Source organism: Acomys minous (assembly GCF_964271855.1).
Source record: "Acomys minous genome assembly, chromosome: 10".
NCBI lineage: Eukaryota > Metazoa > Chordata > Mammalia > Rodentia > Muridae > Acomys > Acomys minous.
The window spans coordinates 87,592,662-87,664,750 of NC_140491.1; the positions used below are offsets into that span (position 1 = coordinate 87,592,662).

Consider the following 72,089-nt stretch of genomic DNA (forward strand, 5'->3'; position numbering starts at 1 on the left):
AAAGTCCTCATGCTGTTTTCCCATGAGAACAGTGGGGGATGTTCCCAGCCTGGGACACAGTGTCACCCCGAGGGCTAGAAGGGACCTCACTTTCAAAGGCTTCATCACCCTCAGCCCTGTAGGTGGATTGCACCTTGTCTCTCAACGTCCTTTCTGATTTTCAGGCCTTCACATTGGCAAGGTTTTTTGGTTTTTTTTTTTTTTGTTGTTGTTGTTGTTGTTTTTAAGCCAATTATATGTCAACTGTGTTTTCTGTGAGCCACTGTTACTTATTCACTAAGGAAAAAATGGTGATCAAATTCCCTCCCGGTTAAATAATGACAGCTGATCAATAAAGCTAAGTTCCATCTGGTGCCAGATATTAGTAAGTCCCTCTGAAGAGCTTATGGAATACAAGGTCCTTCCAGAGAGTTCTCTCCTCACCACCACCCTACCCTGACTCACTATAGTTTAAAACATAACTGTTTCCCTTTTCATGTACTCAGTTGAGGTCATATTAAAGACATCCTAGGTTATTTTCATCTATTTAAAGGATAATTAGTTGTATTCATATTTCCTTTTTGTAATTGTCCACATCCCCCTTCCCTCAATGTTGTGTTGAAATATCATGTGTTCTAAAGCAAGTGTGTATCTCTTAGCTTTGGATGAACAGAGCCATGCTGTGGCCTCCCTTTCTACTTAAGTGGATGGATATTGGAAAGGAGAATGAAAAGAACAGTCTTAATATCGCCATTCATTTACCATATAAAATATATATGTGTATCACATATGTGTTTATAAATATAAAACCCTACACAACACAGGAACCAGGCTGGAAACTTAGTTATAAGAGTAAATAAGACAATTACGTGCACACCCAACACACTAGAATACACTTTATGACACGGGATGCTTCACAGAGCCAAATAACAAGAACGTTTAACCGAATATTTGGACTAGTCAGCTTTATGTTGAATTTTGAAATATCAGCATGAGCTTGCTATGTAACTCTGGCATGGGAAGACCAAATAGCATTAACAGCAGGGCAAACAGCATATGTGGATGTCAGAGGCAAGAGGACGAGAAGACAGGGCCCTGCTTCGTCTCTGTATGAAGTTTCATCCAAGCCAAGGAATGCAGAACATGCATTACAACTTTATTCTATTCGAGAGGAGACAGAAATCTACACTATGGCTGTAATAGCATATAAAGAATTTAATTTTATGGAATTATGGTCTATAACTTTAGGAGACTAATTATGATCCACTTGGAAGCTATTTAGAAGGACCAGGGATCCATGATTCACGAGACTCGTGGGCTTAAGGAGTTTCGAGAGACCTCTGTGGCTAGAGCAGAGACTACAATGAAGAGAAGGAAACTACAAGAGGGAGAAGAATGTAGTAGACTTACAAGGAGTGAGGGTGCCTGGTCCCCACAGGCGCTGCATGCCTTCCACCACAGTGGTAAGGATTACGGGAAGTTACAGCTTCAGGCCAACTTCTGTTGCTGTACTGAGGTAGGTAGTGTTGGGGTACATTCTGTGAGTGCGTGCCTCTGTATATTCAACTGTTGCTTGCGAAATACACAAGAGAGCTGAGCACTAGCCAGATCTTGGAATTGCTGTTCCTATGGGCCCATCGCTGGTCTCTCACTTTGTCCTTCCTCACTTGCCGATTGGTTGTAATCACGAGCTGACTGCCAATAGCTGGGCAGAAGTGGAGGGCGGGACTTCTGAGAGAAGGGATGGGAGTGGAGGGTAGGGGGTGGGGGATGGGGGTGGCGGGGGTGGGTGGGGGCGGGGAGGCGAAGATTCTGGGAGAAGAAAGGAACTGGCAGAGAGGTAGAGCTAACCACATGGCGGGACATGATGCCAGGATTAACCCAGAACAGCTGGATAGTCAGTTGGGAGACTGCCCAAGCAAAAGGCCTAAACTTTAAACTGTGTTAAAAGACTCTGGATCACTGTGAGTTCGAGGCCAGCCTGGTCTACAAAGTGCATCCAGGACAGCCAAGGCTAACACAGAGAAACCTTGTCTCGAAAAACCAAAAAAAAAAAAAAAAAAAAAAAAAAAAAAAAAAGACTCTGTGTCATTATTTTACTGTTGGTGGATCCAAGAGAGTGCCGCTATAAGGTAGTAGAGATCATCCAAACCATTCCTTCTCCAATTATTTCCACCATTCTCCACGAAACGGCAATAAAAATAAATTGGTACAACAGTGTTTATATATATATATATATTTTTTTTATTCCCAGTTTTATAAGAAACAGCCTCGTTGATAACTCTAGTATGTTTTAATTGGACAAAAGCTACACGCAAGTTATTATCCAAAAGGATTTTTCTCAGCATCTGTATTTGGCAGGGCTATTTAGAGGAACAGAAACAATAGGTACAGGCATTATAAAGGGGGGTTTGTTATTGGTCTGCAGGACGGTGGCTTAGTAGGCAGCCGTCTCTGTCGTGGAGGAATGGAGAGTCCAGTAGCTGCTCAGCCCACAAAGCAGGCTTCCTCAGCAGTCCCACCCTGTTGCTGGGGGCCTGCAATTCCTTGGAGAGTAGCTGGTCTTCAGAGTCTGGTGTCAGAGACGGCGCTAGACACACACTTTCAGACAGACATGCAGGCAGCCAGGCAGAAGACTGTACTCCAGAACTGCCAGTTTAAAAGTGCTGCAGACTTTGAGGGCAGGAGATGTGTCCCCCATTAATCCTCTCTGAAAACACCCTAATAGACCCGTGCAGAGGTATGTCTCCTAGATTGACTTCCATCTCATCAAATAGGCAATTAAGACTCTTTATCAGAGCATCTACTTGTGGAAAGCTCTTAGGAGAGTCAGAAAAAAAAAAAAATAGAGTATCAGGAGTCCATTGTCTGGAAACGTAATCATTTACGGTTTTGTCTGTTGTCTTGAGCAAACTGCCATCATCTTTCTGCCTTTTCCTGCAGCCTGCTCTGTCTGGTTAGGAAGCCGCAGCCACCTCAGGAGATGCTAAGAAAGACTGCGGAGAAATGACATGCTTTGCCGTGATATGGGAAGGATGACAGTCACATTTTATTTTTTCTTACATTCCGGAACTCCCTTGCCAGCCACATTTACACCCATGTGCCGGAAGAATGACTTGGCGAGTCTGAATGCCTCCTTAAGAACAGGGGCGACCTATCCTTTTCCTCTGCGTACCCACTTCCTTGTTAAATCAGTATTGAAGGAACTTCCTGCCATCTTTATACAAAGCTTCGGAGAAGATGGCAAGCTCCTGCTGTAAGCTGTTGAACAGATCCTGGGCTGCAGAGTGAGTCTGCCACAGAAAGGCGGCCTTATCTGAGACGGAAAGACGCCATTCCCATGGGCCCTCCTCATTCAATTAAGGGTTTGCTTGGCCATCTGAATTTTGTGCTTTAGCACAGTTCATCTGTCACTGTTATTCTGCGTGGGTTCAACAGATGCTATCATATATACCAGTATTTTGCTTTCTCCAACAGGCTCTTATATTTGTCATTAAAAAAAATGTTCCTCTCTTTTCATTACAGATTATGATCATCACCATATCCAGCTGCCATATATGTTTTTGTTTGTATGGAGTAGGCTCTCACTATGTAGCCCTGACTGGCCCGGAACTTGCTATGTATACTAGGCTAGCCTTGAACTCACTGAGATCCATCTGCCTCTGCTTCCTGAGTTTATCTCATGGAAAATGGCAAGTTTTTGCATTTGAAGGACAAATATATTTCTTTCATCAACAGGATTAGATGACAATTATCTCTGGTTATCTTGAGGCACACTCTGAGACTTAAAATGCCTATAGTCAACCACAATTCGAGAATACTAAATGGTCACTTTTAGAACTGGACACTTTCAAGCTTTCTTATGCTCTTCTGAGTTGTGGCTGTCATCTCATGCTGTCTAGTTTCCCAACTGACAAGTGAATTATTACTCTGTTCAGCTCACCTGAGTGCTGTACGTCACCCACCCAATCCTTTCTGTCTGTTTTGCTTTGCGGATTGACTGCTAAAGTATCTTTGTGCACATTTTCAAGTAATACCTTGAAATACCCAACGTGAAAAAGGGGTGATACTGGCAATTTTATTACAGTAAGTTTTTAATGGCTCTGTTACTAGTTATTATTGATAATCTCTTAATGTGCTTACTTTATATATTTTGGTTTGGCATATATGATAAGTCAAGTCTATACACAGAGATTGGTACAATATTTGGTTTCAAATGTCCACTTGGGGTCTTGTGGGATATATCTCCTACAGATACGTGTCCACACTCCTACAGAAGAGTGGAATCTTTTCTCATCTTATTTGTTCTGTCACATGTTTAAGAATCATCAAATTTAGGGCATGAGCAGAGAACATCAGCAAGACCAGTGTCAGAGAGAATTCTTTGTACATGCTAGCAGCATTATTTATCATCTGACTTGTGGATTTAGCTGTCTTCTGTCATCCCTAAGGACAAAGACGGGCTCTAATTTCTCTGTGTGTTGCCAGCACAGAACGGTGTCTGATACACAAGAAGTACTCAGAAAGTATTTGCTGGCCACTTAAATGTCTGGGTCGACAGCAGCCAAAGACCTCATTCAAACAAGTGTTTTCATTGTTTTTATTTTTCACTCTCAGAAAAAAATTGCACGGCTTTGCCACTGGGGCAACATCTAGCTATCAGGAAGCTCAGCATTTTATTCCCACCAGATGGCCAGTGCATTGTGCCTAGCCCTTCTTTACTGCCAAGGGCCACAGGATGGCTGCTGACGAGATTCTGAAGTCTGTGAGCTTTGTGACCTTGGGCAAGTCCTGGGCATTTGTGAAGATTGTCTTCACTGGGAACAGGAGTTATTTCCCATTAGATGCTCTGTGCTTTTTGGGAGCAGGGCCAGAGGGTTCATTTACTCCATTTGGAGGGCACCAGGGCCGATGCAGTGAAGGGCATGTTTGTTAAGGATGCGACATGAAAAGATCAGAACATCGAAGTGGGTTCCACACTTGTAAAATAGACATGTTGAAGAAATGGATGTCTAAGCCAGAAACTACACCAGTGGATGAATATCCAGGCAAGATAGTGGATTACTTAAGCCTGTGCATGAATGTGTGGACTCATGTTGCTTTTAATAAAAAAGGCTTGAAGATTTTATGAAAAAGGCTTATATGTTTTAATAGAATTTAGGGTTTTTTTTAAAAAAAAAGATTTATTTATTTATTATTTATGCAGTATTCCATCTGCATGTGAGGCAGCAGGCCAGAAGACGGCACCAGATCTCATTATAGGTGGTTACGAACCACCATGTGGTGGCTGGGGATTGAACTCAGGATTTTTGAAAGAACAGCCAGTACTCTTAATCTCTAAGCCATCTCTCCAGTCCAGAATTTAGTTTCCTAATGGGAAATAATTAAAAGTAATAAAGGTTAAAATATCCATGAAGTACTGACTTTTGATATCTCCCTTTCCTATAAAATGTATACTCTTATAACAAAACTGAGCTAGCCCACAATATGTATTTTTTCCCCCTCTGACTGTTCCTTTTCTGCCTCATCACTGACCACTTTATGATGTTTAATGCCTCTGTCTTTCACTTCATGCCCAGGCAAAAAGGGTCACGCTATCCCTAGCCTCTCAACAGCTCAGCTCTTCAAATATCATACAAGAATGATCATAGTTATGCCACAGTAAGGATCAAATGGACATTTTGGAGATTTTCTTCACCCAGAACATGGTCTCTCCCCTCCCCCAGATGCTTTATGCTTCTCGAAGCAAGACAGAAGAATCCGTTACTCCAAAGGAAATTGGAGGGCACAGCAGCTGTGCAGTGAAGAGTGTGCTTGTTTAGAATGCCACGTAAGAGATCAGTGGGCCAGCGCCCAGGGAATTTGTGACAGTGCATGATGGAAAGCCTGTCAGACCTGTGACACCCAGGAATGGCAGGCACACTGTTTTTATGAGTGGCCTGGATCTTTAGAGGCAATTCCATGCTCAAGCCCATCATCTCTTACTCCAAGGAAGGCAGAGTTAAGGGTTAAAATATGAAAAGGGTGTGCTTATTGCAGCTGCATTGGCTCCTGTGGACCACCTGATTGGCTTAAAACAAAAAAATCCATCATTTTATCTTTAAAAAAAAAAGTAGTTCACAGTTCTTCTGCAAGCTCAGGGAAGAATTTCTTTCCATGACATTTCCAGCTTCTAGGAGGCAACTGTGTCTTTTCAAACTCTATCTTTTTGTTGCCTCCCTTTTCCACCTTCAAAGGTACCAGCATGATACTTTCACATCTCTCTCTCCCCTTCAGTCTAAGCCTGTGGTGTCACACTGCCACTGGCTGACTCTGACTCCTCCTGCACAACTTTTATAATGAGTTGTGGCTCTATGAGACTCACCAGGGTACCCAGGATCTCAATGCTGTTAGCAGGACCCAGAGCCAGTGTCCTTTGGCATCAGAAGCAGCATTTGTGTTTAATTTCCATCAGATGGAACATGATTTGGAAGCCCCTATTTAGCCAACTATAATACCTTGTGTTTGCTTACTTTTATCTATTTATTATTAGTTGATTTATTAATATTATTTATTATTTAATTAGTTATTATTTATTATTTGCACAAAGAGTTTTGTCTACAAGTACAGAGAAGGAAAAATCAGAGAGAGAATTTATGTGTCTGGGTCTATGAAACATGGTCAGAAAAGAAGGCAGAATTGTGTGTCTGGAACTTGAGTGTTTACCAAGTCATCAACTGACTCTGGTGGACATAAAAAATAAGAACTCTCCCCCATCAAAGAATTGTCAGACCTATCTTTACACCATGTAGGAGCCTGGAAAAATGGAGAAGGGTTTAAACTAATGATAATAAAATCTCACATTATAGAAATATTATACAGATGTACATATGAATGGGAAAGTTTAGAAGTGTGTTCACATACTACTGAGTCCCTCTGTGATGAATAGATGAATACAATAATAGAACATCTAAGGCCGAGTAATTCATAAAGAACAGAAATTAATTTTTCCTAGTTCTTGGGGCTTAGAAATCTAGAACCACGGTACCAAGAGCTGGTAAGACCTTTCTTACTGCATTTCACAAAGAAGAAGCCAGAAGGACAGCAGACAAATGTTGTGTTCTCCTGGAAGCCATTTTTGTACTATGAATGCCTCCACCTGATTGGTTCAATCAAACACTTCCCAAAGGACCCACATCCCAACAGCACCACACTGCAATCAAATTCCCAGCATAAAATTTCGAGGACACATTCAGACAACCACAGTTGGTAAGTGCTAATGTTCTGCGTGTAAGGGACTGACTTGGAGAGTTGGGGCTGAGGTGGGGCAAGTGAAGCCACAAAGCAGGTAGCTTCATGGACACAAGCCTTTCCTATGCTTTCCCTTTTCCTTAGGGGTTTCCTGGTCTACTGAGCTTCTGAGGAACCACAGAGACCACCTCAGCTCCAGAATGATAAGGAGAATTAGATCAGGAGTTGACAATCCTGAAAACATCCTTCCTTGAATAGTTCAAGTCAGTCATTAACTCATTAACTTGCAGCCTACTGTGGCAGGCTTCAGCATAGTGATGAATCAAGCACAATCTCCTGCTAAGTGCTGGGCGTCTCACATGACCCTCGAGCAAGTGCATCTAGGAAGGAGAGGACTCGTCTGTCTACAAAGTGAGAAAATTGTTGTCAGGTGCTGGCCAACAAAGTCTTAGATAATTTTAAAACATAATAAAAGTCATACTGGCTGATTGCTTGTTTCAAAAGAACTATATTTGAAGAATGATGAATTAATAATGGCTATATGGTAACTCTTGGACAGTACATGAATAGAGATTAGCATTGGGCGAGTTGCGTACTAGAAAGGCAAGCAGAGTGAAAGAAATGTACAGTAGTCAGGAAACACACTACAGTGACTTAAGAGGAGAAAGCCCTTAGCACACAATCCTGATGGTGGCATGTAGCACCTCAATGGCTGTGGCCCTGATCACGGTCAGTTTAGGGGAGCCACCATATTGTTTGAGCTGACTCTAGTTTTCTATTTCCTTCCCTATTTTCCCCATGTAAAGAACTAGCTCACTCTCAGCTATTCTTCAACATTTTAAATAGCAGTTTGTTGGTGACATGCCCTGGAGAAAACAGAAGCAAATGAGGCAACTTCCTCCTCTAGCCAGATTCATCATACAACCAACAAAACGTGGCTAATGTATCTGATCACTCCCTTTGCTGCTCATCTTAACCACAATTAGGAACAGAGCAGAAGACCCCCAGCAGGCAATATCAAATCTTTTCCTTTTCCATGTTTTGATTTCAATGCTGGTACCCACAGCATCCAGTGTAGTTGGATTCTAGAACTATTGCTCTGAGGCCCCTTGGTTCTTGTACAGTTCCAGAAGCTCTGAGCTGTGCAAGTCATGAGTATCAGCCCCCAGTGGCATTCCTTTCATCATCTTATAATATTCCCATCACTCAAAAAGCAGGAAAAAGATAGGGGCAGAGGAAGAGAGGCCATAGACCAAGAGACTGACAGGTGTCAGGAAATAGTGTGAACCAGAGGAAGGTTTAGGGAATGGGAAGAGCTAGGGAGGCCAGGGGAGATGCGGCCACACCCTTTGGCTCACACAACAACTCAAAGACTGTGACGTTATCCTTCCTTTACACCACCAACACCACACCAGACTCATGGATAATTGTCAGGGACAAGATGATGCTGTGGTAGAATATTACTCTACTCTGTTTGTCTGAGTTCTAGTCTTAGATTTCCCAAATGACCCTGTAAGTGACAAGTCACTACACCCAAACAGGGAACTGCATAGTATTTACCACATAGACTTGTGTTGGAGAAACAGTGAATAGCACGAACCATTTCAATCAGTGTCCGACACATCCTTATCTCACCTGTGCTATGATGATGCTGGGTCATATATGGACCCAGTTTCCAGTCTTACTGTGGGCAGTCTGTTTTTCATTTGTGTTTAAATTACAAATGAGCAAAGAAATGAGACATGAGAGAGCCCCTCAAAACAAAATGCAAAGTAAAATCCTAAAGAGACATGGGCTTTGAAAAGCCTGTAAACTTGTGTACATGTGTTTCATTTAGTTTTGTTTCCGTATTCTCAGAATGAGGCATGAGAAGGCCCTAAAACTCACTATTAGCAAGTACTTGCTTAAAATGACCATCTTTTAGACTACCAGAAAACCACAAAATACACATCTCAACAGTAAGTAATAAAGCCTCTACTTTGAAGTAAAATATGTTTATAATTAACTTATATTGTATCAATGTCTTAGAAATAGCTCCAATTTTATAATAGACTCATGGATTTATGGCACTTTTCATTTTGCTCTTGAATGTATTTCAGAACTTTAAGATCATACAGGAGAAAGTTCCCAGGTGTAACAAAGGCAGCACATTTTACCACAGGTTTCTCTTTGGGGTGTGTCCAGGCTTAATTGGGAGGGAAGATTGTCTCCTACTGAGCTTTTAGCAAGCTACTGATATTTTGTTCATTGTACGAATAACGCAGTGATGACCGGCCAAGGGTCATTGCTCTTCCGCCATCATTAAATTGAGTCTAGCCACTAGTACACACTAAGAATTCTTCCTGCAGACTGGATTACAGCACTGTGAATGTGGTGTAACAGGTGCACTGGCTACTCACAGCCATATTAATTTACTGGCAACCCAGCATCCGAGAGTCAGTTCGTACCGGTGCAGAACAGCACTTCTCAATGGGCCATCATCTGCCTCGCTGTCCACGTTGACTACGTTACCTTGACTACATTACATCATGAATCCTCCATGCTTGTCAAGCAGATTGTGCTTTAATCACAGTAAGGTCCTGAGCATATTAGAAGGGACTTGACAAACATCGGGTGAACGCATGGGGAAAGGACCAAAATAAAACTGCATGGTGTAAAGTGTCTTCAAGAAGGACGCTGTTTAAGACGTCCTAATCCCCAGGGCTGTTTTTCAGTTTACACTCAAGACACACTCTCTATAAGACTGGAATCTTCTGAGCTACTCTTTCTGGAAAAAGACTAATAGGAGTGAGAGAGACACAAAGTCTTACTGGGAGTTTTAAGACAACCTTTTAGCATTTAAAGAGTTCTCAGTTGTGGTCACATATCAACTGAAAGGGCTGTTCACACAGTAGTCAGGTGACGTAGTCAAGGCAAAAAGTCAGGGCAGAGGTGGACAATGCGGCCAGTGCTAAAGGCAGACTTCTTCTCTTTTGGCTTCGACAAATTAAAGCTGTTGACAATAGACCAGAGGGAACATGACTGTAAAGCCAGAGAAGCAGCCAAGGTCAGCAGAACCTCAACTAATTTCCCTCCCCTGTCTCTTTTTTTTGTAGCAGAGATAGTTGAGAAAGAAGTTGCTTGCAAGCCTGACCTAGACACAGGCATAGAAGCTGCCCTGTACAAGGGCTGGGCCAGTGTTTTCATTTCCTTTAGTTCTGGACGACAGGAATGAGTTACAACAAACTCAGCAAATGTCTGAGCTTCAAAATCTTTTACCCGACTATCCCATAATTACTCATGCTCTTAAGACTGTTCACTCATTGTAGGAGCCTCTGGTTTTCCCTCTGCTTTTTTTCTTCTGAGAATTCTTTATAAGCAACTAACTATATCACAAAGATTTCCAAAGCCGTTTTGTATTGTTTTGTTTTAAGCCACAGGATGCAGTTTTTATAGGAAATATCTTGGCTGTGTCAAATCAGTCTCGAAGTCTCACAGAATATTTTGAGACATTTATTTAAAACGTGTAGACATCTTAGCTAAAGACCCACTCAGCTGGGCTGATTGAAATCTATGACCTTCTCTCCCCTAGGCCACTCCATGTATGCTTGACAATTTGTGTGTGTGTGTGTTAAAGAATGCTTCTACCATGAATGGCACTGGTTTTGTTTTGCCTCCACTAAGTTGCAATAGTGGGATCCTGAGCTATCCATGCTCTGTCACAAGAACACACTTTGCAAGGCGTTGTCCAGGTCTCCAGAAGACACAGTAGAGACTAAGGTCATATTAGATTTTCATGTACAGGGCTGGAGAGACGACTCAGAGGTTAAGAGCACTAACTGCTCCTCCTGAGGTCCTGAGTTCAATTCCCAACCATCTATAATGTGATCTAAAACCCTCTTCTGGTGTGCAGGGGTACAAGCAGGGAGACAACTGTATACATAATAAATACATCTTTAGATTTCCATGTACAAACTGGGCCTGTATCATCTACTTCTACTATAATAGACATCCAAGGAATTCCGCTACTTTCTACAGATCAATCCAAGACAGTGTTACACGTTGTTTGTGTATGTCCAAATCTCCCGCATGCAGCATTTTCTTCATTTTTTACAATATCATGGAAACATCTTCTATGCATAGAATCATGTTTTTTCCAAGAGACTATTGCCAAGTATCAAAGTCTGAACTCTCCTAACTCAGTAAATCTTAGCCCTGATTCTATAGTTATCTCTATGAAAGAGCAGAGCGGAACAATCAAGTCAAGAAGCAGAAAACATCACGGGGAGACAGACATGGTTACTTTTTTATTTGAAGAAAAGAAAAACGTAAGTTTTAATAAATACTGTGGAAACACTGACCAAACAAACATACAAAGTGTCTTCAACATCAAAAAAAGAAAAAGCAACAAAAGTTCTGCTTCATAACAGTTATAACTTATTTTCTTTTTACAATATTTAAATACAGAAAGCACTCGCCAGCTATTTTGTAATACTGCCCAAAGCATAATGCTGTACCAGTCAGAGCGTATCATGTTGGTAAAATGTCTGAGTTTCATGGGAAATGACTGAAATGGCATTTTCTTGCAGAGACAAAACAAAGTGCTTGTAAGACACAGAACTGGGTGTTATAATTACTCTGATCTCCTCTTCTGCCACAGTTTAATGGAAACACAGCTTCAACACTTCAAAAATGAAGCGTCATCATTGGGGGGGAAAAAAGAAGCTTGTTTTCAACAAGCACCAACTATAAAAGGGTCATATCTGATTTCTTCTCTGAAAGGAACTGCTCAAAAGGAGAAACCTGTAAACTGTTTAAATGCAGATCATCACTCTAACAATCATCAAGTTTTGAACCTGACCCTGGCTGGGTATGGTTAAGTGAGGTTTAGCAATTACTTGAGAAATGCCCTAGGCTCAGATCAGGGCAGACATTATAGGCTTTTTTTTTTTCTTTTCCCCTATCTGGGGTTTCCTAAAGCATGGACAAGTGGAGGTTTTGTCAGGACAACATTCATTTGCAGGAAGTGGCGTGAGCAAACAGCTCACCATCTGCCCGTCTGGGGGCACCATCCCCAGACAACAGTGCTTTCGCTCTGTGCATTTGAAGTACAACTTTCTTCCAGACAGCCTCGCTCACGAACTGTGCTCTGCTGGCACTTCTTTACCCATTGCCTCCCTTGGTGGAAACAGTACCCATCTGCTTCCTCTTGGACATCACTCTATCACATCAAACCAAGACACCTTTTATTCCACTTCTCATTTTTATCAACGATGGCAAAAAAAGAAAAACAAAACCACACAGTCTCTTCTAAACAGCGCACAAAATATTACATTGAGCAATTTACCACTTGTTAATGACGATCACAAGGAATGAACAAAACCATCAGACGGAACAAAAAGCAACACTCTTTTCTATTTGATCTACGCAATCTCTGTAGTGCTGGTCTATGCATCTTGTAAGGCCGCAGAAGCCTTTGCTTTCAAACCATCTCGCTCAGCAGCGACCTTCAGGAAGTCAAGATTTCAAAGCCTCTTGAAGTTTTCCTCTCGAATCCCACGGGATCCCAACACAATTTCCATTTTAATGATGAGCTAGGAGAGGAAATGACATCTCATCCTCTAGAAAACTAAATGCTAAGGTCACAGTGCGAGTTCCCCAGCGAGGACGGTATACTAATATATACTTCTTGAAAAAAGAGATTAAAACATTGAAAAACCAAATCAAAGTAGAGATCCATGAAGAGGCTGTAACGAAAACACACACACAGAAAAAACGAAACTGAAAATACGCAAGCACCACTCAGAGCCTGGATTTTCTTCTCGGAGGTACTGGCGTTCCTCTTTCTTTACCTCTAGCCCATTTGTAGCTCCCTTTGTTTTTATTTTTTATTTTTTATTTTTTGGCATATTTTTCAAGTCACACTTCAAAACTCTTCAATGTGTTCACTTCTCACCACTCGGTCTACATGCCGAACCTAAGGACAGGATTCCAAAAACTGGGCATCCTTTCAAGGACCTCCTAAGCCTGTGTCTATGTGACTTTGGCTGTGCACTTCATTTGACTTCACCGTTTCGTTTTGCTCTCGTTTTTGTTTTGTTTTGTTTTTCTTTTTTAACTTTTTCTTTTCTTTTCTTTTCTTTTCTTTTTCTTTTTTTTTTACACCAGATTCCTGCATCCTCAAAGACAGTGAAGCGTCACATCACAGTGCAGCTCTTCGCTTTGTCTTTTCTTAAGTCCGTAGCAACTGCTGAGAGTTCTGGTCGGCTAGGCATGTGTGAAATCCGCTTTGTGGCCCTCTGTGATTTGTTCCGCTTAACGTTTTTATTTGTCTTATTTACACACGCCAAGGTGGCGACGTGAAAAATGTCTCTGACACTGTTTTCAGACTGTAAGGCTGAGCACTCGATGTAAGTGGCTGCTCCGATCTGCTTCGCCATATTTGCCCCCTGTGAAGTTAAAGAAAGAATTTCCATCACCAGTGAGACTTTGGGGAGACGTTGGAAAGCGTTGAAATCCCACAAAACAGTCTTGCATTGGAAAATACCTAATATGCCAAATGGATTTCCCGAGTGTTGTCAAAAATAAAAAACAGATTTTTGTAAAAATGAGCTACTTTGTTACTTCCCTAATACTGAGGACCCAACCTGAAGGCTCTCAATTCTATTGCACAGAAGAAACTGTCCTAGCTCCCCACAGCTTCCAAAACGCTGATTAGCTCATTCGGGAGAATCTGGACTCTCAATAGGAAGACACAAGGAGACAAGAAAGGGGCAAAGGTGGCCATTTCCAGGTAACCAGGAAATGAGGAGCTTGCCCGGTAGTTCTCTCGGGGGCAGTTGGGAAGCATGGCCTCTCATTGCTGCAGTAAATCTCCTGATACCAACAACACCGCATCTCCCACAGAAAGCTGACAAAGGCCCTCAGAATGATTCCAGCAAAAAGCTCTCACTTCCTCTTAGGGGCTAGAAATGGCCTTCAACCCCATCCAATAGGTTGTACAGTTGAACAAAATGCAGGGCTGACGAGTGTAATTTAACGTCAATTTAAATGAAATCGTCCTCTGATTGTATTGGATTTGTTAATGAGAAATGCAAGATGAAGATGAGTGTATTTCCCTGCCCTGCCCCTCCCTTTTTTGTTGTCCTGTTGGGGATAGAACCAGAGCTTCCCTTCAGCTGGGCTAGTGCTCTATGACTGAGCTACGTCCCCAGCCCTTAAGAGAGAATACTTTAAAGGATACATACCACATATAGCTGTAGACATTTTAACATGTTTTAGGAAAATCAATTTCTGAACAGATTTTCCTGTCTTTGGGGGAACACATGTGTCATGATGAACTTCCAAAAGACAGCATCACAGAGTGGTCTGTTTTATTGACAACAATTTGATTCAGGATTTTATTGGGCAACTTAGGACAATTAGCTTAAAGAGAACTCTGAATTTGGCCACATTCTCTCTTAGCGATGCTGAACTTTAAAACCACTGGTGTGGCAGAGACATTCAAGGACGGCACATACCAACCGCTTATGTACCCTGGTTCCTGATGGTTTTTTACTACAGAATGACAGGACATTTTATATTTCAGTAGACCTCTTGAAAAACTGTTACATTTTATTTATCACAAATAATATTCCATTTCTTTCACTTTTGTTGAACAGTAACCTTTTGGGACTGGAGAGATGGCTCGTCAGTTAAGAGCACTGGCTGCTCTTCCAGAGGACTCAGGTTCAATTCACAGTACCCACTTGGCAGCTCATTCACAGTACCCACTGTCTGTAACTCTAATTTCAGGGGATCCGACACCCTCACACAGATATATGTGCAGGCAAAACACCAATACACATAAAATAAAAATAAACAAATCTTTTAAAAAGGAAGAAAGAAAGGAAAGAAGGGAGGGAGGGAGGGAGGGAGGAATGATGGTAGGTGACTTTTCTATTGACAACACACATACCTGATCATATGACACAGGAGTCTGCCTGTGATTTGAGAGCTCCACCAATGTACTGACATCTGTCCGGAGATCAGACTTGCAGCCGACCAACAGCATCTTGGTATTGGGACAAAATTCTTGGATTTCACCTTTCCACTGAAGGGGAAGGGGAGGAAAAATTAACAAAGTATTGACACATATACAATGAAAACAGTTTCTTCACTGGCAGACATTGAAATGCAACTCCAAGTGAAGAAGCAAGCTTGTATTTAACTAGTAAGTTGATACTAGTAACTAGTAAGTTGAGAGTGGCCATGCGTATTTTTATACTCTGTGTGACTCATTGGTTCCTCCCACAGTCAACTTATTGGACATCAACAGAAGGTAGCTTCAATAGTGACTTAATTATGGAGGTGTTTGAAAGACAAAGGCATCTTAATAATCACAGATCCAAATTATCCAACCTAATATGTGGCAAGTGGAAGGCTGGGCGTAAGGAACAGCCTGTGCCAGCAAAAGTAGGAAAGCCTGGGCCATGGTTCCCTGTGCTGGAGGCTCTGTCTAAGTGTCTGGCCTCTGATTACTAAAGCAGGATGCCCTGTTTCAAGGCTCTTCCACTCAAGTGGCCAAAGGGACACACACCACAGCTTCAGCAGAGACCTGACTCCTGCTTGAGCTTCCAGGGCAGCAGCTGGTTTTGTAGCCCATAGGACTTGGCGCTTAGCTTTTAATGGCTAAGCTAAGCATTACTGTATAGTTTACAACTTACCTGACCATTTCCTCTTCTAACCAGAACTATGAGAACTTTGAGAAGTCCCTGGCATGGATTCCAGCTGATCCTTTTTAAAGCAAGCCAAGCCAGGGCTTTTTTTGATGGCTTTGCTTCTTTTAACTTGAGTTCTCCATCATCAGACAGGAGAGCAGTCCTCTGAGAGGAAGGGCTAGTGGGGGCTGAGACTCTTCCTCCTCGCACATGTCCTGATGTCTCCTGTCCTCTGGGGAGTACTGTAATTTGATGTAGCTATGTCTTCCAGGAGTTTACAGAGCAGAGGGGCAATAAGGTTTTGTAAGTGTAATACTAGCTAAGAGGGACATTGGGAAAGGGTGATTTAAGAGAGCATCCGAGGAGGCCTCTAGGTCTCCAGGTGTAGCTGAGGCAATGGCATCTAGTACAAAGCACTTTAGCACACAGAGCGCAGTGACACACAGAGTGCCTGGTCTGTCATTGAGGTTTCCTTCCCGCCCACAATTATTTAGCACCATCTATCAGCTTCTCCTAAAGAAACTGAAAAAAAAAAAAAAAGAATAAGAAAACTTTTCTACCTTAAGTCACTCTAAACTCTCTGATGTTAATGGGCTTCAAGGTTCAATCAAGACAAAACAGGAAGTTATCGTGAGCCCTTAAGTGACACACGTAAAACACACTCATTAATATCTGCAGGCCCAATGTCACTATTTGTTTGGTCTCAGGAGACAAAAGAAGAAGAGAAGAGGCTTTCTGTCATAAATTATGTATAGCCTGATACTACATCAAGTACAACCACCAGTAAACAAGTGCCCCTTTCATCTCCAGACATAGGCAGCCATGCTGTTATGTGGTTCTCAGCTGTGGTGTCTTGTCGGCCTCCCCGTGCACTTGTTTACAGCCTTGAAGACAGGAAAGGTGTCTACCTGACAGAACCTGACAAAAGCCAACCCTGTGTTTCATATACTACTCAGAATGAAAAGGAGTTAAGAACTAAAAAAAACAAAAAACAAAAAACAAAAAAAACCCCAAAAAACCCTTTGATCTATCAAGTGGGGGCATTGGATAAACTGCTTGCGATGTTTAGTAGAACCGAAGGAGGGCTGTACTTCAAGCCTCAAGTTTTTGATGGCACACCCAAGCAATTCAGGGCCATAGAGGCACGTAAACTAATACAAACGTATAAAATGCAAACACCGCCTAGAGTAGAAACCAAAAGAACACAACCCAAGTGAAACAAGCACGGCCATCTACCCAGGTGCTTCTCCCTCTCCATTCCATCTGTCCTCACTCTGACTGGGCGACAGGGACAGCCACTGAGGGACATTCTGTGCTCTTGCCACATTTGCAGTGCACGGGAAGAAAGGGATGGTGCAGCCAGAGTCTCCCTCTTAAACCCACAACACTCTCACAATGGTGAGTGCTTACTATGCACTTACGACCATGGAACACAGCCTAGGTTGCTGCAGGCCAAGCAGAGTCCTTGCCTCCACGGAATTCCCTGGAACTCATCTACAGCAAGTTCCTAAAACTACCCTGGGGGGTGGGGGGGGCAAGGCTCTGGCGGCAGAAGGCCAAGCATCACCCCCCTACAGAGACTTAGGCCTCAAGACCCATCTGTAATAGGGTTTCTTCTGTCCACAGCTTCTTTTAGCCCCATCTCCACCTACAAGATCTGAGCCACCTTTGCTTCCAGAAACCAGAGCTGTGTGATAACATACATGTTCAGCATAGCTGATGCTTTACTAGCTTTTGGTATATCTGATCATAATTCACATTGTTGCACTGTCTAGGGACAAGCCTCATTGCACATATTCCGATTATACTAATTTCACTTATATATTTATAAACAATAGAAATACAACTTCTTCATCAAAATAGTTCTTACTAAGGTCATTATCTGAATTGAGATCAACAGTAAACACATTTGGAACAGTCTGTCTAGCAAATGAATGAAGGCTCAGGTAGGCCATTACTGGAACTATTTCCTATATTTTCATATAATTTCCTCCCCCCAAAAAAACAAATATGGAAGCTCATGAGAAGTATTTTGTTCAGGGATTTGCGAAGTGAGGTTTCAAGCCAATTTGGCCACCCAAACTCGTGGCATCCATGTATGGGGACTTTGTTTTGTATGGATCCTGTCATTAGAAGACATAAGGTGAAAGTTCAGAATCTTTGTGCCCCTCGCCAACCATCTCTCTCTAGACCTACACCACCAAAAGTGCTGGATGGTGTCCTCATCCCTCAGCACTTACCTTTTTTAAGACACTGTCCAGAGTCTCTGGTCTACTGATGTCAAAGCAAATGAGCACAGCATCAGAATCTGGGTAAGAGAGGGGGCGGACGTTGTCGTAGTAAGGAGAACCTAAGAAGCAAAAAAGACACACGCCTCAGACAAAAATCTCCACTATCTATGAGGGATGACCTCTACCCTTTGTGATAAATCCCTTCCACATTATAATCCAATGCCCCCACTTGCTCATTCCCGACCCCCACCACACACTACTTGTAAAGAGATGCAAACACATACACAAAAAGACAGATTAACGATATATTCACTAGTACGAGAAAAATCAGAGTGCTCTTACGCATGGGACCTCAGTTGCTGGGAAAGCCGGGAACTCAAGGTGCAAATGGTACACTCAGAAGGGCCCTAGATGAAGTGGGGAGTATGTGGGGCCAGGTGACCTTGAGTGCAAACCCATTCTCACCGCTAAAGGGGGAGAAGCCCAAGTCTTAGGAGCGAGTGTTTCCTATTCTTCAATCATAAGGTGAAAATAGTGACAGGCTCTATCCGTGGGATCTGAGTAAACTCAGGGAGCAGCTGGAGTTTAGGAAGAGATGAGTACATATTAACTAGAGGTTTTGTGGCTGTGCTATCGCTGTGGTCAAAGGCCAAGGTGGCAGTAGCCAATGGCAATGTAGCTGCTTCCTGGGGAAAAGATCCAAACTCCAGATTAGTCCCAACAGTTGAACGGGGGTGGGGGGAGATGAGGGGGGAAGTGGGGGGGAGGTGGGAGGCTGGGGGCGTGGGGAAGGTCGGAAGAGGGCAAATTTAACCATGCACAGAAAGCCTCCGCAGAGCACTTGAGTGTCCCTCTATCTCCAGTTACAAGTCTGGATCAGCCATTGACCTTTGAGCTGGCTTGCACTTACCCCCAAGCTCTGTGTAAGTTCACTTCCTGCTATGCCAAGAATGTCATAAATGCCATGTTAGATCATGTTACCTTACTACACAGTTCCACCTGCAAACATGACAGCAGGATATAATCCAAGGTCCCTGACCTGAGTTAAAGCCATGATAGTTTAAGAGTTCAAATCACCAGTCAGTGATTTGAACCACAGAACTTTCTGGTCATTTAGGACTCCCCCCCCCCTCCCCCTTTTTTTTGACACCTTTATGAATTCCAAATGTTGGGAATTCAGACAAGGCACAAAAGAGTTTAACTATAAAATTGAAGATAACTTGGCAACTGCTATTTTTAAGAATCGATTCTCATCATACAGACAACATGGAAATCACTAGGCAAATGCAAACACACTAAAGCTTTCTTGACTTTTAATTTAGTTTTGACATAATTTTTCATCTCTGGCAGTAAAACATACAAATTTCAGTAGTCAACATCAGAGAGAGAGGAGGGGGAGAGGAAGAGCAAGAGAAAGAGAGAGAGAGAGAGAGAGAGAGAGAGAGAGAGAGAGAGAGAGAGAGAGAGCTTTCAAAATTGTTTCAGTCAGGTGTGGTGGAAAAGTAAAGTAGGAAGATTGCCAATTTTGAGGCCTACCTGAGCTTTAGAGTGAATGCAACTTGTAATACGAGCTGGTTTATCTCTACATCCAAATAAACTGGCATCTCCCTATCAGTTCTCCACTGAGCAACTTAGGGAGAGCATGTCTCAAAGAAAAAATACAAAGACAACTGGTGTTTGGGAGTCTGTTCTAGGCCCTGGGCACTCACTCTGCCGTCCCTGGCAGCACTGTCTCTGCCTCCCAAGAGAGCTGCTTTAGTGCTGGGGGCAAGAAGAGAGGGCCGTGCTAGGAATCAGGCCGGAGTGTGTCAACACAGAAGACAGTCTAAGGAGTTCTCAGGCACGACTGAAGCTTCCTACTGGCCTGTGGGAGGCAGGAGTGTGGGAGTCTGGTAACAAAGTCTGGCAGCGGAAGGCATTTCCCCACAGCTGAAGGCCTTAGCTGAGAAAGTCACATCATTTAAAATATTATGATGCATAAAAAGGTAGGTAGCAAACTCCTGAAAATGACAAGCAGTGGCTAGCTTTTCAGCCAGCTGAAGAAATCGGGGAGGATAGAATAGTCGACTTAGATTTCAGCTGAAGTTTCTCTTGAGGGGCACCAGGAAGGTATGGCTTCACCCTCTATGAACATATTGCTATTTTACATTAGTTCCGCACTTCTGACTCGCTCCGCTCTAACCGTCCTTGTTTGTGTGTCCAAAGTCTAACTCTGACACAGCTCCTGCTGTCCGCACTAGGAGATCTCTTTCCTAACAGCCAGCCACAAAACCCCAGACTGTACAGAGAAGAATTCAAATGAGGATAGAGGAGCCTCTCTTCTGTTCTTCAAAGCCGGAGAAAAGGACCTGACCTGACCTACGCAGTCAGAGCCAGCCTACTGTGTAAAGCCAAACAGGTGTCGGAAAGCTCATGGCTTAAGCTTTGCAGTCTTCAGGCGTGGGCAACATGACTAGCATCTGCAGGTGCCAGGCTCCTTCGGGGCAGGATGCCGCTGGCCTGTTGCTGAGTGGCAGAGCAGTGTACTCTACCGGACAATGGGAACCATCTTTTCCAAAGGTGGCTGAAGAAAGTCAAAGGGGCAAAACTAATCTAATTAAACTTGGGACTGCTGGGAAAATCCAGAGGCCCAGTTGCAACATTCCAGTCACCACGTGGCTGCAGAGAACACCCCGCCCTTTGTGAGAGCTGTTTCCCCTCCCCCACTCATCTTTAAGGCCACAAAGGGATCTGGTTTTGTGCTCAGCCCCTCTGTCACAGGCTGGGGATTGCTTGCCTTAAAAAAAAAAAAAAAAAAGAAAGAGGAAAGCAAATCGGCTTTTGTGCTCAGTGGCTGTATGCAAATAAGTAAGAAATTTACTCTCTTGATTGACTTTAAAAAGAAACAGTTCTCTTCCAGTTAAACAAGATTCTCATGGAGGCCTGTTTCTGCTTTTGTTTTCATTTGGTTTAACAGTTTGGATGAAAATACATATGTAGTGTAAGGCTTCGTGAGAACTCAGGCACGGGCTTAGAGGTAAAGAGGTAACTCTTTAACAAGACCTAATTAGGAGCAGCACTTTGATCTCAGCCTGGTCCACCTCCTGCAGTAAACAATGCAGCTTTTTGATCAACAAGTGCCCAAGGGCACTAATAAAACCAATCCTCAAATTCACTAGTCATAACTGTAATGTGACCACCAACGAGAAGAATAACTTGCTATACAAGATAAGCCAACTTAATCTTTAAAAAAAAAAATACCCTAAGGTTAATCTTTTTTCTTGATAGAAACAAACAAACAAACAACAACAACAACAACAACAACAACAAAGCCAACCTAAAACTATTGTCTCCATTTTTTCATAGGAAGAAAAGTGAAGCACAGAATTACAGATTTGCTCTAATAGGGAAGATCTCACAGTTCATTGGGTAAGGAGGACCCTGTCTCTTGTGTTCTCCCCTATAGGGCCCTGGGACTGCACAAAGGAAGTAGAGAAGCAAAGGGCAGATCACCACAGGCCTGTGTGGGATAACTCAGAGGGAAGAATGCTAGGAATGCCCTGTCAACTGAGACAGAAGGAGTGGGGAGTAAGCCCTAGGAGTGAAAACAGTGCCTCAACTCTGCTATCTTGCTGGCATTCCAAAGCTGAGGAAGTCCCAGGACACCCTGGGAAGGCAAGCTTCCAGAAGTATTCATTTCTATAGGTTCTAGTTAAGGTTGTAAGGCGCTAATTGAACAGGCTTTTGCGGTGTGCTTGCAGTCTGCACTTCAGTACCTAAGAGTGTACTATAGTAAAAATCCAATAAATCTAGGAGTGAAGCTCTGCTTGTCAAATCAAACTTCCTGGGCATGTGGAATAAGCTTCACGCATATGGACGTTTTCAGGGCAGTGTTTTCCTTAAAGACACAGCACTGCTCTTAAGGTCCTTTAAAAATGGCATACCAGACTTTCCATAGGTAAAATTCAGGGGGCTGTATTAGTATAAAGATGTAACTGGACTCTGTGCAAAACAAGTGTCTCACCCTGTCCTCCCCCCACCTCCAGGCTTTATCCAGACATAGATTAGCATAAGCATCCTTTGGGGCTCTTCTTTGCTCATGTTTGGCGAAGATCAGCAAAGTCCTAAAAGACTTCTGAAATTGCAGGCCTACCCATCCTTGTCTTCAAGATCGTTAATTTGTGGTGAGAGGAAAATTTCCTGCCCCAGAATAGTCACAAAGTGCCTCACCTAGAAACGAATTCTTCAGACACATACCTGCCTGCTGAAGTCACCCTGTTGCAGAGATACCATATATGTACATAATTAAGCGTATGTGGAAGAAGAGTCATGCCTAGAAGGCAGGCCTTTGGACATTTTGCAAAACCAGTTCAAATGCTGAAGCTTTATCTTTTTAAAGTCTGCAAGCTGAAAACCCTTCTCCCTGGATATTCTAAAAGTCTAATGGGATAGTTACCCTTGAAGTAACTTGAAAGCTACACTTGAAGTAAGTTCAAAGTTTGTTCTACAAGAAATTCAACCAGCCTCAGGAAAAGTTGGGAATAGTGGATATTCTAAGCAGGGGGGAAAAAAATGCAGTAAGTTCTGGTATTTTCAGTGTGCACCAAGAACACATGGGTAGCAAGTAGCATGAGAGGCCGTGGCAAGCTCAGGAATGTGAGTCAAGTCTGGACAAGACCCTGAGACTCTCTTCAGTATGTGCCTCTGCTGAACTCTTCTCTAGCTGTCTGCAAAGCAAACATTAAATCTCCCGGAAGCCACGAGCACTCAGCCCAGCAAGGATGTTTCATTTGTATTTTGTACTGAATCACACTCCAGAGATCTTCTGGAAACCTGTGGTCAGCTATGTGTGTCCATAAAAACCCAATCAGTGTTTTCTATTTCTGGGGGTGGTGCAGATACACGGTTTGCTATCCGTTCAGATGGGTACAATTCAAATTGTTATTTGAGGGCTCTAAATACAATTTTGGTAGTAATTTCCAAGCTTGGGATACTTAAGAATAATAAACTCCTCACATTTTACACAGCGGAACCACAGTGAAATCACAGAGCTTAAAAGGATAAGATTACATAGATCAGTTTTAAAACGATCCACATTACCATTCAGTCCAGACTGAAACTATTATTTTTCCAATGCCACGTGAGAGTCCATTATCTTCATGTGAAGTCCCTCAAGTAGATTCACCTTTCCACATATTATAACTTTAGGCTTGTGTTTCAAAACCAATGTGTTCAACACCTGGCCAAACTTTTGAAGCAGCTCGCAGTCTATGTCAGAAAAGTCTGAATTTTTGCCAAAAGGGACTCTGTGAATGTTGCCAATATGTAGTAAACCAGAAGACATTCTGAGAACATCAAAAATAAAAATACAAAAGAGCAAGGCCTGGCCTGGCTGTTTCATTTGGCACAGCCCACCATGCATCACGAGCCGAGTGGAGACGCTGGTGTCCATGGTGTCCTGTTTCCTTGTAAAAGAGCTCTGTTCATAAGGGAGCACCTCATTTATTTTAGGAGCACTAGGAGGACCAATCTGGATACCTTCCTCAAATATGCAACTTAGCAAAAACCAAACTGGAGAAAAAGCTAGAACTGAGTGGATTTAGAAAAAAAATGAAAGAAGGAAAGAAAGGAAGGAAGGAAGGAAGGAAGGAAGGAAGGACAAAAAGAAAGAAGAGGAAAAAAGAAAAAAGAAAAGTCTAGGGACCATGAAGACTTGCTTCCAGCCAAACTGTTTGTCTAGCCCTAGCCTACAGTGTATGGAATCTAGTTTACAGCTGGGCCCGATTTCGAAACCCCAAGCATCATAATGACTTTGTGCAATAGCTGGTTCTCTGCAGTTTGTTCTGTTGTTCAGCTCAAAACCATTTTCCGATTAGTTTGTAAACTCTGAGCCTAGCTCTAAGAAGCTTAGGTCAGAAATCTCAACTCTGAGAATCTGGGTTTCCCCTGATAACCATTAAATGTAAGCATGTTTTAAAGTACAGGGGATTTTGAGGTATTTGGAACACATGAGTCAACTTCTACAGCAGATCTTGGCATGCTGGGAGCTTTAGTGGAGAGGAAGGCCTGAGCTGGGGACTTGGCCTTGGCCCAGGCATTCACTGTCTCTTTAGTCTTGTTGCTGTAGGCGAATGCACCATTGTCACTGAGGCCCATCTTCCTGTAACCAAGAGGGGGAAATATGTTCATGCCCCTGTTTGACTATAGAGTATTCTTCATAACAGATGCCCTGGGGAGGAGTCCTTGCCTTGTTCCAGTCCACAGACATTTCTTCTTAGCGGCATGCCACACTTATTTTGGGCTCCTAATTTGTTTTTTTGCTACACCATGGAGGAACCATGGGTCTTTTAACTTTTCTCCTCTATTCACAACATGTTTGTTTTGTCTCATCACCCTAACCAGAATGTAAGTAGCTTGAGGACAGCAGCTACTCCTGTCCAGCTCAGTGTCGCCCCTCCCCCTGTCATAGCACTAGCAGTGTTTGCAGATGACAGGCCCTGACACTTTATAGTCACAGCTTCATGTCCTGCCCAGATGTGTTTGTTTATATTTTAAATGACAAAAAGAGGACTGGTAATCATCCTTTAAATGACTTTTGTTGACTAATACATACACGAATCTCCAAAACTGTTCAACCATTTCCATTCTTGCCCAGGAATATTTCATTAGGTGCTTGTCACACAGACTCGCCTTCAAACTTGATGTAAAATCTGAAATATACCACTGTAGTTAGATATATGTTGATCTTGAAGACTTTCCTCAAAGTAAAGTAGCTGAAGTTTTTCTTTCTTATCTGTTACTTTAAATGTAAAATGTAGAGATTATGTTGTTTTTAGCTAATAATACTAGAAACAAATATCCAAAGTGCTAACTTTAGCATTCAGGACCTCTTTCAAGAGGTTCATAGCACATTAAGGTTCAAAGGAGTTTTCACAGGGCAATAATGCAATTATTAAGTTGGCATCACCAGTTGAATCAAATATCTAAAACTAATAATATGCCTTAAATAAAATGTACATTAGCTTGTCTTGGTTAAAAGTTGGCATGAATGACTGTTGCTTCTTAAATCACTTATCAGGAATTCTGAAATTACACTGCAATCAAGTTCCAAGAAAAAGATGTGGTGATCTTTAAATGCCTAACTTTCTATTATTAGTAGGCTTTTGGCTTCAGGTTACAAATTGCTTCTGTGTTTGGCAATTGCAGCAGATTTTGAAGCACAAAGTATTAGAACTACTTTGATTTCATTTATCATGTTAAAACACTCTCTCTCTCTCTCTCTCTCTCTCTCTCTCTCTCTCTCTCTCTCTCAGCTCATTGGAATAATTTGAATATTTTCCAGCACATTTCTGCAACTATTAATAAACTCGTTTTTATAATGAAAAGAAACTATCTCTCAGTAAAATAAGACATGGACTCAAGATTACCTTTAGAAATCTCTCATTTTAGAAGATTTTCATGCCCATGTAATAAAATTGTGTTACCTTTGGAGTATTTTAAGTAGCCATAATATTCAGTTGGAACTGTGCCACCATGCCTGCTGTAATTGGTGAGTGCTTGGTGGAAACACAGAAAGACTGTGCCCCTCCCCCCACCCCCACCCCCAGACTGCAGAGAGCTCTACAAAATACTCAGAAAGCCTCATAGGGAAACACATTAGCAACCAGGTAGGAGAACCCGTTAGAGTTCAAAAGTTAAGTTCATCGTAGGATGATATTCAGCTAACCCTAATCCTAGGCCTGACAGAGGACCTGCTTACAGTAGACACAGAGAAAAGGAAGAGGAATAGAAAGCAAGGAAGTATTTACTGCTTGGGATCCCAGAAGAGAAATGAACAGTTTCCTCTCCTCATACTCTACTTCGACTTAATGTTCTTTCCCGCATTCAAATTGGCAGTTGGGCTTTGCATGATCATATGACTGCTTCAGGCGGAAGCAAACTACTTAGGAGATGTGGTTCACAGTAGAAAGCCCGTAAAAGAGCTGCCTCTGTTTCCTAGATGCTTGTTTCTCTGCTGGACGGTTGAACACAAGACCAATACCACCAAAGGGCACAGTTTATACTCTCTCTCCACCCAAGTTTCCCAATATAAAACTCTCTCACATAGTCTTGGAAGAAAAAAAAAAATGACATTTAGAGCTCTATAAACTTGGCTTGGATCTCCTCTCCAGAGATAAGCTGATAGCAGTTGGGGAAAACCAAATGTAGGAAGAGGAATAAAGTATATGCAATTATTTTCACATCTCACTGAAACAATGTCTTTGTGGGCAGAGACAACACCAAACGATAGTAAAGAACATCTTCAGAAACTTGTCAGGAAAAGCAAGGGAATAGGGAAGATGGTAAAGTTACTGGGAAGTGGGAACTTCCTGCTGGAAGCATGCTAGTCCTGACTGGCAAGCCGCGTTTGCTGGAAACATCCTACTCCTAGAATTTAAGCAATGCTCCGTAATTATGTTTAATTAGCTAACATCTCACTTCACAGGCATAACAGAATTCCAAACGATTCCCTATGTCTTTTTCCATTCGCATAAACATAAATTTTAATCAATGGCTCATAATTGGATACTTTTGCAATGCAATACTGCTGCAAGCAGCTTTTAAACCTTTGTATCTTACAGAAACATGCATAGGGTTTTCTTTTACTAAATAAAAATACAAGTCATTATCTCACTACTGATTTCATTTCAAGTGATTTACTTTAATTTGATGCAAAGCAATACTTAGGAAGTTGCCAATCTTAAGGCACAGGTAATTCAGAGGTAATTAAGTTCAGGATCCCTATCTCCTTGGAATCTACGCATATCCTTATTAATTTGCTCGTTCCTTGTCTTTTATTAGGTGACTACTGTATACAAGCCATTCTGCTATATGTGTAGATTGTGAACTATATAGTTGTACATAAGATTTGGAAATAGCTGAAGTGATATTTGCATCGGCTTCCCTCTATAAACCGTTCAGATACAGTTGCTAGCCTTTGTAGAGCTTGGGCCTTTTCTCTCTTAAAAAGAGGGAGGTGACAAGTTCGGCCTTTGGGCACCTAATCTAAAATCTCTGTTGGTGGTCCCGTGCTTCTGGGAGCTTGAGACAGGGATGTATAGCCCAGCATTCCTAGGAGCCCACCCATCCCCCTCCTTATCCAAATAGTCTCATTCCTAAATCCACCAGGAAGCCTGGCTCAGCCCAGAATCTGGCGTGGCTTTGCAGGCTGTGAGAACCTCAGCACTGGATGCCAGATCTGCTGAGACTAGAAGCTGAAGCCAACCAGCATCCTGGGAAACAAAAAGATCTGCCTGTCCAGGACACTAAAGCCAAGAAGCGATAGCTGGGAAGGATCTTGTACGTTATCCAGCTCCGCGTCTGCCCTCTTTTTTTTTTTTAACAGATGATGAAAATGAGACCCAGGGAGGTAGAGGATTTGCACGCAGAAACCCCTGGTAACCAGGAGCTAAGAGCGAAGAAACACAGCTTTGTATCAAAGACTGCGTCAGACCCGCTGCTCCACTCCACGCCTAAATAATTCTTATCGAGTGTAAGTCCAAACAGGGCAGGGTGAGTGAGAGGGGGTGCTGGTGCTAATTACTGGTACCACACCAGCTGTCCTGCCCAGTAGGCATGACAATTACCGTGATACGTCTGAGAACAGGAGCCTAATAAAATACTGGGCTATGTAATAATTCTGATGATAGAAACTAGTAATAAACCACTCGAATTCCGTCAACACTTTCTCTATAGTATCAAGTCTGTGTTTGCAATCCCAACAACCAAAAAACACAAAACGCCCTTGGCGCAGCTCAAGGAAGAGCCTGACTCTCCAGGGGGAAACTAGATACATCCTTCTAGCTGCAGCAGTCTGAGCATCTGGCACCGACCGTGAGAGGCGCCGGTGCGAGACTTTCCTCTAGCCTTTGTGCCTGGGTGGGGGTGGTGGCCAGCCTCTGGAGAGCTTGTGACTCTGGCCCCTTCTCCCACTGTCTAATCCCCCAGGTCCCTCAAAGGTTCCAGCCCAGGGTGTGGGAAGCTCGCAGAAGCTCCACGAGGCCACTCCCAGCTGAGAGCAGCTCCACCTCGGGCCACCCCGCCTGACAGCAACCCTGCATGTTGGCGCTTGTGCGCTCCTCTTTGCCAGTTTCGCCCGAATCTGTCTGGCAGCCCAGCTCCCCATGCGCACCGGCCTTTGCCCTCCTTGCCTGGTAGCTTCTGTTCCTCTGGAGAAAGTATGGTCCTTACAAACTGCAGACCTTCTCCGCGGGCGTCTCTGGCCTGACTTGCTAGAGCTTAGGTTCCTGGGGGGGGTGCTCAGTGCTCTGTCCTTACTGTCCCAGCCCTGAACTCAGAGGAACCGCCAGTCTCCTCCAACCCCCACGAAGATCTGTCCTCCCCACTACCCGGTGCCACGTAGATGGGTGGGCGCATGGGAAGGCAACAACCGGCTTTGAACCCTAGACCTTAGGACAGAACCCATCACGGCGCCAATAATTCAAGTAGACATAAAGGTCAAAGGCGAACTGTGCTGCCTGAGGCCCTGCAAGTGGGCAAGGCCGAAGCAGTCGGGTAGGGAGTGGCATGTTCGGAGAGCTGGCACGAAGTGATTCCCGGGCCAGCGCAGAAGCCGCTCTGCGCCGGTGGCACAGAGGCTATGGGGGCGGAGGCCCCGGCGGTGGCCGCTGCCTGCACCACCAGCGCATTCCTGACAGTAGGCGTCACGGGCGCCGGCTGCGGCCATTCATCCCTCTCCTCCAGCCCACACGCAACCGGGAGGCTTCGGGATTTTCTCCCAGCTCAGCCTGCGCGCCCCTGCCCCGCTACCAGATGGCTGGTGACACCCACGAGAGGCTTCTTCTGCGAGCCGGAGAGCTCTACTCTGCTGAGCATGCTCTAATACTGGGCCACCCTGGCGGCCCGCTCCGGCACGGCCCCAAGGACCGACAACACAAGGCCACGCGGCCACCAGAGGCTCCTTCAGCAGGGTCACCCCTGGACACACAGCGTCCTCCTGTCCCCACGAACACAATCACCCTCATTGGGGCCCCTGTCCAGAAAGGCTAGCATTTCCCGCTGCTCGGGATCTGAAAGTCCCTCAAGGGGCCACGTTAGCAGTTAGGGCACCAGATCCCGAGCCCCGGGGCGCACCGGCCCAGACCACCACGCGGTGTGCTGATCTTACCTGAAGTGTCCCACAGGCTCAACTCTATTCTTTGTGTGTCGATTTCAAAACTGGCTGTGTAATTCTCAAACACCGTAGGGACGTAGTTCTGCACGAACGAAAGGGGCAGAAAGAGGAAGGAAAGGTGGCAAAGAGATTGTTAAAAAGAGGACACTCATCGAACACTTTATGAAAAACACCCAAGCCTCCAATAAAAACAAAACCAACCGCACACTCCCTACACGCAACACGCAATCCCCTCCTGAGATCCCAGCCAGGTCTCCCCACCCCGCCTCCCACACTGAAATCAGCAAGTTTCGGGGGGCTAAGAGCCCCGGGTGCTAGCGCGTTCCAGCCCAGAGGCTTCCAGGACGCTTTCCCTTCCCAGCGGTGTGGCGGTGAGAAAGACTTTAGAGAGGAAAATCAGTGAAGCAGGAGAAGCAAGCAGTCACTCTCTTCCAGACTGGGGACCCCACCAGCCGCTCCCCTCAAAGCCATGCGGGTCACACTCACTTCGGGGAAGCAGTCCTTTGCGAAGACGTGAAGCAACGCTGTTTTCCCACACTGGCTGTCGCCCACTACAACTATCTTGCATTTCACGTTCTGATTAGGATCCATGATAGATTTACTGGATAATTTCTGGCTGGCTCTTCTCTCCTTCATTGATGTTGCCTTATTTTCTCTTGGAACAGGAATTTTCTCTTTAGAAGAAAAAAATATATATATATTTCTCTATATAAAAAAAGCAGATATAAAAATAAATCGCAAGGCCGGTGGGAACCCCGTAAGCGCGGCGCAGTGGAGGAGGAGAGGCAGGGGCTCTTTACTCCCCTCCAACAAGTTTTCTGCCTCTCCGCGCCTCTTCTCCCAAGTCCAATTCCGACGAGTCTGCTTTGTTTCACGCTCTCTGCGCGCCTTTATACGCCCAGTCTTCCAATCCGCTCTGCTTTCTCAATGAGAGAAGGAAACTGATCCACCTCCTCCCCTTTTATGGAGCCTGGGAGCCAGCTCCACCGCCTCTTTGGCAGAAAGTGTAGGCAGCGCGCCCTCTAGGGTAGCGTGCAGGATGGCTTGCAGACCTAGGTTCTGGCATAACCTGAAGGAGCCAGGCAGGCTTTGCTGATGCACCATGGGTTTGCACTGGGATTCCTCTCAAATTACTTTCGAAGGGGCGCGTCTCCAGAAGCCTCGTGATTATTAGTGAAAAAAAAAAAAAAAACACTCCCCACTCCAGCTATAAAACCGCAGGAAATCTTGGATGGGAAAAGACTAAGTGGTTGTACTGAAACCCACAAAATAATATTTTCAAAGGTTGGGCCAGGTGCATAACGGTGGCTCGTTTGCTAAATCGGGGTGTTTCAAACACAAGGAATGGTTTTCCTTGGTCTTTGTAGACGACTGGCTTTTGAAATCTTGTCCGTTTCATCCATTCTAGAGGAGGCAGACGCCTTTGGGGGAGTGGATAAAGTAAATGGGAGAGGTAGGGATGGGGGGTGGGGAGGAAAACGAGAGATGACGAAACCTATTAGAAGCCTGGCCCGGTCTGCCACTCTCAGTGTGAGGAATCTGGAACCAGGGGGTCTTAAGAGCTCTTCAGTCCCTGTAGCCTTCACCACCCTGGAATCAAGACATTCTGCACTGGACTGAAAAAGCACTTATGCCCATAGTTGAAAAAACCCAGAGACACCCCCCCCCCTCCTCCACATCCATACCCACCTATTGCTTCCTCCCAGCAAGTCTTAGAAGGGACCAAAATAAAGACCGTGTTTGTCCTCTTGTTTTCTGAGAACAGTGTCTTCATTGCTTGTATCTCCAATAGTTAGTTAGGAGGCTTCAACCGAGGCTTACACTTGCAGTGAAGGTGTCTGGGAGGATAGCTCAGTCTGTACCGTGCCTGCTCTACGAGCATGACTTGCATCTTACCCCCAGCACCCAGATAAGGAACTGCGTGCGGAGGCATTCCTAGAATCCCAGATCCGAGCAGACTCAGAGCATCCATGGGGCTACCCAATCTGGCCAAATCGGGGAATTCCAGATTCAGTTAGAGACCATGACTCAAAAGAATATAGAGAGAAATTGAGCAAAATACCTAGTTCAACTTCTGACTTATGTATATATAAACACATACATGTGTACACACACACACACACACACACACACACACACGGATCTTTATGGAACGTGTGGTAGCTAAATAAGTAGTGAATTGCTAGGATCGTGAATCCAGGGGACCCATGATATTATCTTATTTCTCTCAGAGCTGAGACTTTTAGGACAGAGCCCTGATTCTAACTTTGTGGCTAGGTCTGTTTCATACAGGCTGGCTATGGAAAGGGGGAAGGCTGGTCAGGTTTGTATGGCTGCTTTTGCCAAAGTTTGCTTGGAAGAGCTCCCATCCCTGCTCCACAGAGCTCACAAGGGAAGCACTGCCCAGCATCTTCTTCTGAAGACCTACAAGGCACTGTGATGTGCACAGAAGGGAAGTGCCCTATGGAGAGACTTTATATAGTTTACCCTAGCATTTCCCTACCCTAACCAGGTACAGGCAACATTCATCAGGTTATTTGGTTGAGAAGCAATGGTGGGAACATGCTTTCAGAAAGGGGTGTGTGTAGGCCCCCAGCTTTCTGTCTTCTGCCTAAGTGACATTGGAGCACTTATTTCACTTCTGTAAGCCTCAATTCCAACCTCTTTAAAATAGGATTTGTGATGGCCGGTGTAAGGAAATGCAAATAAAAGTTGCCCTTACATGGTATTTCTCTATAACTCTTACTTGCTTGCTCAGAACCAAGACTCATGTCTGGGTGAATCTTGGATTCATTAGTTAACTTACTGACAGGAAGTGAGCATAGTCTTTCTTTTCTCCCATTTATAAACCATGATACTTTCCCTCTCTAGAGATATGCCCTGATCATCCATATCCCTGAATGGATATAGTATATAGTCAACTATAATTAATTATTAGTTATTTTGAATTGACTTATAAAGGAACTGGGCATCAGATAAATTATCATCTCAGCTATATCTGAGAGCAAAATAAGATACCACCAATGAGATGGCAGCCAGGTGTGGTGGCACACGCCTGTAATCCCAGTACTCAGGAGGCAGAGGCAGGCGGAACACTGTGAGTTCAAGGCCAGCCTGGTCTACAAAGTGAGTCCAGGACAGCCAGGCCTTCACAGAGAAACCCTGTCTTGAAACAAACAAACAAACACAAACAAACACCCAATGAGATGGCAAGCCTCCAGCTATAAAGGAGGCTGTTCCATCAAATAGTATAGTGCCTTCCCCAGGGACTAATCTGGAATCATAGTGGATAGTTATTTTTGGAAATCAGGTGACCTGAATCTCCAGAAATCTGCCAGCTGCAGAGTGAAATTTAATGGATGTATGACTGAGTAGAAACCCAACTTCCTGAAGCCACCAGATTTGAATATTTCTAGGAAATGAATTATTTCTTTTTGCCTTTTGAATGTACTTTTAAGCCCAAACATTTAGTTTAGTAATTATTTATTAGATGTCTGCTTTCTGCCAGGCTCTGTTCTCAGAGCTTCGCATAGGGCAGTAAACATGCACATTTCTCTCTGCTCCCACAGAGCATACACTTCAGACAGTGCTCAATAAATCATAACGGAGAAAATACACAAGTCAGAACAGTGCGCTAATCTCTGTAATGAGAGCCAGGGTTCTGTGAGGAAGCACCGTCTAGTGAGGATTTCTCAGCATGTCTGCATGGAGACGGATTCCATGATGATGAGGAGAAATTGCCCATGAACAAGGTCTTACAGAAGGCTACTCCGGGCAGGAACAGACAACAGGATGGTCATAAGAGGGACAGCATTTGTCAGGCTTGAGAGACAGAAGGAGGGCTAGACTGACACTCACAGACAGAAAGCGTCCAGAGCAGGAGCGACCAGGAAACTCAGGGGCTAAGTAACCGGACTTAGAATCTGGCTTTTCTGGGAAGGGCCACATAAAACCAAGTCATGGGAGGGTATATAGTCAGGGTCATAGCATGGTTACATGAACGAAGAAGCAAGGAACCGGAAGTCTCTGACCTGGGTCTACACCTGCCACTAACCAAGCAACCTAGATGAAGCCTCATCTTCACTGAGAATATTAGGTACGAGCCCACCTTAGGCCTTAGACAACATAAAGATCCTAGAACTCAATGAAATCTTTCCCTGGAGAGCCAGAATCATCTGGAACCATCTATGACATATTGGCCTTTGTGCTGCTCTCCTTGTTAGTGTTTCTTTGTTTACTCACGACTCTTTCTTACCTTGGTAAATTGTGATGATCAAGAAGAGGGAAAATAAAAGCAAAAATATATCTGTATGGTTTCATTGCTTGTGCATGTTTGGTTGTTCTAAATGGTTTGAGCAGGGACTCTATTTCTCTTGTGGCTAACCCTCTCATGTTAGGAGGGATCATCCTTCTATAGTGAATGCATTCCTTTTAACAACAACAACAACAACAACAACAACAACAACAACAACAACAACAGAAGATGATTTGATACCAGGAGATAGAGGCCTGAGAGTCCAGATCTAGGGCCAACACAGACGAAGGAAAGTTCTGTGTTCTTTCTACTGGAAGCATCTACTGTAGTTCTGGCTAACCCGCTATGTGTACTGTCTGACCTTGGACAGTCTCAGAGTTCTTTTGCTTACTAACATGAAAGGAGTCGTCATTAGGTGAGCCCTTTACATTGCACAATAGGGTTGCTTGGAAAATTGCAGGCCTGCACTTTAAGACCTTTCTTTTTAGACACACGACAGACCACCCTGGCTCCACACCCCAAGTTTATTGTGCTCACAGATATCGCCCACAGAAATCTACACAGTGTGATGAAACATGGTCCTAGTTGTTTACATAGGGAGCCTGCACATCTTTGGACGTCAGCAGATGTGTTTGAAACCCGAGTTGAGAGAAAGCACAGGTCACCTGCAGCCACAGCCCAGGAGCAGAGAGAAAATAGACATCAAAACAAGAAAAGGAGCAGGATGTCCTCAAAGACATGATGTCAAAAAATACGGACATGACGCATCGGCATGCTCTCTGGAATTTAACCAGGCAGGGAAGAACAAAGACCTCTCAAGTTGTGGGGAATAAGGGAAACAGAATAAGCGTGCACTTTTCTATACTGAGCCGTGATGACTTCACTGCTGTCTCTTGAAGAGGATGCTCACTCGACCAGCCGTACACATTAACAACGTAGGAGCAGTATTCTTTTGTTCTGGAAAAAGAATTGAAGAAAGAAGGTTCATGATATTCAATAGGTTGAACCTGGGGAGCAGGTTCCTCGCATAGAAAGGATTTTTTTCTTCATTTTTTTTTCCTTAAGAGTTTGCCTATGTGCCCTGCCCAGTGTCATTGTCCAGTTTTCTAAGCTGTGTGGTAAGAATACTCCAGTTTGGTTTGAAATAACTGGCCTTGTTTATCCTCAGTAATTCTAATATAATTACTGCTATTATGTGGACTCAGGCCTCTCCGTGGACAACAAAAAACACTGCCTTGTAGACGTGAATAATAAACTGTTGGATGACCAATCATCTTTTTCCCTGTTCATAACAAATTCCAGAGAGAATGTCTTGCCTTCTGTAGAGACCCACGTCATATACATTTGGGTCTATAGATTTTAAGGCATGTATAATACTTTCTTCCAATGGCCTCTCCTTAATTTAGGAGTTTTTGATTGATGATGCCATCTTCTATATTTTAGTATTTCCCAGAAAAGAAAATGAACAACAGATTACTGCAAAATCATCACACAGGTTGATTGCCTAATATGCCAAGTATTCAATTATACTTTGTACCAGTTGGTAAATAGAATATGAAATACATATTTGAGAATGACCTTTAGCAAAAAACTTTTTGGTAAGTTCTTTTTAATTTTTTTTTTTTAAAGTACGGGTAGTAAGTTCCAGAGAAGTACCTTTTCTGAATGTTTTAGGTACAGTCAGAGGAAAACAAAAGTTTTACTGTGAACTAATCAAATCAGCTCTCAGCACTGCTGGCACTTCACTGTCAACCTCAGGAGATGCACTGATGGCTCTGTACGTGGTCAAGTGGCATTTCATATCTTAACTCAAGACTTCAAAGATGCAAGAAGAGATATACTATTAAGTTTCTGGGGAAAATCCCCTTTGGGAACCCTTGCCTCGTAGGCCAAACTACTTAACTAGTTGGTATATAAAAACATAATTGAAACTTGTGCTTGCTTAATGCAAAGGAAATAACTGCTATATTAAAAACTATTAGGTAAATGAAAACATCGTATAGCTACTATTTGACCATTTCTGGCCTCAGAGTGAGAAAACGAAGATAGCTGACTGGAATAATTTGAGAATAGTTACTATCTTATATAGACAAGCAAATACATGAAGAAAGGGGGGGTCTGGGGTGCTTAGCCTCATCTTGCCCATGCATCCCTTTTTTGTTCATAACAAATTTGACAATGAATTTGTTGCAGTAGCTCTCAGGTGTATTTGGACCCATGAACTACTTCTCTCATGAACAAAACAATCAACCAATAAAGAAAAATATGCAGATGTCCCCTAAAGTTATTCTCTGCTCAGAGTTAGAGGAGAGGCGGCAACAACCTTGATAAGAAACCTAGCAAGTGCTCCCCAAGCCTTTTACTCTTTCTATATGGTTTCTATGAAAGTTGTGCTGTATCGGAGCCGGATTCTTTACAACACACAAGCCAAGGATAGATTTGGTCACTGGTGTTTCCTGGGCCTGGGCGTGATGAGTGCTGGAGATGGACAGGCATGAAGAAATGGGGTGTCCTCTGGGCACAGTCAATCTGACTCTGGCAGAGCTTATTCTCACCCGGGGAGGGGAGACTGACCTGTAATCACCAAGTGTGTGGTCATGACAGCAGAAAATGACAGTGCTGGCTCTTTCCAGCACAGACACAGAATCATAATGGTTTCATTTCGCCTTCAGGACAGTATTGGAAATGCATTGTTTTCTGATCCTAACGGGTGTTTCTAGTTAGTTTTTGCATATGTCCAGGTTGTAAGTTGAGACTAGACTCCTACTCTTTCCTCTTCAAAGAAAAAGCCATACATGACATACACCAAAGTACTAAGAATAGACCGTAAGAATGTCTAAGGTAATGTAGGCCCAGATAAATTCTGACAAACATTAATTTTTTTTTTTAAAAAATTACATTTGTTTTGCGCCATCTACCACATGGATCCTGGGAACAAACTGAAGTCATTATCTATCTTTTGGGCCTCAAATGCTGCTTTAAAAAAAAAAAGGTTTGTAAGAAAAAAATTTAGGAAAGACCTAGGTTTAATGGCACAAGTCTGAGGCAGAGGGATTGCAAATTCCACGCCTGCCATGGCCACAGAGTCAGTTCGAGGCAAGCGTGGGCAACTTGGTGAGACCCTGCCTCAAAATAAGCAGAAAGATGGCCTGATATATAACTTATTCATAGAACCTCGCATGTGTGATATCTGGAGTTCCATCCATAGTACAAGGCAGAAGGATGGAGGGGTGGGGGAGGGAGAACTCTTGATGTGCCTGGCTAGCATCCTGCTAGAATCTTACACACGCCTCATGCCTAATGACCTGAGTTGAGGGAGAAAGCTGACTCCTAAAAGTTGTCCTTTGACCCCATCCCACTAAAAAAAATACTTCAATATTTAAAATTAAAAGCAAAGAACCAATAAATAAATAAATAAATAAATAAATAAATAAATAAAATAAAAGCAAAGAACCATGCCTTATATACACATCTCCCAAAACTGATGGTCCCCTGCCTTTTCCCTTCATAGCTTCTGAAACTCTTTCTGGAAGGCACCACATTCCCCAATGCTGGCTGAAACATCATTTATATGCCACTGTGAGATGACTGCTAGCACCTTGGAACCTGCCACCTGAGTAGAGGACAAATGACTCAGCCTAATCCTGGCTCTTATGTAAGATTTTTTTTTTCCTGTAGGTCACATCCCTGACACCAAAGCAGGGCAGACTGACCATAGGTTGAATGAATATGTAAGCGTTATGATGTAATGTCTGGTGACTAACAAGGTGTATAAGTTGCATGGGGGGGGGGATGGTCCTGTCCTTTAGAAGCAAAGAGGAGGTTCCAATATATCCATAATGTCATCCATCTTAATTCTGACTCAGAGCAAGAAATTGCCATCAGCACACAGTATGTGGTCATCGATCTTAATAAATATTTACTGGGCTTTATGCTGGCACAGTTTGTTCTCATGTATAGTTTCATGGCACCTCAAAAATACATCATAATGCATCTGCGCTGTCACAGCACCTCTATGAAATCAATGCAGTGCCTGCTCTCAGGAGGATCCACATGATCAGGATTGGCTGATATCAGACGAGGTTACCAGGGTCTCAACACGCAGGCAGCAGGACACACAAGGTGGTGCATACACAATTAAAACTTTGCATATATCAAAAGGAGTCCCAAACGGGTTGGAGAGACTAAATTTTAGTGTGTGGAGTAAATTTCAACACATTTCTGTGTTGAAATAATGAGTAATGGGCTGAGAGAACCATCCAGATATAGTGACAACACTGTGATAGGAATAAAGATGTCGTCACTTCAGCCTTAAGTTGTCACTCACCAGTTCTGTCTTCCTATGCAACTGCTGAACCTCTCTGGCTCTCCATCTTACATTTGGAGGGATGGTCTGTGTGACTCTGAGATCTTGTATGAATTGATACCATGAGTCCAGGCTCCTAAGCCTGGATTATGAACCTTTTTAAGTCCTGGATTTTTAAAGTACTTAAATGTACAAATTGAACTTTACTGTAGGTTGAGACTATTGGCAGCTGAGGGAATACACTCCCATTGTGTATAACTAGTACTGTGTATAAGTCACTGCAGTTGATAATCTTCTCTGTCAACTTGCCTAGGTTTAAAATCACAATGGAAACATACACCCACAGGTTTATGAAGATGCTTCCAGAAAAGTTTAATTAATGAGTACAGACCCATCCTGAACACGGGTAGAACCATCCTGCCGTGGCCTGGCATCCCAGACTGAATGAGAAGGAAGTGTGAACTGAGCACCAGTTCTCCTCTCTGTGTGCTTCCTGTGTGCTACAGGACAGTGTGGCCAGCTGCTTTAGGATCCTGCGCTTTCTTTCCCTGCTGTCATGGACTGCACTCTCCAACTGCAAGCCAAAAGAAACCCTTTCCTAAGTTACTTCTTGCATGTATGCGTGATTGTGTATGATGGGGAGTTGAACTCAAGACTTTCCACATGCATGCTGGGTAAACGTTCTACCACTTAGCAGCATTACCACTCCCTTGTGTCTCTTTCTGTCAGGTGTTCTGCCACAGCAGCAACAGCAAAAATGCTGTTTGAGGCAGCATGAAGAACCCACTCAAATCCAAGTGATTTGGCAGCGTGGCCAAGCAAATGGCTTTATAACATGCACATGCAAATGTTTCTGCATAAAGATGTCACATCACATGTTCACTTTATTGAGATATAACTATACAAAAAAAAAAAGCACAGAAATTTAAGTAGACAGATGAATACATTTTAACCAGTAATATGTGCCCATGTGCTCCATACTTGAAGGAAGACTAAAGATTGTACTAGAAGCTTTCGTCACAACCTTGCCCAATCAATCTCTCTTCCACTCAGAGCACTCATCATGCTAATTCCATCTCCATGACTAGCTTTACTCATTCTTTGAGTTTACATCTGTATCTTACCTCATTCTTCCATGAGGCGGCAAGTATTTGCACTTTGTTTCCATTTGTTGTGAGCAGTGAGCTACTGGATCACTCTATCACAGTTAACTAACGTGATTCTTTGGAAGGGTATTTGGATGAATTCCAAATTTTAGGGTTATAAACTAAGTTGCTATGGACATTTCCATATGGGGCTGTATGTGATTCTTTGTAGATATGTTTTTATTTTGAGACGTAATTGCCTAAGCGTAGACTGTTCGAGCCAAGCTTTACGTATATGCTCAACTCAAAGAGAAAGGATGAAATGGTTTTCGGGACAGTTATACTAATCTACTGCCCACCAGCAACGTGTGAGCAATTCCATTCTTCTACAATATCACTGGTATTTCACAGGTTTTATTGTAGCCATTCTAATCAACAAATAATGGAATTTCTGTATGGTTTTGATTTCCCTGCTCCAATATATGTACTACACTTTCACATGATTATTATAAATGTTCTCTTATGATCTAAGAGTTTGCCCATTTTTGTCAGATGCCTATCTTCTTATTGATAAAAAAAAAAACAACTTTTTTTTAAAAGTCAAGATCCCAGCTATTTGCCTGAATTGTGACTTGAGTGATTTTTAGTATTATTCTCCATTTACTTCAGTCTTTAAATTTGACAGTATTCTCTCTCATGCATTTTCCAGTTCTCCGTGTGAACTAGGAATTGTGAAATTAGAGCAGATGAGGAAAGGTGCGGACACGTGATACAACTCACTTTAAGGGGAAAATGCGAAGATAAATAAAACATCTATAATACAGGTTGTAAATTACAGAAAGAAATAATTCCATAGTAGCTATTATATAAATGATAGTAGCTCCCCAGATATTTCAATTTAAAAATACATTATTAAAGTAGAGAGATGCTTTTATGGAATAGACATACATACACACACAGTAAGTTGGTTACTGCAGTGACTAGAACTATATACATATACACACTCACACACACACACAGGAATCATCTTGCATAAATTATGTGGTGGTTTGAGTGGGAATGCCGCCCTGCCATAGGCTCATATATTTACATGCTTAGTCCCGAGTTAATGGGCTGCTTTTATTCCACAAGTGATGGGCTCTTTGGAAAGGATTAGAAGAAGTGTGCTTGTTGGAAATGTGTTGCTGCGGTGGACGTTGAGGTTTCAAATGCCCATACCAGGCCCAGGTTCTGTTTCTGCCTCTACCTGCTGCCGCTCTCAGCTACTTCGCCAGCACCATGCGTGCCTGCCACCACGTGCTCTGCCATGACGCTGAGGGGCTCACCGTTGGAAGCAATCCCCTAATTAAATGCTTTCTTCTATTAATTAGTTCCATCATGGTGTCTCTTCCCAGCAATAGAGCAACCAAGACAGATTATTCATATTTTTGTGGCAAAAGCAATTACAATCCACCCATTCAGAAAAAAAAAACTTGAATACAAACACGAGTATTAAGTGCACGTGTTAGGTGTCTAAGATAGTAGTAGCATTTAGAGTTGGCTGCAGTGCTTGTTAAAGTATCTTACAATTTCATGCTGCACTTACTTGGCAACTTTTGCTTGTTTCTCATTCCTCTTGGGAGATCACTCCAGGAACTGGAGCTACAAGGTGAGGCTAACTGAATGTTCTTTCTGTAATACCATCCATTTCCCCAGTAAGCTGACTTACTGCTAAGCCTCAGCTGTGATGCCACTATTTCTATCTTATACCAACTACAAGTTTAAAGTATCAGATGGGACAATTTATTTATGTACACATCCTGATTGGCCAAAATATGTCCACAGGTGCATTGGTGAGCATGCCACCATGACACTCAAGTCACAATTGGAATCCTTAATAAAATAAAATAAAAAAACTAGCAAAATTATAGACTGTTGATTTGTGATTTTTTAAAGCATAATAACTTATTGTCAGCTTATCTGAATACTGCAACATTTGCAAGATTTGCAAAGACTATAATTAAATATGGTTACCTATGGTGAGTTGTTGATGTGTTTTTAAATGAAAAGCATGTCCAAAACATTAAAGTCTGCACCACATTATTTCCAAGGACTATTTTAATAGTCCTAGAAGTCCAGAGCTTGCTTTATGTTGTTATGTATCTCTTCTCTAGAACATTCTATTCTATAAATAAAACAATAGAAACTTTTTGATAGCTGAAAGTAAAATGAAATTCCTTTTTAGCCCCAGTGCTTTCAGTCGAGAAAAATCAATGTATTTCAGTTCATTTCAAGGTTGGTTCTTTTCCATTATGGAAGAGTGTTTACAAATGCTCCTGACAAAGGGCACACCAGCAAATCATTATTCTGCTTTCAAGAATGCACCTTTGTAAGAGATAACAAAATAAGAGCCAACCAAGGAAAATAAATAAGGCTGTTTACTTCTTTTGAAGGGCTGTAGGGACTATCTGACTTGTCCACATCCAACCTAATTTACAAGGAAGAAAAACAATTACCATGTAATAGCTGCCTCTTTAGAATAGCTTCGGTGTTTTGGACAGTAGCTAATACATTAGATGAGCTCCCCGTTGAGCTCATGTACCCCACTTTTGCATACTTCGGAGTCTGTATCATACATTTTATGCTCAGTTGCTCTTTCTATATAAAGATGTCTGTGTGTGCTGGAATGTGTAAGGCCTTGAACAATGGAAATTGACAGGCCCAGTTCTGGATATTTGCTCTCTCTACACTTGCTGTAAAGGAGCTCTGTGGAATAGAGCTGGAGCCATGCACTTTGAGTCGGTGCATGGTGGCACAGTTACACCTGCGGGTGCCATAACTAGAAAGTTCACATTTCCGTCTCATTCCCTAATGTTCTTGCTTATCCTGGTGCTACCTCACTATGGACAAGCAGAACAACTTCTGCACAATGAAGAAAGCTCTGAGTGACGCTTGCCACCATGTAAGCTGTCCCTCCTAGTCCATGCTTTCTTACCTGGAGGGGACACCTGTGCCTTTCTCTATCCTGGACAAAAGGAGTCTTAAGACTTCTCCTGCATGCAAATGTATAGGACTTGGCTCATTTAGTTCAAAACTATGCATGTGCTCTGCATTACCTGAGAAGTCATTCCACATAGCCTTGTGATAATTCTAGATGTGCTGGGGCCAGACCTTCCCCACATAGGATGATTTGTTGTTGTTGTTATATTCCTTGTTGTCTCAACAGGCATGCGTTTCAGATGGCATTGCTATAGAGCTACTCCGAGGAGTGCCATGGATTTCGATGGCACAATGTTTTATTCTTTTCTAGTACTTTTAATGTGCGTATCAATTACCTTGGTCAGCTTAGAGGGCTATAACAAAATGCCACAGATTGTGTGGTTTAAACAAGATAAATTCTTTTTGTGTGTGTGAGTATGTGTGGTTCTCGGGCCTTAGAAGTTGGAGAAGTTGGGCATTTCCATCTCTGGCAAAGTCTCTCCTCCTGGCTTCTAGATTGCCACCCAATAACAGTGTTCGAATGCCACCTTCCTCTGTGCATGTGCAGAAAGGAATCTTGCTGTTCTGAAAAGGCACCTGTACCATCTAGAAGATTCCTTGTATTCCAAACTTCATTTAACCCTCATTGCTTCCTAAAGACCCTTCCTAAAAAAAAGAGAGAGAGAGAGAAGAAAAGAAAAGAAAGGATAAAAAAAGAAATTACAACAGGAGTTAGTTTTAGTATTAAAATCTGAGCAGAACAAAATCCACCCAAAGCACAAAATGAATGTTGAGGTTCAATGGAAGCTATTTAATAATGTAAATCCATTTTTTTCTGAGAAAGGTGACTTAATTTTTGTTATGTTTTTTAAGTTTTCAATTTTATTTTAGATGGCATCTCACTATAGCCATGCTACCTTAGAACACTTGATGTAGCCTAACCTGGACTCAAACCCCCAATCTTCCTATCTCAGGCTTGCATTATCACCATGACCTGTGGCTCTTGGCAGAGATTTTTTTTAAAGCAGGATACTTGCATATGTTCATTTGGTGTTATTGACCATTTTACAAAGTAGTAAACTGTCTTTTTACATCACAGTTTTTGGGGTCATAAGATCACTGCAACCTTCCTAAGAACTATGTGGGATGAGGCCATTCACACTACACTACAGGGTCAGTGGGGCACAGGTCAGGGCCTCTACTAAGAAGATACCAGAACAGAGGTCTAGAAGAGCCTCAGACGAATCAGCAGCCAACAACCCCAGTCCCAGCTGTTGACTCTCACTTCACTGCCCTGGTTCATTACTCTCTTATGCAGATTCCTTTAGAGTCTAGAATCAAGTATAAAATTCTCCTCAAGATGCATTTAAAATGTTACCAGAGTCTGTAACGAAGAAGAGTCCCGTGGATGCAGAATGCTAACAGGACCTCTGGCATTGATGCAATAAATCTGGATTTCAAAGTAAATAGAGCCTTAGGAATTGGATAGGTTGTAAGTAGACCTTAGAAAATCAGATGGTGTCCTAAATATTGTTGGCATATTTAACAACTAGCAGATAGACTTGCATATTGATAAGACCTTGTGTAGGTACTTGACCAAATGTATTTAGAACAGTCAAGTAATCAGCAAATGCCACTTATTAAGTGATTGCTGGGAACACATTATTAAATAAGAGAACAGCGTCGTGATTCTGCTTTCCAAAGCACAGACAACACTCTAGTGGCGCTCAGAGTATTTTATGCTAATGCCAGACACGCTTAGCAATTAAAATTTAAAAATCAAAATCACAGACACTTTGAAGGGGTACATATCAGTGACGGCTGTATTCTATCCGAAGTGGTGGCGCTTCTTTGCAGGGACAGCTCTCAAGTCCGTGTTCAGCAAAGGTCAGACACAGAGGTTGAGAGGAAGGCAAACGGAAAGGACTGCACTCCTAAATAACAGGTTGCCCAGGCCAATGTATTCTTGGAGTCTCTCTTGCTCAACTGAAAGACATCTGACTGCAGCAGTGTGTTAGCTGGCCTAACTTCCCTGGGCCCTTCTACCCGCTCAAGCGCCTTAGCAAGAACTCTGAGAAAAGTAACTCTACCTTGACAGGGAGTTGTAAGATGTTTTGTTTAATAATGGCGTAGCTGTGTGCCTGGTTCAGAAGGGGTTAAACGGAGGGCAGGGAGCATTCCTGCTTTGGGTGGAAGAACTGCAAGTGCTGTTCCTGAGCACCAATGTCACGTTAATTACTGAAAAGCAATAATTAAGCTCATGCCTTTACCTTTGTTAAATGAATTATCTGTTAAGCTCCACCTCCTCTAGAAAAATAAATTAGGCAGCGCGAGTCCGCTGTTGGCAACTGTGGTGATGATGTGGGAAGTTTAGTTCAGGGTTAGTTGGTTTATGAGCAAAGTGCATGTGTATAGGGACTACTCAGGAAACAGACTGTTTCCAGGGCATGTTTACTCTTACATGCTGTGAGCACATATCAGATAAAGGCAAAATCTCCCCTAGAAAGGAATCAATTCATATCTCATAGTTACATGTTTAAATATGGAGAAAATATGTACACTTCGTTGAATTCTTAAGATAATAAAGTTGTGCATTGTAAAATTTTACTAAGTGCAACAAATAAATAAGAGGCATATTTTCATATAGACCAACTGAAAAATATTGAATAAACTACATTGAAAATAACCTCTAGATTTTCAATGATACAATAAATTCAAGATAGTGACAGTGTGAGAAATCACAGAAACAGAGACCTTATTCTACTTAAAAGAGATTGATGAGTTAAAAAACACACAGGTGTTAAATTCATCATCCTCCACTGAGGTTATGGACTTAAAAAATGACTCAGTAATTTTCTTTGATCTGATTAATTAATGTGCATATATGTGCCTGCACACAATCAACTGTGCTGTGCTTGCATGCCTGCTGTGATATGTTGACGGTGCCATACATTGGAACAGCATATCAATGAATGACCTTCTCTGGAAGGTCGCCACTTACTAATTGATCTTTACTAAAGAAACAACGAGTAATTGATTCCTCTTACCTAGAAGAGATCACTTTTCTAAAGAAGAGTCTATTTGTTTTGTTTTCTCTGCTGAACTGCACTAGAAAAATTACCTTGGAGATGTGCAAAATGCCTGTGGACTCTGGTTACCTCATGTTCTAGAGACACACCGCTCAGATACCTAGAGGCATCTCAACTAAGTGGGCATGACTATTCCAATTAGGCAAGAGTCCTCATCATTAAATGTCATTAGATTTAATTTGATGCCCCAAGAAAATTGTTGACGAAGCCCATCCTACTAAGGGCAGGGCTTTGTGTACTTAAGCCCAAGCAAGCTGCTTAGAACACACTTCTACAATAAAATCCATTAAATGTCCAACAATAGCATGTGGCATCATATTCATTGCATCCAAGACTTTTACTTTACAGATGAAGGCGGGATGGCTAATTAGGAGAAATAAGAATAGGTTTAAAACCTCACTCATCTTCCATTCAAGGGCTCTTTACATGATACCATCAAACCTTCTAGACATTGCAGTGATTGGAGCACACCTTTAAGGCGATGAGCTCTGAGTGTACTTGTGTTGTTGGTTGTACACACTAATCATGAAATCACAGTGATATGAGTTCTGACTAGTATTTTACCCTCAAGGCAGTCTATGTTGGGATGGCTCCTTAGAGAGATACACTGCCCACCAAGCCTGATGAATGGAGTTCAACTCTCAGGATCAATTATGGTTGTCTCCTGGCCTCCACATGCTCGCCAAACATGTGTTCTTTAAAAGAGGAGCTCAATCTTATCACATCTGATATTTTTGACATTTGTAATTTAGAGATAATCTTTCATATGACATGAAGTCAAGGTAAAGAGTTAATAAAGTACTGAATGACAGGGTGCTTTATGAGTAGTAAATATGTCTGAAAATGTGTTGATAAACCAGTGATGAGAAATTGTTGTTATGGCCTTACTTGCACCTTTTAATTCCAGATGGTGGATGCTATGTAATCTTTCTTTTCCTACTCTCACTATCCTACTTCACATGAAATGCCAAAAAAATAATAATAAAAGAGAAGGAACAAGACAAAATCCTACCACGAGAAAAAGTGACAGGCTTCGATATCCAAGTGGTTTTAATATGCATTTGGAAGACACATGGATGGATGGTGGACTGACAGACAAAGTTGATCTGTAGAAAACACTGCTGTAAGTTCATTTGTATCCCTGCTCGGAGCTTATTGTTCCAGAAAAATCATGAAAAAGATTAAGAGGAAGAAGTAACTGGCAGTGATCAAGAGAAGGAAAATGTGCGAGATGATGAAGCAAAAAATTTCAGTGCACAGTTCAATTGATCTCCACTAACAAGAAGCCCAGTACCAAGTATCTAGCCAGCACCCAAGCATGACCACCATAACCACGGTAGGCAGAGGAGTCACCCTAAAGAAACTGAAGCAAGTGCATAGTGCAGTTAATGAAAGCTAGCAACAAAGAGCTAAAGTCAGATGGGAAGACATCTTTAAAAAAATAACAAAACAGAAATAACTTAGCAGGGAAGGACACGAGCCTTCAAATGGAGGCCTCAGTAACGCATACCTGAAGGATGCCTGTTGGAAATGTCAGACTGTTTAATAAACAAGAAGCATGGAAAACTCACAGAGAAGACGCGGACACATTAGTCTGGTTACTAGAAGAAATGACAATCTAACAGACATAGTGCACAGATACACAAAACCAGCCAACCAACCACCAACCACCAACTACTACCACCACCAACAATAATGATAATAAGGATGATGATGATGATAAAAACCTTCAAAACCAGGAATGTGGTATACAATCCGGCCAGACCATCAGAGGCATTGTGTTATATTCAGCATTCCAACCACAATAACAGAAATATCCCAGATAAAAAACATATTCATTATGACTCACCACTTTGAAAGTTTTAGTCCATGGTCACCTGTGGCAAGGAATAAGACATGCCATGCCTCCCAGCCCCCGCAACATATAGACAGGAAGGGTCTAGAAGTCCATCATCCCCTCAAAAGGTGCCCTCTTAGGACTAGACTTCCTTCAATTAGCCTACACATTCTAAAGGGTCCACCACCACTTAGAGGCATACAAGGCCGCTACTTGCGTTTCAGCACCCAAGTCGTCCAGAGACATTAAATAACTCCTGGGATTACATGTGGCTTTAGAATAAATTTGTTTTTAAAGATTCAGCATTGCAAGCAAACATTCTAAAACATTTGCAAGGCTGTTTCCTCAGCAAAATGCGAAAGAAACTAAGAAAAGAAGAGACATAAAAGCTCTGGTAAAAAATATATCCAGGCCAGAGATAGAATTTACAGTGGTTGTCGAAAGACAGTTGAGCAACCAGGGTGGTTTTGGCTTTGGTTTTTTGTTTGTTTGTTTGTTTTAAATTTAGCCTTTTCTGATAAATCACTCTTCTTTTCACATGTGCATTACCCATATGTACATTTATTAATAACTTTCAATTATTATTATTTTGCCATCTGATTATTTGTCTTTTTCTGAATTATGTCATTCTTTGTATCTTAGGAATATATATTTTAGTACATCCAATGCAATAATTTTTCCCACATTTAGTTGTTTAAGTTTTTAATTTGTAAATATCCTAGTGTGAGGATATAGAACTTTCTTCTGACTTTTCTTTAACCTTGTTAAGAATAAATTAGAGCAATATTAAACCATTGAGCACACCTTATTACATGCTTACTGTCCAACCATCACAGAGCATTCCACGGGGAAGTCTGTCATTGACTGCAAAGGGACTCAGTACTAGGACCTCTAAAGGAAGAGATTATAACAAAATACATCCTGGGGACATATGGGTTACTGGAAAAGGTCTTATAAAACTGAAGCACACACCGATTTGACATGACTGTTAAGTTAGACATTAATACAGTGTCAACAAAATATCTTTTGTAGGTACTTAGCCATCATAGATGATTCTTACATTCTTCCAATCTTAAAATCTTCCAATCTTAGCAATTATTTGATTACCCCTTCCCCCCAAATCTTGGATTTAATGAAAAGTTGAAGAGTTGACTTGGACACTCACAAAGTCCATTTCCTTTGTTTTTTAATCATTTCATCCAATGTTTTATTCCTCCTTTTATTAGTCTGAAGCTCCTCATTTCACAGAAATGTCAGCCACCCAGCAACTTTCTAGGAACTATCCTATTGGGTTTCTAATTTATGAGGTTACGAAATATAGCATTTCCTATTAATATTTTGCTTAGAGACTCCATCCAAACCCACCCACTTTTAACCAAAAAAGGAAGTAGAGGTAGCTGATCACCTTGCCTAACCCTCCCTTGACTCATCCTGACCATTGGCATTTGAGTTCTGCATTAGTCAGCAGTGAACCAGCACCAAGGCTCACAGTCTCCTGGCAGCCCTTTCATCTGTAGGCCACCAAGTACAATTCTCCAGCTTCGGAGAAACCTTGGAGCTTGAAATGCTTGTCAGTGCCAATACACAGCCAGGTTCTGTTGACATACCTGTACCTAGCCACCTGCTCAGCACAGGCTTTTCTCACTCACCAGAAGATAGACATTTCTCGTTCAAATATTTTGTCTTTCCTTCATTCCAACAAAGATCATGCATAGTCTCAGAATACCTTGAATTTTCTAGTAGGAAAAAAAAAGCCAAGGAAATTGCTCTACCTGCTGTACTAAGCAATCAGAGATTCGTTTCTGAAGAGCTTTGGGGGATTTCACCATATGACTCCCATTAATGAAATTGCTGGGCTAATCTCTCTGTGTGACATTACAAACACCAGTTTCCTGTCCAACTTCAGCTGAAGCCTTTTCTGTGTTTCTTTTGCTGTTAGAACCAGAACTGTGAACCTGGAAAGGATTTCCAAGATCAATCAATCCACTCATCCTGTTTTACAGATGAAAAAAAGAAAGGGGGGGGCTGTTACTGGCTGTAACTGGCCAAGTGATTGAGCAATTTGCTCTACAGACTGCACAGGCTGTCTTGGAATTTAGGAAGCATGTTTTTAGGTATAGTTTGCACTAAGTTATAGAGTAAATAAAGAAATGTGGAAAAGGACACAGGTTCCCCAGTGCCAAGGTTGAAAGACTTTGCTTTTATCTTGCAAGGAGTCTAATTAACAAATGTATCAATATTTGGAAGATTCTTATTTCAACTATTGTATTATAAGGTTAATATAGTAGGAAAAATCTCTTTAGTGTGTGCCCCCTACCCTGGTTACCCAAATTTGAAGTCTATAAATGTCAGTAGCATCAAACAATTATATGCTAAGGAGCTGGGGAGATGTCTCAGCCTTTAAGAGCATTTGCTGCTCTTGCAGAGAACTGGAGTTTGGTTCCTAGTACTCATGTTGGGCAGCTCACAAGTGCTTGTAACTCTAGATCCAAAGATCTGATGCTCTCTTCTGTCGTGATTGGGCACCTCCACACATGTGGCACAAAGACAAACGCGCACACAATTAGCTTTGGTTCAACTGGAACTCTCGGGCTTTAAAAATGAGGTTAATTCTGAATACCTCAGAAGCGAGTTGTGGAAAAACCACAAGAGGTTTGAAAAATCTTATCCATGTCTCTCCCAAATCATTGTCTTTCTTGGGATTGTCACAGGTCTAAGCAACTTGTACATGAAATTTTTCTATCTTCTGCCTTCATAGATTCGACCAGTTTATTAAGAGCAAATGAGATGCCCATCATTAATTTCTGTTTTCTTTTTTTAAGTTATTTTAGTCTTCAGTATGGAAAAACATCCTTTTGCGCCTTTTTTGCTGATACTCTCCCATAATGTAATACTTTCGTACATCACTAGAATCATTCAAACATATAGTGTGCTTTCTAAGCTGTGACTCCACTGTCATGCAGCTCATCGGGTGGATCCACAGCACTTGGTGTTTAGTGTGTAGCTGAGGATCTTTCTAGATCCATATTTGTTGCAGCACCAGCGACCTAGTGATCAAAGTCTTAGAGGCACACACATCGTTTCAGGTCAAACTGGACTTTCATCTTTGTCTCCTTAGCTTCCATTCCAATGAGGTGGAAGGCTGAAGAAACCAGAAGCTTTTCTATACCTTGTTTCCACTCAGGAAGGGGTACGTGTGGGACTAGCTAGAAGAAAGCCCATCTGTATCCACATTCTGTTTTCAAACCTAATGTATGTACTTCTGTTCTGGCACTTCATAGTTCATCAGATAGTTCTGAGAAATGAAGAGCCGCTTATAGTTCACAACTGTCACAGTACACTCGGAATCTCACCTTTCTCTTTTATATCTTGACTCTCTCATTGCCTTGAAAACAGATGACCATTAATTCATGGGTATGGCACTTTAGCATGGTAACTCAAGTACTGCAGTATAACTGTGTAAGTTACTCCTACCCGACCCTTCTTTGGGAAAAGCTTATATTGACATCAAAGCCAGATTCTGCAATTAGAAACAAGTTATTGACTGGGCTTTCCAAAAGAGGAAATAGAATCACGTTAAACTCTTCAAATATAAAGAGGAAAATACAGGGCCCTGCCCTTCTAGTTCCTGGCATTTGCTTACTCCTTTTAGCTTTTACTCCTTTGTTTTAAAAAAAAAAAAAAGGCTGGAGGAATTGCGAACGAAAGACCTTAGTTATAAAGAATTCCTTAGGATTTGAAAAGAAACAACAGCACACACTGATTGAGCTTAGACAAAGTTTTACATAGTTTTGGTTTGCTGTGCACAATTCCTCACCCAGCCTCCTAATTTTGCAATGGCACCTGGACTGTTGCACACATTGTATAGGGATTAGCAAGCTCATGACAACGCACTCCACAAACCAAAACAAACTTAGAAGCTCAAGTTGTGAGGCAGAGCTCATGCTCAAACAATCACTCAAGACATCCTACCTGCTCTGAGAGAGGAAGCAACACTCCAAAGTTGGGGCCCCCTACTTTTACAGCTGGCCTGGCTTTTGGCAATTGCTTTTGAGAAGATGCAAGGGTCATTTGAGTAGATGAAAGGATTCCTGGGATATTGACAGCAGGTGCCTCCTCTCCTCTTCAGAAACACGGATAGAGAGAATAGCTTATAATTTTCAAATGCTACCATTCTTTATTTGGGTAGAAATCATATTTTAAAGCACAGAGTTTCAATGATGCATGCTTGATTTATGGCTTAAGAGTGGAGTTTCCCCGTCTTTATGCTGTGTGAGCATCCTCCTGTGATAAATAGTTCTCCTCATGAACTAATATTGGTATGGTTTATTATAATCCTGAATATGACATTACCAACTATGTGTATGAGGGGGTATCTACATGATTTTTTGAAATAAGTACAGAATTGAGATGACAATGTGGATAGCATAAGGCTAAAGTCACCAGAGATGTGGAAAACTGAAATGTTTCATTTTATGGACTTGAGGTAAAACTCCCTGTCCATCTACACTTGCCAGGCATAGCTATAAGGCTGACCTGCCTGATTTGGAGAACCTTTGCTTTTCTTTGCATCTTCGTCTTGTCAAGATGACATGGGTGTGTGTGAGCCTGCTTAGACTTAATGAGATCTGAGCCTGAACACATATTTCAAATGCAAATCATGTCTCCATTGTTTTAACCATAAAAGGCATGCACATGAATTCCAAAGTGGCTTTCACATGAAATGACGTGGATAATAACATTACTTCCTTTGTGATCCTCTTCCCACAGGTCCTGCCACTTCCTTACCTGTCTTGAGGCTTGTTGCTACATGTTCGTAAACATTTCTGTGAATAAACTTATAATTAAAAGATATGCCCCAGTCCTCAAGCAAGTAATTATATTGACTATTACTCACCTTTTACAAGAAGTCCCTTAAAGATCCAAAGAGTGACAGCCCCCTGAAGCTTTCATGGCCTACCTTGATGCATGACTATATTTGGAAACCCCGTCTTACTTTCAACTTTACATATAGGGACATAAAATGAAACTCAAATAAAGGTACCTTGAAAGGAGATCTTCATTAAATGATTTCCAAATTGGAAAATTACATAGTCAAACATCATGCGCAGGCATTAAAAGATGAGATATACATGTGTCTGCATGTTTATATGAGGATATGCAGTCTCTGGGATATATAAATATGCATAAGTTTCTCATACAACATAATTAGAGAAAATTACGTATCTAGCCAATTAGTCTTGTGAGCATCTTTCTCCCTCCTTGCCCTCAGTGCCCCTGATAAGCCCACTTTCACTTTCTGCGGTTGGGCTCTCCCACTTGCCTCCTCTGGTTCCTCCCCTGATCCTTCAAAGACCGTGCTTTCCCTGCAGGGCAACCTGCTTCCTCCTGCTCCCTGTTTCCATCCATTTCCCCCAGCTGCTTCCAAGTCTCAGATACTGGGCAAGACTCCAGCAGTTTGTGGGTGGACAAAACAATTACATAGAAACGCTAATAGAAACAAAGATGATTTTCTGTGTGATGTCATGGATGGCCCTGGACCACTGCTGGTAGCCTCCATCTCTTTGTCCCTCAGCCAGAATAAGTCATCACTCTAAGCAGAACGGGATCGCTGACATGTCTTTCTTTGCTAGCCCACTGGCTTACAGAAAGCCTGGTGTGAGCATGAAGGGGGCAAGCCTTGCAGGGTTTGGTGAGACACAAGCTCGCTCTGGCTAAGCTCTGCCTTGCTTAGGGTAACAGGTGTGGAACCCAAGCCTGAGCTCCAGGGAAAGGTCTGGGAGGCCCCATCTTCCAGGGTTTAGCACACTACTCCTAGGCAAGTCTGGGCGGTTCGTAGTCTGCTTCTGAGTTGTTACCTTCAGCTTTGGCAGAGGAGATCTTCAGCAGTCAGCTCCACCCAGGCTCGGAGGACGGAGGAGGCTTACCTCAGCGCCCCCTAAACCCCACCCCCTACTCACACCCCTGGGAGAGCCTTTCTTAGCCTTTCTCGTCCTTGCTTCTCCTAAGAGCGTGTGAAGACACTAGCCCCCAATACATCTTTGAGTCAACAAAATTTACCACAGGATGATTGATGCCATGGATACACTTACTACATATCCCTCTATTTATTTACCACCTGCTTATGTAATATTTATGTGTATATGTGTTGTCTTACCTATCACGCTCATTAGATGTTTTCACTCCCCAAGAATTAATCTCAGAGGTAAAGGCATATCCATTAGTATTCCTGCTGTCTGGATTATATATTTCTCTGAGGTAATGCTGACACGAAATTTGGCATTGCCCAAGGTCCTTCTGTAGCCTCGAGGCTGCCAACTTGAACAATCTCGTATATCATCTTCCCCGTCTTTTCAGCCATATTTCATTTCATCTCGTATCCTCAGAACACAGGGTTGCACAGGGAGGATGTAGGGCTGCAGAGGTGATGGGGAGAGTGAAGTGTATAGAGCATTCTTGTGGGGTTAACCGCTCCACGGGGGAGCATTTCCTTTATCTCGGGCTGGTTTTGCCCAGTTCTTTATCTAAACACCAAGATATGGAGAGGAATTGAACAATGCACGCATTGTTTAGGAACCCTTCCCAGTGTAAACAAGGAAGGGTTGATTACTGGAGGGGCTTTCTCTTGAGGCCTGACACAAGAGCCATCTGGGGGTGTTGAAAAGGGTGCGGCATCTGTGAAATGTGGGCAGACTTGGCAAAGAGTCCAGAATGATATTCTCAGCACGGGAGTATTACACGCTATATTTTAGAGACATAGATGTGCTCACTTTGTGCTTATTTCATTCTTTGCAGTTGTTCAACATAAAATTTGAGGTTTCAGCAGGGTCAGGATAGCATTTTTACCAAGATCAGTTATTATATAGATAAGCCCACTTAATGCCTTCAAACTATCTACTGATTGAAATGCGTTCATACTAACCAAGCAGCTCGGATCCTACTACTCATTTCTCTTTTAGTAGTTTCTGACTCGCTGACTACAGTCTTCCTGTGCTAATTCTAAAGCCACGGCCTTAGCATCGTCTCTGCTGATGCCATGTTCTCTACTGACCCAAGCTTTGCATTATTGCCATTCACTCAAATCTTGCCCTTTCTACCCCTCCCCCACCCCCCCCCACCCCCCCCCCCCCGGCCAACTTCTAATAGAAAGCAACTTCTGATATTTCCAAGTAGTGTTTAATTCCTCCTTCTTTAATAACTTTTACTTCATCCTGTTGGACAGCCACAGGAGAGGACACTAGGGTATCATGAAAGGAAGGGTGCAGTGTTTAGCTTCTCCACGACACCGCCAATCTGGGTCAAAATGCAGTACACTTTAAACCTTCTTCGACGGGGCGTCTTGCTGGTGCTGAGGACTGGGTGCGTAGCACTTCGTTGGTTCTGTTTGTGGTTCTGCTGGCGGGCAGCTACTGTGAAGGGCTTGCCTGGAAACACCCTTCTCAACCTTATCTACCTTTCTTCTGTTTGTCTTTATTTCCTTTGCTGGAGGAAGAGATTGCTAGGACCAATGAGTTTTAGAATCCAGAGAGCATATCTGCTTGTATTTTTAATGTTGTTTACATTTGCAAAGCTAAAGCTAAAGATGAGGGCCACTCTGCTGGGAGCTGGTTGGAGGCTTTCAGGAAATTGACAGAGCTGACCCACCAGCTCAAACATTCCTTCACTCCATCTTCCCAGCTTGTGTTTTTTGTTTTCTAATTTTTCTGACAGCCTTTTCCCCTCCCCCCCCCTGTGGGGTTCCCTGCTGGCTAGTCCTAGCAGATTATTTAAACACGGTAGCTCTGAAAGCTTCTCAGTGACAGTGCGCTGATGAAAAGTTATTTTGTGTTTAGAATTGAACAGCAAGGTGGTTTTGTTGTTCTTCTTCTTGTTTTTTTCCCACCCCTTTTTGTAACCATGGGGACAGAAGACAAAAACATATACCAAGCTGGTTGGAAGGGATAACCTTGGAAATTCTCCGACTGAGGAATGACTAAAACATTATTGTGACATAGAATCCATAGGGTGCAACTTTCTGTCAACCAAACCAGAAAATCCAGTAGCCAGTATGCAGTATAAGTGCAGTTACTGGAGCTGCTGCCACTCCTGGGAAATAACGCACGGAGGGGAGATGTTTTTTCCTAAAGTCACTGCAAGATAGTGTATGTAAAATAGGAGGAGCCAAATGATGTTTTCATCGAGACATTGGTGGACTTAGCATCAATACTCCTGTATTGTATACATAACACCGTGAACAACACAATTTTTATTTCTAATTTAGAGGATGAGAAAATAACCAAAAGATTTTTTTACCTGCCCGTATCTAGGCATACATTATGATCAAAACAGTGCTGCCCTGGTTGTGAGTTTTACACTTCAGCCCGCATCTCCTAAAGCAGATACGAAGACACACATGCGCATTTACACGTTTTTGGTTTTTTTTTTTTTTAGTTTAAGAGGTTTCTATGGTCCGTCTGATATTTATTTTGTAGAAATGGTTACTTTGAGTCACTCTTCGAGAAGCACAAGAATAAATGGGAAGGGACGCTATTACATCCAAGGAAGTGGGGAAATCCGTGGATTTTACTCTCTAAGTTGCCAGAGAGGGTCTGAGAAGAATGTAGGTGCAGACGCTCCGCCCATCTAATCTCTGTTTGCTTAGCTGAGCATTTCATCAGATACCGTTTTGATTTTTTTTTTCTTTGCTTGCATCACTGATACGAAGAGCTGCATCGGCATCACCCATCACTTTGTAGTTATTGACATTACTGAACTATGCATTGTGCTCCTGAGAACTCCATTAGACAAAACAAAAACGCTTTAGTTTTTAAAGTATTTTTATATGCAACAGACATCAAATTCCTTTACCAGTTACCCCCTGTTTCCGTTTCACCTTCACTAGCTTTCTTTACCACAGTTCAAAGATAGGTTCGTCGTGAGCCATGTTCATTGTCTAAGCTGGCAGAGTACCTTTCACTCCACTCTCTCGGCCCATCAACAGGTGCCGTGCATGCTGTTCCACAGAGTCACAGGAAATCAAGTTCTCTTAATCTGTCATGTTCACATTCTGTCTCCTCTCTAATAACTACTACATTAAAATTATTGTTGCTGTTACTATTATTTTTATTACTATTATTTTATTGTGTATGTATGTACGTGGTATGTGTGGGGGATGTAAATGTGGAGGTCAGAGGGAAATCTGCGGCATTATTATGTCCTTCTGCCTTTCCTTGCTTCCTGGGGATGGGACTCAGATGCAGCTTACACGGCAAGTGCCTTTACCAGCTGAGCCATCTCAGTGCTCTTCTCTGTGTTTTTGATGCTTGCTTCACTCTTCTGCACTAAGCGGTTTGGTTTTATTACTTGTGCCCGGTCTTGTTTCAGCTCGGATGACTTTCTTTTTAGTTATTCTTTTTTGCCAGTTCTTGCTCTGTACAGTGAGCACGCTTGTAGGTGTAGTCTAGGGCGAGTGAGCTGTGGGAACCATATCCTAGGATCTCACATGCAGCCACGTGAGCTGACTGCACACATTTCTTTCTATTAATTTACTTTGAGTACCTTCCATGTCACCTGTCACTACCATTTACTGAAACTGGCTGGACTATCCGAATCCACTCTGCCTCTGAAACAGGGTTTACGTCCCATACGGGTTTAAATTCACCTTACTTGTCAGCACCGGATACGCCGAACTGTAGCACATTCTTTATACCTTTACTGCTCAACAGTCTCTGTTTCTTTACATACTTGCTCTCCCTTAACACTCTGCTGCCTGGAGGAGGATGACCTGTGGGCTGTCCCAGGCCTCCCTTCATGCACAGCATGGGACCAGGGCTGACAAGGAGCAAAGGGAAAGAGTTTCTTCTATTTTGCCTGGCAAAATCTGCCTTTAGTATGACTTTGAAGCCACTGCAGGCTCATGATTGGAAGTCTGTAGTCTATCAGGTTCCATTCCAGAAATCACTTCCGGGTGTGGATGAACCAGGAACTCATCACCTCAGAGATGCTGTGCTGTGATCTCGCGAGTGTAGTAGAGGGACTAGGTTGATTTGTCTAATAGGAGTAAGGGGCAGGGCATGGCGTAGGAGGGAGGAAACAAGACAATTTCTCTGGTACTTGCTGTGGATTTGTCAAAATTCCAAAATAAGGTTCACTTAGGACACTTTTTTTTATGTTTCATTTTTATTTGCAATTGTCCTCCAAATCATACTGTGCACTTCTTACCAGCTTCTACTCCCCACCGCCTTGGTCACTTTGCTGTCTTTTACCTCCATCAGGTGGTGAGATTTCTGCAGGGGTGGGTGATGACAATTCTGCGGGGGTGGGTGACGATGACAATGGTTACCTGAAGAAGCCAGCCGGCAGCGGCCCTGATTGTACTGCTGCCTGCGTGGAGTTGAATGACTAATAGCATTTGAAATTCTCGTGCTATTTGGAATGTGAAGTCTCTCCCCGTGGCATATTGGATTAGTTATTGCCGTTCACAGGTTTTCCCCCACCACAGCTACACCTCACACTCGGAGGAGAAAGAGTTCTTCACGTGTTTACATGATAAAGCGACAGTCGTGGATGAAGGTGAACGGTGGCTCTGAGGAGGGAGGGAAGCTGTGGGCCTGACATCCTGATGGATGAGTCTGGTTTGAGGTTAGGAATGTATAGCATGTGGGAAAATGTTGCTGCTTCAATCCTATTTTTTTTTTTTGCCTCTATTTCAGTCTTTTCAGTTTAAATAAATAATCCCATGAAAATCTTGGGCGGAGAATGTCACCCTCGAATTAGATTTCTTCATCCGTTCACAATTCTAGAAACCTGATTATGCCAATTAGGCAAGTTCATGTTTCCTGGTTTCCTCCAGGGAGCGTCATGCTTTACTCTTTGGTAATTACCTGCAGCTATGAGTGAGAACAAGACTCTGGCACAGCAGGACATTGCCAGCTTTCTTAGGATCCATAAGAAAGAATATTCTTGGGGTCAAAGACATGAAAAGAGGAATATATGAACTAAAATGATATTGCCTTTGCTGTTCTCCTTTATAGCTAATGTAGGTGTATGCAAAATCCAATAACACATATATTTTATATCCTATATATACAAATTTATCTATGGAATCACACATGAGCAAACAAATATATATACTTTATTTCTACATGATGGACAAAATATGTGCATGTGTGCATAGACCTACAAAATGCTGTGCCTAACCTAAGGTATGGTTGTTTCTAAAACACAATGATTATATTAACATCATGTTTGAATGTAAGTTAATTTGAAGGCCTGCCCTGATAATGTTCTCCAGGCCTCCAGCCGCAGCAGCTCACTGAGCGCATTCCCAGCCCCCGCAGCCCTCAGCCATGTGCCCTTAATCCATGTGGCCTTGAATTAAAGCATGGGCTCTATCTGTGTGTGTGTGTGTGTGTGTGTGTGTGTGTGTGTGTGTGTGTCTTATTGACACATGCTTCCTTGCTCAACTGGCAGCCATCTATGGTTTCAAGCAGAGGGTTCTTTGCTGTAACTGTGCTCATCACTTCTATTATGGAACATTTTCGTCCACAGTCAACATCTGTATGATGAGTCTACCTGTGCAGCTACTATAATAAAGAAGCTATTCCTTTATCTTTAAAGAGTTCATGTTCCAAAAAGGGCCACCATCTTGTAGTGTGCAAGCAAGTTATAACTATGTGCTTATATGAATTTACTGGCTTAGATGTTCACAGGAAAGGCTGTGGTGTTCATATGCAGAAATATTAAAATGTATGATCATTATCTTGCACAACTGTATTTTATAATTCTCACTGACTATCTAGGCAGTAGATTGTGCTTCAAGAAGGTAACATAATGAGAAGATAAAGTGCATCTAAGAAATGAAAAATAGAGTTTTTGGCCTGTGAAGGAAAACATAATAGTAAAATGCATTTTTCTGACAATGATGGGTGAGTTTCCAAATATATGCAGCCTAAAGTTATTAAAGTTAAATAGTAAACCAATATATCTTCATAAGCCCTTGTGTACTTAGGCTTTATAACCAACTGTGTTATTGATCAAATATAGTTTCCTTTTCTGAAAAAAATAAAAGCCTTTAAAAAGTTTCATAGCTCATTGGTGACCATGTGCCTTGTGGAAAGCCACATTCTGATGGAGAAGGAGAATGAATCAGAAACACATGGCTTATATTACCTCTGAGCAGACAGACCTTTAGAAAAGCCACAGGGGAAATTCCTGGCAAAATGCATCCTTGAGTTAGAGTATGAAAAATATATAAAAGGTGGGTATTAGAAAAATCTAATATAGAGACTCTACACGACTTTGAATAGATTTCCCCATTCAAAAAATGTGTAGGACTGTTCTAGAAATACATAGACATCACTGGGACGACTGGTCTGTGAAAAACTAGGTCTGTGTAGCAAGTCTGGGGAACAGCACAAAGAACCAACTGCACCATTTTACACGTATTACCGAATAATGAATGATTTCTAATATGTAACCTGGGAAAACAGTGGAGGTTTACATAGAGTGTTGAACATCTATGTGAGCATGGGGGCATGTGCATGAAAAATACCAAGCAGCATACTTTTGGAAATGAATTTATATTGCAACAATGCATTCCCCTATCACTTTTTTGTGATATGGTTGCATTAATTTTACTTACATGTGCAATGGTATCCAATATAGTATTTTTACCTGGTTAATATAGGTAACAGTCTTCCTGAAAAGTTAAGGTGAAGACAAGAATACATTCTCCCTACCATGTGGGGCCCATGGCTTCGGTCAGTTCTCACACCTCTGCCTTACGTTCATAGGATGTGTCAGGTGATTCCCGGCTTTCTAAGAGAGGCGCAGGTCTGCTCTTTCCACACAAAAGTTTCTCAGGGAGGAATGTCATTTCTGGGCTTTGAATTTCCATGTACTATCACGGCATCAACAGCCAGGATAAGCTTCTCTGTGGAGATTCATCATTGACTGGATATTTTCTTCTGTGAATTTTTAAAATAAAATATTTTGGCTTTTTCTGTTCAGATCAGAACTTATAACTAGGCCTGTTTACTTGTTTGTTTGTGTTAAATTCAGTTTTAGAAAAGACCAGTTACTATAATCTTGTTGGGACAGGAACCAGGAAGATATAACGTGGTTGCCCACTTGAATATGTTGCTCCTTTTAATCCAAGGTGTAACTCCAGCACAGAAAACAAGTCCTTAACACATGTACAAATTCCACCAGGGAACCCAGTTGGAAAATGCCTGCTCTTCACTGTAGCCACATCAACTGTCAATCACCACAGGCACCTGGAGCTGTTCTAGAGCATGTGGGTGTGTGTACGGAAATTCCCGGGCACCGAGGATGTCACCACCCTGCACTGCATCCTAATTCAATACACTGACAACACTCTAGTTAACTGTGAAAAACACTGCATGTGAGAGTTCCTGCTGCACAATCAGGCATCTCTGAGCATCTGGTGAGGCTGCCCTTCAATGGGGATGACTCAAAGATGGTGATATTTACTGCTTTTGTTCTGTTCTGTTGTAATTAATCTACATGGCACCGTTATGCTGAGGAGTAAATTATGGTGATTTTAAAAGCTATTTCATCACTGGGGCCAGAATAGCACCCCTGGGAACAAAAGCCAGTTGTGAGATGATGGAGAAAACCTGCTTCCTCGCTGATGCGCCTCGATGTCCCATGGGCTCCCAGACTTCTGTGCTTCTGTACTAGAGTGGCTTCTAGTGGGTGCATTGTCTTTCTCATCCCAGATGCATGGCATGTATTCACACCATGAAGACTATTCCACTTTGTAATACACACACACACACACACACACACACACACACACACACACACACACACACCCCACAGTAAACCAGCTGTCTTCACTGTCCCCTCTCTCAATGCCCTGAACCAGTCCTCTCAACTGACCCAGAATTAATAGGGCAAAATCTACTTTGGGCCTGGTGCTAAATGTTAACTTATGAACTGATTCATATTTGATGGACCTTCTTCCTCCCAATCAATGGCAGCCAAACTCAGCACATCTGGAGATAGTCACGAGACATCGATAAAACTGAGCACTGCCAACTTTAGCATAGTCAACATACAACACTATTTTAAAAATAATTTTCTCCTGCTCCTGAGATTTTATATATGTATATATGTTTATATATTATATCATAGTATATAAAACATATTATATTATACAAATGGAAATATATTATAAATTTTATTTATATTATATTTTGTTATGTTTATATTATGTTATAATATGATATTTGTATAATTTTATATAAGCAAGTACATGTAGAAAAACTCAGAAGCAGAAATTAATTTATTTTATTAATATCTATTAATATAATATATTTATATATGGTGGAAGTGAAAGAAGAAAGGAAAAAAGGGGCAAGGAGAGGAGAAGAGGAAAAGTAATTATTAATTAGGAAAGATATTATGTGTCTCGTTATGTGATTTTTTTTAAGAGGAGGAGAAATCTAATTATAAAGGCTAGTTAATACCCAAACATCTTTAGGATGTGATCTGTAGCAAGCCAAGTGGTTAACATGACAGTGAAGTGGGCCGCAGGACAGACAGCCCTGCAGGACTGCAGTAAAATGCCTTCCAGAACTGAACAATACAGGTCAGCTTTAGGCAAACGAAGAAAGCAAGAGTGCAGTCTTTTACAATTTGTTTTGAGTTTAATGACCTTAACACAATTACATACTGATAACTGTTAGTATTAATTTTCAGTTCAGTAGAATCTAAATAACTTAGAAGACGGGCCTTTAGCATGCTTACAGGAGATTGCTGAGTATCGTGATTGTTTCAATTGAGGCCAAAAGGCTTGTCCACAGTGGGTGGTACCATTCCATGGGCAGAAGACTCTGAACTACAATAAATAGAGAATAAGAACCAAGCACCAATTTGTCTCTCTCTTCTTCTCTACAGTGGATGCAATGTGACCGTCTGGGTCAAGCTCCTGTCGGGTTGACTTTCCCACTATGACAGACTAAACCTTGAACTGTGAGCTGAAGTAAGCCCCTCTCCCTGAAGTTGCTGTTGTCACAATACGTTATACAGCAATGGAGAAAGAAAGTAAGATGATATCCAGGAAGAATTTAGAAGTTTGCTCATGCCCAACTTCCGGGAGCCAGCAGGCACTCCTGTAGCACTCTGTTGACAGTACTTTCTGGAATTCCTGTATAGTGGTGCACTTGCGTTTATTCGGCTCTTGTTCTTTTCTCATCCCTAAAGGCCACACAAGTGAAAACCCAAACAAAACAAAACAAAACAACAACAACAACAAAATCAAAGGCGGATTGGGGATGTAGCTCAGTTAGCCAAATGCTTGACTAACATGCACAAAATCCTAGGTTTGGTCTGCAGTGCTTCATTAGCCAGGCATGTAGTGCATCCCTGGAGTCTCAACATGCTGGAGGTAGAGGCAGAAGGGTTAGAAATTCAAGGTTGTTGTTGGCTACTTAAGCAAGTTGAGTGCCAACCTGGGCTACTTTGAGACTGTCTCAAAAAGAAAAAAATCTACAAACTAGAAAGATCTCAACATATCTTTCATTCTACTTTCTTTAAATTTCTATGGCACTGTACTTTAAATTCAAATTAAAGTTTTACCAGATTCATAAAAATAAGAATTGTATACACTAATGATTTATCATATAATATTTTAATGTATGCATAGGTTGTATAACATTTAAATCCTTAGGTTTATTTATTTATGACAAAACCCACAAAAGTTATCTTTCCTAGATTTTTGAAATATGCTGTTCTTTGCTGTTATGTGTAGTGACCCCTCTGGTCAGGAGCACACCATAGCTACTGACTCCTCTCAGTCACTGAGTACCAGCTGACCACCCTGGCCTCAGCCTCCCATCACCCCTGTTGGTGGTACCATTTTAAATGTAACAGACCACAAAATATATTCCCATTTGCATTTTATATGGATTTGATTTGATTTCAAAAAAGCATTTGTACACTTGTCACCTGGGAAATCAAAGTTTCCCGGTAGGTCACACGGCCACGTGCCAACCATCTTGTCCCCTTTTCTTAGCCCATGGAAAACTCCGTCTTCTCCATTAGAGCTTGATTATAATGAAACTTCTTCTGTGTGTTTGTGATGGTTCTAAGTCACCAAGACTATCATAAATTGTCAAGTACAGAAGAGCAGTATCCAGAAGGCTGACCATGTCTGTCGATCTATGCTTAAGTAAAATGAGTAGCAAGTAATCTCTCAGCCCTTGGTAGGGAAGCCATCCAGACCAGCTCAGAAACGCTAGTCAAATCATGCAGACTTGACCTGATTGGCTAGCCGTACCAACATTCCTTCACTGTTGAGACTCATCCCGCAGGAGGAATTGGAACCTTTTCTTGCTCTTAAGGTCAAACCCTCCCTCCTAAGAAATCAGAAAGCTGACAGCCATCAGAACTCACACGGGCTCTCCATACCTCAGAGCAGTTTTTAACTTCATGGAAGAACTTCGTCTTTCTTACCTGAGTGATCTGTTGCTGTTGTCATTCCTAAGTTAACTAGAGCCATGTGTGCATTTTGTCACCTCACTCATGAAGTCTCTCAGGGAAAAAAACTTTACATTTAAAAACTGCTTGATGTAGTATGACATCATACAAAATAAACCAAAACGTGTTTTCTAGCATACTACATATGACAATAAACCCTAAGATGTGGCTGGCGTCCAACCTGCATTCTGTTTCAAACATTTAGTTGGAGAAGAAAGACATCTTATAATGGGAAAAAAATGTTCATGTGAAATGCTAAAACTAAAACTGCATTGTTTTACCTTTATCCTTGCTGGGTTTTCAGTACCCTTTTAAAAGTTGTTTATTATTATTATTATTATTATTATTATTATTATTATTATTATTATTAATTATTGCTGCTGCTCATACTGTGTGTATTTTAAATACACAATATAAGATGGCCAAATGCAACTTTCTTCATTCACATTACTCAAGCAAGGTCTTGTGATGAGCTGGGAGAAACCCCCGGTATAAATATAAGTCCACAACCTTAAAACCACAGATTTTATCAATCCAACATGACTAAAACTTCGTAAGAGAAAAAAGTGTGCTGGTATCCTAGCAACCAATGGTGTTTGAAAGGAGCAGCATTCTTTACATTTGAGCCATATGTGGAATGTAAACCTTTCTGTTCAGTTCACCCCAGGCAAAAGTGTGAGCCCCAAAATGTCCTAGTGTGATGCAGAAGTGCTGAGCCTTTCCTGGTCCTTCTTGAAGAGTGGCCTCGGCCATTTGGGCACACAAAGGGTGGTACTCTGAACTTAGAAAGTCAATCTTTCTTTCAGAACTTCCATCAAAGTTGTTTGGATACATGACAAACTGTTTCCCAGAAAAACGATTCAGCTTAATTTGTTTGCTACATCGTTGGCTAAGGGCAGTAACTACTAAGCCTTAGTTCTGTTTCTTGGAGACAGTTGGTTCTATGTTGTCACCCAGGAATATCCCCACCCTTTTTAAGGTAGCAGCCCCCCTTGGCAGCCCTCACCATCTCTCAGGTTTCTCTTAAGATTCCTTAGGAATGGAACTGGTGGTATCTATTTCTCAGTACAATCAGAAAAGGATAATTTTTTTCTATTCTGATATCGATACTCTGCCATCTACTCCTCGGAGTGGACAGTGGCTAATGTGAAAGGGAATATTACAACTTCTGTACTTTAACTTACTGTTTCCCACACCTGCAAGATGTGCTTCATAACTTGGGAGTTCATCCTGGAATATTATAGCCTGAATAAGCTGCTCACTGTTTCAAACCACATCCTCCTCCTAAGTAAACATCTCCCGTTCAAGGCTTATCTTTAAAGGGAATGAGTCGCTTGCATGTCTCTTTTAAACCATGTCATCATTTCAGTAGATGCGCTTATGCATGTCAAAGGAGGAAGAATGAAAGGAAAGAAACTCCCCATTGTGAGTTGAGACTGAAATGGTCCAGACAGGCTGATGATGCCTTTGAGCTCTCGGTCCCTGGCTGGTTTACGGAACCTTCAGCACACGTCAGCATCTCGCTGGCAGAGGTGAGTCACTAGCAGCAAGCTTGCGCATCTGCCAGTGTACCCAGAGCCTCTCTACCGCACACATGGACTCTGCCATGCCTTCCTTGCCGTGCCAGCTTTTCTTCCCTCAAGTTGTATCTGTCAAGTGTTTTGTCATATCAGTGACAGAGGAACTAAACTAGTAGGGTGACTGGCACAGAGAGTCTGGCTGGCACCTGATTGTGCCATTTGCAGGCCTTTAGAACTACATTTCAGGAGGAATAGGGATGAGTTTGGACCCATAGGCTGGAAATGTCTTCGAATTCTGGAAATGCTTACCATGTCATTATGGTAGGAGTAAAGAAAATCATAACACGGACAGAGATGTGGACAGTGAAGGGCAGGCTCGTGGGTTTCAGAGGCATACAAGGATTTTACCAGGGAACTGGGGAGGAGGTCATTCACACTGTATTCCAGAAAGAGTCTGGCTACCTTCTACCTGCATCCTGAAAATGCAAGTGAGACCAACTCTAAAAGGAAGGTCTTTTTATTTGTTTGTTCTTGTAGAGGAAATAAAGGCAGCATAGTTAGCAGGCTTGGCATGGTCATAACTTGCTGCTTTTATACTCACCTATAGTGAGAATGGGAAGTAAAAAGTGGAGCAGAAAGATGTGAAAGACACGGGAGGATGAAGTTGCAGTTGTACACACGGAAAGCACAGGCAGAATGACTGTATTTGTTAAAGAACTCAGCAGCATTAAAGAAAAATCATGCACTTTGTGCAGAGACAGTAGGGGAAAGGCTTGAGGGCAAGACCCCACCCATCACAGACATTTGGAGGACTTCCGTTTGAAAAGAGGGTGCTGAGGAAGAAGTGGCCACAATCAGAGTGTCTGCTCTTTCCTCTGGTTCAGCCAAACAAGCTCCCCGAGAGTCAGCAGCCTGGTGGGGGTGAGAATGAGCATGGGGGCTTGGAGGAGAGGGGCTAGATCTCAAGTTGACAGTAGCAGTCTATTCTGATCAGCAGTGAATACAGGCATCTGTCACAGGAAGGAGAAAAGTAACTAACATATTCTGATAATTTAAAGAAAGTCTGATGGGGCCACTGAAGAAGGAAAAAACAAAATCTGTCACTGCTTGAGGCTTGAGGCAGATAATCCTGTTTTCCAATTTACTCCAAACAAGTGAGTAATTTTCTTACTTGTGTGCTTCACTTGCACAAACTGGGTAGCTAAGAAATTGAGCCTCGCATTTAAGTCCAGCGAGGGAGTTTCTAGCCCTATTGTAATCTACCCGAGCCCCACTGAAGAGCTAGTAAAACTGCATTGTCAGGGTTGAGCTGCAGGCAACTTTTACCTGTGAAAAAACCAGGGTTAGTTAAATATTGGTACCCTTGCTAGCCACCATCAAACTATTGGTAGGCTAGAGACAGTCATAGATTGAACATTTAACCACTGATTTTGGCAAATTCTATACATACATGAGAGTTTTTCTTTCCATTCTTTTCTCTCCCTTGGAACCATTTACCAGCACATCAAGGAATAAGCCCATGAGGAAGCAACTCCGAGAGATGAGGAAAACAGATGGGACCCATCAACACGCATTAGAAGCAAAGAACTGGCTAGTCACGCTGTAATTGACTTAGCTGAATGAAGCAAACGGGAGAAGCATCCAGAGGATAGGTCTTCCCACAACCAAGTACCGGGGAAAAGGTTGTTTGGTGTAGAAAGCCTAAAAACATTTAACAAGTTCACCTCCATTACCTGGGAAAGCAGAATGACTGGAAATAGGAAATAAAATTGAAAACCTATTTGTCCCTGTTCGTTTACTGGTATGACCTAAAGTTTATTATTAGGCTTATAACTAGTACGTCTGTATTATCTAACCAGCTTTTACAATCAATAGAGTCACAGACACCTGTTGTATTTTAGACCAGCCTGTTTCCACCTGGGGCAAGGCAGATATTACCTTCTAAGCTGCCTTCATTTATCTCTCAGCCTCTGTCCCATGCCATCTGCTTCTAATAATTTCTATTTGGCCTACCTCCCATCCGTAATCCCAAAATACTTGCTAAGGTTGTTCATCTGGGCCATTTATTTCCATGTGGAACTCCAGGGTTCCTCCTCTGTGCCCACATGGCTCTTTCCTATGACATGATGATTTTCCTCCTTCTTTCTCCTCTGGTACCATCTGCTTCTTCCTCCCAAGATCCTTCTCTCAAGGCCACAAACCTTTGCCACGCCTACCTTCCTCTGGCCCTGCCCAGGTATCAGCTTTCTTTATTAGTCAAACAGGGAGGCAAGGTTAAACAGCAATACTTGGGGTATGTGACAGTCCAAAGTAAGAATCTCGGGTGTGGGGGCAAGAAATTAAGAAATACAAACCACCACACCATACTCCAACATCTATTGAAAGAGAAATTGGATCCTTATACCATCTTAACTACGATCCCAGCTGGTGACCATTTCTCCTCAAGTCTGAAGGAGACAGAAAGGTTGGAACAGTCTACCAAGTGTGCACACCAGTGATACTGAGATGCCGTGATAGTCTGTACTTAAGAACAGGGATGTAGGTGAAAATTATATTAAATGGAGATACTCAAGATGTCACCTCTCACAGAACTCTCACTAAATGGAGAATCTCAAGGTGTCACCTCTCACAGAACTCTCACAAACCATAGTCATGACACTAGAGAGCTAAAGTCTGCGGACATAAGTCTACAGGGATGAGAATGGCTAGAGATGCTAACTACTTGACATGTCTTTACCATGGACACAGAGCCCAGCAGATTACAATAGTAAAAATCCCTTCACCCATTAACCTCCAACCATTGGAAAACCAAAGATCCTAACTAATCACTTGCTCTGAAGAACTTTATAGTTAACATTCAAATTTCAAATAGCAATCATTAGATAGGATGGAGAAAACATAAAAGAAATGATCAATAAGAGCAAAGAACCTAGAAAAAGAAAGCCAATGTAGAGATAAGGATATATTTACAAATTAATAATATGATGGTGCAGGCTTCCTTTAATATCAGAACTTCGAGTTCAAGGGCAGCTTGGTCTATATCATGAGTTTTAGGCCAGCTAAAGTTACACGATGAGACCCTGTCTCAAACAAACAGAAGGAAAATTCTCAGACACACAAGAACATCAGACTACAAGAAAGACCACACCAAGGAAAACAACAATCTTCATGATGAAAAATATGTTAACATAACTTAAAAAGTTAACAGGATACTTGATAAAGTTGAGGAGAAATCTTAAAAAAAAAAAAAAAACCCAGAGCAAAATAAAGAAGGAAAATTGGAATAAAAAATAAGAAAGATAACTGTAATTTCAGAATAATGTCAGGTCTTTCCCAAGGGGAGAATGAAAGAAAATAGAAGAGGAAAACTGTCAACAAATAGTACAAGAACATTTTCCAGAATAGAAATGAACAAATCATAATCTTTTTTGCATCATCTAGAAGAAACAGTGAGGATAAATTAAGTGCGTCTATTTTTATGTTGGAGGGACAGGGATAGGACACTAGCAAGGCAAACTGGTATCCTTAAACCAAGAACTAGCATCACCTTGATTTAAAAATTAATTGTCCCAAAGAAGTGTGGACTCAACTACAGAGACACCTGCACATCCATGCTCCTTGCTTCCCTATTAGAAACTGATAGGAAATGGAACCAGGCTAGACGTCTGTCCGTGGTTTAATGGACAATGAAACTGTGGTACAGAAACTCAACGGAAAATTACTCAGCTACAAAGAAAAATGAAAGCATGAAAACTTTAGCTAAGTGAATGGAACTGTAACTGTTACACTGAGCGAGGCCACCAAGGCCCCAAAGACTTCTGCATCTTTCTCTCTCACATGCAGGTCCTAGCTTCAAATGTTTCATTTTGTGTGTTTAGCCTGGAGTTCATGTGGAAGCCAGGAAACTAAAAAAACTGGACAGTGGCCAGGGATGGGTCACAGACTCTATGTTTTTCCTTTCTGGGAGGCACAATATAGCCAGAATTACTTCCTACATCAGCACTGAAAAAGTCAATTTTCTTAGAGCTTAGAGCAATAATTTTGAAAGATTGTGGCTGCTTTACAAATGTGACTGGAAAAACCGCAGGTGCAAATTCAGTGTGAGGCTTAGAGACTGACAGTCATAGGAGAGGACCCTGAACCCACAGTGAGAGTGGGAGCAAGAGAGAGAATGAGGAAAAGAGGTGTCAAGAGATTGACATTTTTATAATACTAAAACCAAAGCATATACACACACTCAACATGTAAGAAAGCAGACCTATTTCAAGTGTATTCCCTTTTTTAGAGGGCAAATACTTGTTTATTTCCATATGTATCTTAAACTTCTAAAACCTCAGATGATGAAATATTCTAATATAGGATGCACAACTGACAGCTTGACCTTCGTTAAAAGGGAAGGTTCAGTTTCGAAACCCTGGAAATTGAAATTTTATTCCATTTCCTGGGGGAAAGGGATGGGTATAAATAAGTTCAATTATACTTAATCTGTTCTTGGATGTTTCATGAAAAAAGGTAAGTGAAAGTTGAATGAACAATAGCGCTTTGAATCTCAAAAAATATTGTCCAACAGTCATTGCCATTCAATTCAAATCATTTGCTCTTTTTGTAAAACTGAAAGAGGGGAGAACAGGGGAGAACATTGGCAGTCTATGGCAAGGCTGAGAAATATCAACAGTGACCATAATTGTTCCGTAAACGATAGGATTTTTAGCTCTGAGCTCATACAGTTACTTTTACTGCCCATATTGTTTTAAATTTGAAAATACCATGCCTTCCACGTGCACTTGAGCTCCTGATTTCTATATTTTTCCTTCTTTTTATAGGGCAGTTCCGTTCAGTGTTGTTGTTCTGGTTGTTTTCCTCCTTCCTTACTGCTTTTCAGCATTTGCCTGTTGCTGAGGTTTCACATTTGATCAAGGGCATAGGCGATACACTAGAAGTGTCTTAGCACCAAATAATAGCATCTCCCAAAACATCATTTTGAGATACTTTTCCATTATTAAGAAAGATACCAGAAACCATTTGTGTGCTTAGCCAGATTTCATTTTTTCAAAAAAATTTACTTTGGTACAACACAAACAAGAAGCTAGGCATAATGGGGCGTGCCTATCATCCCAGCCCTCGGGGGACTGACGTGGGCCAATCCCAGTAAGATGCCCAGTAAGATGCCCATAAGATGCCCATAAGATGCCCAGCCTGTACTACACGGCTCAAGGCTGCTCTGAGCTATGTGGTGAGACCTTGTCTCTAAATATATGATTTATAAGTAATGGTAAAAATAAATCACACCAGCGTCCACATGTGAAGGGTATTGTTAGTATAAAAGGATGACAGAGGACAAATTACCACGCAGACATGGATCTCTGGCCTGGAAGTATTAATGGATGCAAAAGGCAATTTCGATTATGTAGACAAGGTTTTCCTTATAATACATATTCTCTATAACACTGCATTTGTACGTATTCCAATACTGCCTTTATAAACACAAAGTCAGCAAAGAGTAGAAGAATGAATAGCTTTAGTTGTACCACACTCCAATAGGTCAGAGAAAGGAGTTTGGGCACAAAGAGGCTCTGTCTCTCCTGTGTGAATACTTGAGACGGCACCATCGGAAGGAAAAAATAATTTTGTCACATCCCAAGAGCCCCACCCTTCTGCTTGAGGTAAGAAAGGGACTTTTTTTTCTCTCTGGCAGGAATTATTTCTATAAACACATAAGGCACATTACCTGCTTTTATGTTATAGTTTGCCCTTAATTTCTTTTATTACCTTCAGTAATATATTACTTACTCTTTCATACCCAATACCAAATGGTGGTATCAGAGTCATCATAGAATCCCAGGGTTACAGAAAGAAAATTACACCTTCATTTTGTTTGGAAAATACTAAGGCTTAACTCTTTTTTTTTTATAAGGGCTGTTACAAATATATTCTTAATGCTTCTGCCATTATTTCTAATTTATCTGTAAAGAAAACATTTGTGAGTGTAGCAAATTTGTTGTATACTGCAGAACAGCACTACCTAAGAAAACAAGAACTACTTATCATTTGTAAAGTGAATAGCTGTGCTCTAACCCATCCTGTCTTCAAAATGAGTGTTTGTAGGTAGTTATTTTAAAATTACTTTAAGCTATATCGATAGTTATGTCTCCATTTTTTGTTGGCAAATTGCCCAAACTGTGTCAGGCAGCCCTTGCTAATGCTGTGAGCAATTGCGCGGTCGATTGTGTTAACACAAAAGTTTAACCAGTTTTATTGATGCCAGCCATCAACTTTTACTGTAAATTAGCCATTCAAAAAATCCATATTTTGTACATAAACTGAGCGATTGACAATTTTCCATTTCATTCTACTAGATGGGTACAGACTCAAACAGCCAGGAAAGCCACCCTCCTGTTTAGAAGGCTGGATTCTGAGGGGTGTCAAGTGAAATGATCACAGCATCACTATGTAGTGTCTCCTAGGCCATCTGACCATCCCAGATGATTGCCATGTAGATAATTATTATTATTACCGAGTCATGAGATAACATGTGTGTGATGTCAAACTTTTGAAAGTGTTTATGATTTCTCAGAGAAATTCATTGATTTCCTAGTTAGAGTTTAGAAAATACTTAAATGCTCACATTTTACGAAGCTCCAGATGAGGGTATGCCAATGAACCTTATGTGGACAACTGTATTTTTAAAGCTATAGGACTCAACTTAAAGAACTTCATTTTTTTTTCTCTGCTTGGTATTTTTCTTAGAAAACTCATTTCCTTCTCATTCTTAAAGGTACTTCATGCATGAGATTGCCAGGTCACAGAGCATTTATCAAACACAGACAAGATTATTTTAGTTAAGGTGTTACAAGAGGCAAGTCAAAAGAGCTTATAATCCTATGTGTAAGAGAAAGGAATTTTCAAAATGTAGCACTGGAGAAGTGTTCCACTGAACAGTGCTAAGTGTCTCCAGCAATAAGTTTTGCCCTGGATAGGCATCCTTAAGCAACCTGGCTAAAAAGTCAGCAGCATCCCCCGTTAATTATATGACATAAACATTTTGCCAATTTAAAAAAAACAACAACAACAAATTACTCATCCTTAGTATTTTAAAAAGTTTTGTTCTTCCTAAGCACTTTTTTGCTGACTCTATCTTATTAATTTAATGTCTGCCTACACAGTATTAGCATAAATATCTTTATGAGAAAAAACTGAGCAAAATTTCATTCTTCAAAACTCCATCTATTTATGATGACTTTAAAAGAAGTTAGGCAGGATGGCGAGAAGGCTTCTTCTAGAAAG

General features: G+C 41.9%; 1 protein-coding gene across 1 annotated transcript; it reads right to left on the bottom strand.

The window, feature by feature from the left end:
- Window positions 1-11,476: 11,476 nt before the first annotated feature.
- On the bottom strand, window positions 11,477-30,149 carry RND3 (Rho family GTPase 3). The gene is made up of 5 exons (XM_084798898.1): window positions 29,757-30,149; window positions 29,265-29,352; window positions 18,128-18,237; window positions 15,146-15,280; window positions 11,477-13,637 (listed from the first exon to the last, which is right to left on the bottom strand). Exons 1-5 carry the CDS (start codon window positions 29,904-29,906, stop codon window positions 13,386-13,388), a joined length of 735 nt encoding a protein of 244 aa, XP_084655024.1. The 5' UTR covers window positions 29,907-30,149; the 3' UTR covers window positions 11,477-13,385.
- Window positions 30,150-72,089: the final 41,940 nt, after the last annotated feature.

What these genes read in the sequence shown, in the direction of transcription:
- RND3 (XM_084798898.1), bottom strand. Translation starts at nt 29,906, where the DNA reads ATGAAGGAGAGAAGAGCCAGCCAGAAATTATCCAGTAAATCTATCATG. An exon ending in TGGACAGTGTCTTAAAAAAG is followed by an intron (nt 15,281 to 18,127) that starts GTAAGTGCTGAG and finishes CTTCCCCTTCAG; the next exon opens with TGGAAAGGTGAAATCCAAGA. An exon ending in CTCCTGTGTCATATGATCAG is followed by an intron (nt 13,638 to 15,145) that starts GTATGTGTGTTG and finishes TTAACTTCACAG; the next exon opens with GGGGCAAATATGGCGAAGCA.